General features: G+C 45.9%; 3 protein-coding genes across 4 annotated transcripts; 1 reads left to right on the top strand and 2 right to left on the bottom strand.

Moving 5' to 3' along the window:
- Positions 1-11,547: 11,547 nt before the first annotated feature.
- Positions 11,548-15,777, bottom strand: SDF2L1 (stromal cell derived factor 2 like 1). The gene is made up of 3 exons (XM_084271940.1): positions 15,593-15,777; positions 14,209-14,405; positions 11,548-12,770 (listed from the first exon to the last, which is right to left on the bottom strand). Exons 1-3 carry the CDS (start codon positions 15,759-15,761, stop codon positions 12,492-12,494), a joined length of 645 nt encoding a protein of 214 aa, XP_084128066.1. The 5' UTR covers positions 15,762-15,777; the 3' UTR covers positions 11,548-12,491.
- An 8,996-nt stretch (positions 15,778-24,773) lies between these two features.
- On the top strand, positions 24,774-37,573 carry YDJC (YdjC chitooligosaccharide deacetylase homolog). 2 transcript variants are annotated; one of them, XM_084272001.1, is made up of 6 exons: positions 24,774-24,834; positions 25,453-25,625; positions 32,910-33,069; positions 33,432-33,531; positions 34,470-34,647; positions 36,200-37,573. In XM_084272001.1, exons 2-6 carry the CDS (start codon positions 25,468-25,470, stop codon positions 36,528-36,530), a joined length of 927 nt encoding a protein of 308 aa, XP_084128127.1. In that variant the 5' UTR covers positions 24,774-24,834; positions 25,453-25,467; the 3' UTR covers positions 36,531-37,573. The 2 variants fall into 2 exon arrangements, with proteins under 2 accessions (XP_084128127.1, XP_084128126.1); XM_084272000.1 differs by lacking the exon at positions 24,774-24,834 and adding an exon at positions 25,294-25,312.
- A 2,806-nt stretch (positions 37,574-40,379) lies between these two features.
- On the bottom strand, positions 40,380-56,813 carry UBE2L3 (ubiquitin conjugating enzyme E2 L3). Its single transcript, XM_084272005.1, has 4 exons — positions 56,780-56,813; positions 48,224-48,319; positions 44,147-44,333; positions 40,380-41,211 (listed from the first exon to the last, which is right to left on the bottom strand). The coding sequence occupies exons 1-4, from the start codon at positions 56,804-56,806 to the stop codon at positions 41,057-41,059; spliced, it is 465 nt and encodes a 154-aa protein (XP_084128131.1). The 5' UTR covers positions 56,807-56,813; the 3' UTR covers positions 40,380-41,056.
- Between the last annotated feature and the right edge of the window lie 9,710 nt (positions 56,814-66,523).

Below are 66,523 nucleotides of genomic sequence, written 5' to 3'. Positions count from 1 at the left end.
AGGGAGCAGGGTTTAAGTCTTTTTCACTTTCTGGCTAACATGATCCTATGGATCTTTCCTTTTAAAATAGTAATCAGAACAGCAAACAGAGCGCCTGGCTTTGCTTGACCAATACACAACAGAGGCAAAGAAGGCAAACAGCAGGCTTTTCAGTTAGTTTACACAGGGGGCACTTAAATACTGTATTGGTTACATAATACCATTTGGGGGTTGGGGTTTTACACATTCTTCTACTAAATATATCTGTGAGATTTGTTTTAAAGTGATCAACATAAATCCAGCCACAGCTTTGAGGGGAAAACTCCTATGATTAGACCTAATACCACTATGGAGCTCACAGCATATTTACTGAAGGCACAAAAGGAAATTTTTTCCTAGACCTGCGGTCAGCAGTGCGCTTGCTCTGCCATGGTGGAGGGTATGTGCTGCCTTTAGAAGGGCTGCCCATAGAGAGCCACTTCCCTGCAGGAAGCACAGGCTCCTGGTTTTTAGGGCCATATCCTGCCACTGCTCTACATCCAGTCTTCAGGATTCATCCCAGCACAGACTGAAGACAGGATATGTTCTGGCAATTATGACAAACTATGTATTAAGAGGGCAAGGTGCACATATATATATATATTTATATTTAAATACAGTCCCAGCTGCAATTGATTCGTTAAAAAAAAAGTATTCACTGTTAACTCCTCTGGAGAGCCCCATTCACATGGGATACCTGAAAGCATATGCCCTCCCTCATAAGCCCTTCAGTAAGCATCCTGTTCCCATCCAAAGGGAGTAGCAGGTGGCCAAACTACTCCACTGGAGGCTTGACAATGGCATTATCCACACAGCTTTTCAGCTGAAGCCTGGCTGAATCTGTACACAACTTCCAAGGCTCCAGCTAAACCCTTCCTAGGAACAGCAAGCTTCCCCAGGCAAGGCTTGGATCTACCAGCCCTGCATCCTTGCAAAGGACCCAACCCTCTGCTCAGAAGCAAACAGATGGGAAGAAGAGTCTCAAAGCATCAGAGCTTTAAAACGGTGCTCTGCTCTTTAGTGTATTGTCACCAGAACCTCTGCAGGCAGAGATGTCTGCCATAAGGAGCTAGCAGAACAGTGGGTGGGTGGCAAATTGAGAATGGAAGTTCTTCGGGGCAAACCAATATAGCCTTTGTGGCACTGCGCAGAATTAGGTACGCTGCCTGGGCTCAACATCAAACACCAACTCAGTAAAAAATCCTGCTTACTCACTTGGGAGGTGGGTGAGCCCTTGTCTTGTAAACCTCCTTAAGTCTTGTAAACCTCCTTAGACACACAGAGTAATCAGGTGACAATGATAAGCTTGGTGCACAGTGCAAATTCTAATGTACCATTTTGCATGGGTGTAATAAGTCAAGTATTTTAGAGTCATCCTGCTATTACTACAGCAAATGGCAGACCCCTATTTCCTTCAAACACAGATCTGCTTGAGAAGCAACACCTCTGCCAGGAGCTGCTACAACTCTGCAAACAGTTTACTCAATTAAAAGCAATAGGGGAGTTACAGTGATTACGAAAGGCACAATCACATAGTACTAGAAGACAAACTGGTTTGTTTCTCCACTTTGAATCCCCATCATATTTCAGAACAAGTTTGGGGTGACAGCAATCCAGTTTTACACAGCCCACCAGCAGAAATTCTGTTGCTTGTTTTTCCTTTTATAGCAGTTACACCTTTGACACACCTCCGAATGATTTTGAAAAATTAAAGCAAAAGGGAGGCTTTACTCCAAGAGAAGCAGAAAGTGAAAGACTTCTTGATCTGAAGGACTGAAAAGTATGGAAGCCCACCTTTACATGTAAGCTGCTACAGACACCAAGTGTCAGCAAAGCTGAAGATTTCTCACTGCCCAACCCCAAATACCAAGGGATTAATTTAGGGCATTTATAGCAGTGTTTGGAGCAAGTCAAAGGGTAGGTTTTGTGTGCCCTGGGGAATCTCTGGCCAAATTCTCTGATCAGAATCGATCCCTTCTCCCTTTTCACACACAAACATCCCTACTGTTTACAAGGAGAAGAAAAAAAAAAAAACAAAACCAAATGGAACAACCCAGACAAACTAAGGGAGAATGTAAATAAAGCCGTCGGGGTTCAGGACAATATTTAAATCGGGAAAAGTGAAGCCGAGATGTTTTCATTTGTACCCTGTATAAGGTAACAAGTGGTGTAAGGGCTCGTCTTTAAAACCTCAAGCTTTTGGCTCTACAGCAGGAAAACCCTTCGCAGGTGGGTTAAAACCAACAACTACCTCCCCCCTCCGCTACAAGAAATAAGACAATGCCTGCCCGAGGCAGCCGTGCTCCGCGGGGAGAATGGCTCCCCGGGAGGGAAGCTCTCCTCGGGCTCAGTTCTGCTGCCGGTGCCCCGACGGCACGGCGAGTATCCGAGCGGCCGGCGAGCAGCACCGGGAAGCGCTGAGTCGCGCTGCCGCCGGCACTGAGGGAGAGTTTCAGTGCCCGGGGCTCCTTTTCGGTGCTCAAGGAGGGACGGTGCACCCGACAGCTGCTGCCCAGCGAACACGACCTCCACAAAGGGATTGCATGGGGATTGCGGAGGGTCTCTGGCTCGTGGCTCTTGAAAGGACCCCGCTGACAGCCAGCCCTGCCGCTTTGTTCGCACGGTTCTGTGCAAAGGGAAGGCGTCCAAGCCCCAAGAGCTTACCCCACAGAGTTTATCCCACCAGGCTAGAGAGATGCAGAGGGCGGCCCCCCTTCTGTCGGGAAAGGGGTGCTCCAAACCATCCAAACCACTGCCTTGCCCTCTGAGAGGGGCTGACAAAAAACCCAATATAAAGTCACATCCACTGGACCTAGCAGAGACAGGGAGGGGATACTCAGAACGGTGCAAAGGGACATCCACATAGATGTCTCGAAATAATTGAGGGGCGGGGAGCGGACACACGACATAACACAATAAAATTGATTGGGGATGGGGTGGGGGGGCAACACGCAGCAGGAGAGACTGTTCAGTAAGTATTGTTCAGGCTATTCACTCACACATTTGCTATTATTTCGGCCTAAAATAGCCCTGATAGCTAAGCACATCCTTCCCTGGCTCTTCTCTATTCATCGTAAACCCACTGATGCACATAAATGCCCCGTGAGACCAGCCTGGAGAGAGCCTGCTGCTGCTTGGACGGTGCAGCCGGTCAGTCTTGGAGGTAGAAAGCACTGGAGACGGGCTGTGGGGTGTGAGGAACCCCTGTCACCCCACAGTGCCGAGCAGGGCCAGAGCAGCCCCAGGAAGGGCGCTGGCTCCTGCGGGGCACCCAGCCTCCCTCCAGCCGGACTGCAAACCCGGCTCCCTCCTGTGCCCGGTTACCTCGGAGCCCCTGAGCGGCTGGGCAGGGCCACACAGATGCTGCTTCCTTCGAGGGACAGGGTGACTGTCGCCATTTTAACCTGTTCCGAGCAGGCCCACACGGCAGAGGGAACGGGTGATCTTCTGCCGCTCCGCGGAGCTGCGGGGGAAGGACACTGGGGAGGGCAGGGGCTCATCTGGACAGCCCAGGGCATGTCACCCCACTTTCTTGCTGGCTTTCCAGGCACCGACCTCGGGTCCCAGCCCACTGCTTACAGGCAAAGAATATCCATCCTTTTCTTTTCCAGATGGGACAAAAAGGTATTGATCACTCAGTTCCACAGCTAGGAACCGGGTCCTGCTCATCTGTATCAGTCCAGTACCTTAAAGCTCCACCTATTCCTGCCAAAAGATCCCTTGGCTTTAGCTAACACTTAGTTAGGATGTATCTCTTTTAGGTTAAGTATCAAGCCATCCTTTCAATATGAAACACAATATCTCTGAGCAAACAACAGATTAATAATTTTGCATCAGTTTAAGGCACCAGATAAAAACAAAATTAAAAAAAAAAATCTAGTGTCAAGGTGGTTTTCTAGCAAGAACCATCTAGACTGGTCAGCTTTCCTATATAGAAGAACGCAGAAAACAGCCTGGAAAGAGAGGAGCCATTCCGACTTCTTATTTTTCCTTCAAGGGCACCTTTTAATGTAGCGTCCCACTCAATACCAGCCTTCCATCGCCCGGCAAAGTCCCGCTGCGGGTGTTTCTTCGCGGGGTCCCTTCCCGGGGCTTGATAGGGGCATGAGCTGCCCCGGAGGGCAGGGAAGGGCTGAGGATGCTAAAGCACCCTCCTCCCATTGCACGTCCCCTTTACGCGTGCGCCCTGCCCTACGCAGCCCCCGCCCGCCTGCCCGACCCCCTCCCACCGCCGCTCCTTTCCAGGTCCGCGCCCCTGTTCTTCTGAGGACCGCCGGGCTCGGAACTCCCCCTTCCCCTAGGGAGCATTATAGAAACCCTCGTTCTCCGTCCCTGACACTTTGCTCTGATGTTTCCCACGTTCGGGATCCCCCTCTCTACGCTCCCGTCCCCGCAGAACCTTAGTGCTGCGGGGGAAGGACACTGGCAAGGCTTTCGGGCGGCGCTGGGGAGGAAGCTATAAAAGTTGCATTGTGAAACTTCCAGTCTCGGGAGGCTTTTCTCTGCCACCCGTCACAGCTCTCCCGGAGGAGGGGGGGGGGGTGTGTGTGTGTCCCTTCCACTCCAGCTGCCACTTAAAAAAAAAAAACCAAAATCACAATTACCTCCTCCTTTTCGGGTAGGGAGGAAGGAAGTTGTGCTCTTACAGCTGAGAATTTATACACTAAGGAGCAAACGCATCTATTCTGTCCGGTCTGGTCACAACCCCTTGCCGAGCAGCATCCCTCCTGCCCTCCCGCGCCCGACTTTAGCCCCAGGAAAGGCAGCTTTCCCAAGGAAGGAGACGACACGAAGCAATTTTATCCTCGGAGACGAGACGGAGGGACTCTAAGGCTGCTGTCGAGTTATTACTGGGACTTTTTAGCAAGGTTTCAGTTAATCACTCACAGTAAACAGCCATTTGATAAGGAAAAACAACGGCCACGCGTGGACACAGACAAAGATTTTGACATTGAAAGCTATTTTGCTCCCAGCTCGGCTGAGACCCACCCTCACCCCGTACGTCTGTACTGCTGAGGAAACGCAGCACAACATCAACGCGTTTTGCTGTGCACCTTCACAGAACATTGCCTCCAGCTCGACAGCAATCACCTCCGCACCCAGAAAAGGCAGAGGTAATGCATTCAAAAGTATAATATTTGCGAGAGAGGCAACGGATGGTTCTCCCTTGGGTGCAATTTCAGAAGTCTAGCATTCTGCACTTCGCGATGTCTATTTTAGCCGCATAGGTTTAATGCTACAACAGCCTGGGTTTTTTTTGCGATGGAGTCACGAGCACACACGACACAATCCCGGTATAAGATATTGCTGTCATGAATCGTGACCCTTCCCTTTTTGAACAGATGAGGAGGACACAAGTGGAGTAGACCAGTGATTAAACAAGTTTCCCGTACAATTATTTTATCACAGCACACTCCGTGTGCCCGCCAAAGCCGGTTACCAAGTCTGTAGTAGGGTGGGAACTGCCGGAGGTACACTAAGGCGTGTTCCCTCCCAGTGTCAGCAGCCGGACAGGGCTGGAAACCCTCTTACAAGCCCTACAGCAACAGTTGAGTCTCTCTAAGCACAGAGCCCTCCAGACGTTCTAGACGCGCTCAGGGTCGCCCGGGAGTGCCCGTGTGCCCCTCAGCTCCCCCTCCCGAGCAGGTACTGACCTGCTGTCGTATTTTCTCGGCGCAAAGCAGCACCGCTCTCCTGTAATTCCCCAGTCTAACGTTTCTGGCTTTAGCCTTTAGGACTTTTGAGCTATAGGGCTTCAAACTTGCCACCTGACCAGACAAAATCGGATAGAGGCAGCAGAGAAGCGGGAGGGGACCCCTGCTCTCCTCCAGCCCATCGGGCACAGGGCGGTGGTGCTGCCGAGCGCAGCTCTGTCCCTGGGGCTCAGCCCTGCCCACAGCCCTGCGGCAAAGCATCTCCGCGCCCGACCTTCCGAGGGAGCCGGGCTCTGCCCGTTGCCGGGGGCTCCGGCGGCAGGCTGACAGCCGCGCCGGCACACGTGGCTGCGCACATGAGGGGGGAGCCTTCCTACTCCCCTCCACGCCCCGTTGCAGCAGGAGAGGCTGAATAAAGAGGCGACGACCGTGCCCGGCAGAACAGGCAGGAGTCGGAGGAGAGCAAGGAGAGGGGGGCAGAGACAGTTTCGGCTATGGAAAAATGGGTTTGGGAGGAAGCGTCTTGCTGTCACCCGAGGACCGCCGTTAATAGAGGCTGGCTCCCAAATACCAGCACTCGAGATCATCTTTCCGCTAGACACGAGGAGTATCGGCAGGCAGCTGACGCTAGGAAACCAAAGTTGCAGCGCCGGGCAGATTTGCAGAAAAAAACCCGCTACACCCGCCTGGCAAATGAACGAACGCTCGGCAATAACCCGCCGGCAGACCGGGCATCTCGGCCCCCAGTGAGGACGGCTAGCAGGGCGCGACGTGGGCGACCCACGCAGCCAGCCGGAGTTGCAGCCCCGCAGGCTGGCACGGAGAAGCCGGCGGGTGCGGCTTCCCAGCGGTTCTGAAACCCGTACCGCATCGGGGAAGGGCGGCAGCTCGGCTTTCGTTCTAAAGCTAAAGGGAATCCCCGGCGGATTGGCCCAGGATCCGCCCCAGGGAAAGCGGGTCCAGCAAGAGCCGGGTTCGTTGCGCGAGGGACAAGATGTGCTCACGTAAGTATTGCCATTGACGCGCGACGTATGTCACGCAGGCTAGAAACAAATGGTCTGATTGTAGCTTTTGCTTTCGAGATCTCGCAACGGGCTTGTCGCAGACAACGGGAGAAGAGCTCACTTAGGGATCCTTTTGTGCTTTTCCTCCCCCCCCCCCCCCCCGCGGAAACCGGTATTTAATTTTATGATACAGGTAACTGCTTACAGTAGACATTTAAGGCAAAGACACTTCAGCCTTGGCCGCGCTTTATCGATCCTACAGAAAGATAGTAAATAAAACCGCCTAAAGCATCGCTTTACAGCCTACGCTGATGTTTTCAACTTCCCTTTCAAATAACCGAGTAGTGCATGGCTTGGCAGAGGGCATAACGCGAGACGCGGCCGCGCAGGAGCCGCTTGCCTTCGCGGTGTAACGTAGGTGCAGCGGATCTCTGCCCCCTCGCCCCCCGAAGAGCATACATTTGCAGGCGCCCAACGAGTCCCAGGAGCCGGCGGGCAGCGGCGGGAGGCAGCGCTCGGGCAGCGGGCGCGGAAGGCGGAGGAGCAGCGCTGACTAGCGGCCGCGCCGCCGCCTCCGGGCCTGGCAACGCTTCGGGCTCCAGGGCGGAGATGAGGGGGACGACGCGCCCGGCCCTTGTTCCTCAGAACGGCCCCGCTCGCATCAATGCCTCTCCAGCGTAGTGCTGGTCATCTGAAGAGTTGTTACCTGCGCACAAGGAGCGCTCGCAGGGATTTGGGTGCGAAACAAAGCCTAGTGACAAGGGCTCTCTGGGGGGCACCTGCAAACCCAGGGAGTAGGGGGAAGGTGTCAACAGTCAGCCAGACCCCTCCAGGCTCCAATGGCCGGGCAGGGAGAGATGGGGCCAAGGCGGCAGCAGAAGCAGAAGAGAAATAACAACACTGGGTACCTATCATTCTGTGTTTAGCTGTGGTTTGAGGTACACTAGGTTCACCCCAGGTACTTCTATTTTCAGCGCAGCGCACACCCCTACTGCTAATCAGTAGTCACAGAAAATGAAGCTTAGGTGAATAAATACACAACCATCAAAGATCAACCAAAGAACCTCAGATCTGAGTCCAAGCTCCACAGCCCTCCAGCCATGCAAAGCCATACACCTGCACATTATTTTTATAGTTAAAAAAAGCATATAGAAACTAATTAGGCAGATCCGTAGCTTGCACACATTCTGATTAATTTGTAATGTGTTTCGGGAGGGTTTGGTACCCTTGAGATGTCATACAGTTTCTAACCCTAATGAAGCAGGACACCATTTTCCCAAAGGAATGAAGACAGCTGAATCCCTCACAGAACAACAGCTTGAATCAGTGTCAGAGCTGTCATAAGAGGATTCCACTGTGAACTTTATGCTAATTTAGAATTAGCACGCCACCAAATATAGTAAAATGTTTTTAAATTGCAGTAAACTGATTATAAAAACTGTTGAACTGTGTGACTACTGAAGTGTACCTTCAAGGTGCTCACTATATTCCCTCCCTGTTTCATACACACCCTGTCCTCAGTAGAACGGAATGACCATCTCAGCCACTTTCCACACACCACTGAAATCATTGCCACTTTGAATAAGGAAACAGATTAGAAGCAGCTAGTCTGGTATTCTGCCTTTTGCATAGAGTAAAATTAAATTATTAGGTGAAAATACTCAAGGTCCTGCTAAAGTATTTATAAATGTGGGTCCACTGAGATGCTTAAAGCAGGAAGAGTAGAGAAAGTTTAAAATGTTTATTCCTCTAAGTATTTAAAATAACCTTAGTATCCAAAAGTTTATAACTGTCTGTAACTTGCCTACATAATAAATAGCCTAAGGTGAGTTCGAATTGCCTTGTGCTTCCAATGCAGCTCCAGGTTGATAAGGTCAAACATTTCATTATTTCTTGAGGAGGAAGCAAACCATCCCCTGTACTGCTTATCCCACAGGACAGAATCAAGGAGATAAGGCAGCACTTTGGGGGCTGGACTCAGTCTCTGGAGGTCCCCTTCCAACCCCTACAATTCTGTGACTCTCCTAAGAAGAAAGCTCCAATATTCCTGTTTAAGGGTAACTTTTAAAAAACTGTTTCCTTAAAAAGCTTAATAACACAACCATGGGTGCTATCTTGTGAGCCCTAACACATGGATTACTGAAAGGCAGTTCATGAAGCAGTGGTATTATGAAACAATTAATTATCAAAGAGATTTGAATGGTAGCCCAGAACTGGATTACAGCATGATGTGTTTGAAGAGAGAACTGCAAAATCAAAAGGACACAGATGAGAATTCAAATCCAGGAAAGAAGGGCAGGTAGCATCACAGCACCCTGCATACACAAACCTCTGTTGGGCTCTTAGCCCGTGTCCCAGCTGCCAGCAGGGAACCTAACCAAGAAGCCAGCAAACACGCCAACCAGGCATACAGGATGCTGTTACTGGAGGGTGTTTGTAAGGTTCAGCCTCTGCCTAGCACAGCTGTGAAGCAGGGGTCACCTACACTGACAGCTAGAGCTTCAGCATTACCAAAGAGAGAAGATTCAGCAAAACTACCAGTCTTAAATACTGCTGAGTAAGCATCACTGTTGCAGTGTGTTGGTTTTTTAAAAAATATATGCTAAATTTGACTTAATAGTAGCAGATACACCCAATTAGTATTCCCATATAAAAAAAATAATTAAGACATTGGCTTGTCTTTAGCCTCAACATTCAGAATGGAGAGTCAGTGAGCAGTATGTCCCTCCTAGCAGTGAGTGATAAACCCAGTTCTCACTCATCCTGGTCAGAAGCCAAAATGTGTGGCAAGTGTTCGTAAGCTGAGCAATTAGACAGCTCTACAATGCTTCAAGAAAGAGAGTACAAATGTTTGCAGGCACACCCTTCAAGATTAATATGCCTAAAGAACTCTGCCATTTTACATTCAACTAGATACATACATATGTATAAAATGCAGTGTGTCAGGTTTTTTAAAGTAGAGTTTAAAGTTTCTAGATTATCTTTAGCACCTATTCCTATTGAGGACATCTGTAAATAAGGATCCCTCTAGCTCTCTTCCCAAAAACCTTAGCTTATTCTAGTTTATTAAAGGAGAGCACCAGAAGCCAAAATAAATAGTTTTCACTTCACCTTGAAACGTAGAGACAATTTTGACATGAGGTATTACAAAGTTTAGCCTATGACCTCCAAAGAAACAGCAAGCAGCAAAATAGCATTCCCCACTCTTGTATCTACATCTCAGTATTTTATGTTGTATCTAGGAATCCCAGTATCTTTAGGTAGGTGATAAAAGCCACGTGGAAAACAAACAATATAAAAACTGAGATTCTCCAAGACTCTAGTCCTCGGCTTTGGGGGAAGGACTAAGGAGCTGAATTGTAAGCAGCCAAAGTAAATAAAAACCTGAATTGGATTCAGAAATCTCAGCACTTCAGTTTAAAATATGACATTGAACAGATGCTAGTGAAAGTCTTGTAAACACAGAAGTTAAAGAAAACAAAATGCATTGTCCCTCACACAAGATATAATTTTTCACAGCTATAAGCTTTTGCACTTCTTAAGTTAACTCATGATTTTTGTAGTCTGCATTTAACATGTTATGAGCACCCACATTTATTTTAGTACTGGATTAGGCCTTTCCAAAGTAAGACATACATCAAGTGGCCTTATTTAAGAGTCCTTCAGTACAACTTTTAGAGTGATAAGAATTGAAAATAAAAAACCCAAACAACCAGTTATTGTGACATTTGTAAGCTTGGTTCTTCAGGAACAGAAAGCACAAGTGTTTTCAAAACTGAGATCATAGAAAGTAAGCAACAAGAACTAAAAGCCAACTCTTTCTCAGCCTCTCAAAAGCAATCAAGCTCAAACCCAGAACAAAAAGGTGCAGCAAGATCCCACTCAAGCATAGTAAAGTGGACTGATAAATACCTTTCCTAGTGACAGAAACATCCAGAGATAAACCTTGGGTATGAATAGTACATGCACACAAAGAGATAAGCCACACAGTTCTAACTCTTCTCAGCCAACCCTGTATTCCACAGGTGCAAACACACTCATGTGGTGTAGGCACAAAACATTAAGGTCTTCAGGACAGACAACTCATTGCCAAATTTATTTCTTCCTCCTACTACCACTTCTTGTGTTTATTCATATACCAGCTTTTTAATAAAGGAAAGGCAGTGTCAGCCTGCTTACACAGGAGTTTTTTTAGCTTTAGTCATCCTTTACAGCTACAACTTCCAATACCAGTTAGACAAAAGCATCAGTGAACCTGAAACATTCACCCTGTAAAATCCTAATAAAAAACCAGCAAAAGGTAGTCTACTCACTCTCCAAAATGCTCACAATCCTTCAACATCCACATGCAACTAAGATTCATAGAAAAACAATCTTACCTTTTTCTTGGAAGAACAGAAAATGCCTGTAACAGATGTTCCTTGTTCCACAGGGTACAAAGGATCTTCACCAGTAGCAAACCCTTAACTAAAACCTGAAGCTAGCCTGTGCAGCACAACTGCTGAGGGAGCACACACCCAGCAGGTATATTTATAAAGCATAACTGCAACTGCCTGCTACACTTTCTCAACAACACTCTTTTAATGCTGCAGCACATGACTGGAGCTGTAAAAGCAGTACATCTGTTTCCTGCTTCTTTAATTGATTGACTAATTAAGACCATAATCAGTAAAGTATTTACACATGGAGACAAGAACATCTGAATTTTCTGACTATCCACACTCATTTTGTGAGCTTTTCTGTTTACAGCAAATAGAAAATGTATGGTACGTTGAATTTTAATCACTGTTTCCAGTAACAATGTGTAGCAAACACGTTCAGTAATTAAGCTTTTTCCTCTTTAGAGGGAAAGGAACACAGACATTAATAAATTGCTGGTGAAGATTCCTTGTTAGCACTCCAGAGCACACCATTCTGTCAAAAATCCAGGACAAAACCATTGTCTAAGATTCTTCTTTCTTCTTCAGACACACAGACAAAAAAACCCCCACATGGATATATGCCCCACTATTTATTCATCTGGATTCTCATATTGGTCTTGCAGAATGACATGCAAGTACAACATAAGTCAAACCATTCCTTCACACCACACTGAATTTTATGAATTTCTAATATTAATTAACCGAACAGTAGCTTTTTGTACCAGTTGGCAGAGCAGTCTTACCAGCTGACAATTAGCAGTATCACCATTACCAGAAAATCTGAACTTCTTGGAGAAAGTGAATAAATTAAAACTTTTGTCTTCTTACTCCAGCACACACAATATCTTCAACTCTTCCCATACAGTACACAACAAAACTACTTTTTCTGAAAGGCTGAAATGGTCCAAGCCATTCAAAAGACACCATATTCAAGCACTATTTTTCCCTTTCTAGACTTACTCCACCTCCTCATCAGTAACATTCTCTCACTAAGAAGTAGAAATCAGTTTCCAAATATTTAATTATAATAGGAAAAAATGAGAAAATACAATGTTTTATTGTTCCTGGGGCTACAGAAATGTATTACTTGAGTTTTTCCTTTCCCATCAAATTCAAGAAAAAGTTACAAGCAAAACAAATTAAAACAAAACCAGACAGACGTAAGAACTAGTTCCATTAATTAAATTTGAAAGTTCAGAAGGGATTTTGCCAAATAAACATCAATGGCCAAACCTGGCAGATGCCATTCCCCAACAGAGATGCTGCATTCCTAGAATGAACTAATGCCCTTTAGTAATACAGAAATTCCATCACAAGGCGGGACTTAGAAGAGACCAAGGATTAGCATCTCCGAACACTGGAGTAAGCTGAAGAACTTTGGATCCTCTGTCAACTCAGAGCTCATCATGTTTTGCAGGGTCCATACTGGGTTTGATGAAGACTCCTTCCATTGCTTTCCAATAGTTGTGATGATTAGCAGTAGGCATGCCATGAACTTCCCGTTGGCCTCTAATGGGATGGCCATACTGTTCCCCTGTTATTGAAAGGAACACCTCAGTTCCTACGTGCTTGAAGCGCACTGCATCCTCCCGCTCCCAGTAAGTCCCACTGCATTGCACAATCCATATATCCAGGTCATCTCCTTCACCATCATCACCAAAGGCACTTACTTCCTGTTAGAGACACAAACTTCCTGAAGTGAAAATGTAAGCAAAACACCACCGATACACACAGAAAAACACACCAGCCACAAAGTCAGCACCGTTTAAAGGCAAGGATGGAGAGGAAAGAAGCAGCATTGCTGTCAACAGTTAACACATCCAGAAGCAGGAACTTTGCACCACTACAATCTGAACACAAAGTACCAACAAACTCCAAACTTGTGGTCACATAAGTTAGAGATTAGATTTCACTAGGCACCCAAAAAAATTCCAAGTGTTTGCAGAAACCAGACAGGCTAAGCATCAACTGTTTAGCACTCCAGAGAGCCTTTAGTTCTTAAAAATCTGATAACCAGAAGCGATGAACTACTTGAAAATACAAGTGCAAAAGTTTGTACCTAGCAAGCTAAAATTTCAGGTTCAGGTTAATTCAAGTTCAAAAAGTGTGAATGACAACGTACTAATTGAAAGTCCAACTTCTGCTAAGAATGTGAAATAAAAGTTTGTGTTCCTAACTACATCATATTTCAATAACGTCTTAAAGTTCTGACAATCTCTGGGAAATGATGCAAACTTTCCTTTTGCTATAGATACTGTATGAACACATAGGAAAAATGAAGAACCACAGTGACAGTTGCTGAACACTTTTACATTAATGAAAATGTTACACAAATTGTCTAAACTGACAAATGAAAACCAGGGGAAGGGTTTAAAGTCAATATGTTCTTTAAAGAATTCTGAAATGCTATTTTTACATCCCTTTGTTTCAATAATGAGATCACCTGGATACCCTACACAAAACTGGACCTTAATTCTTTCAGCCCCTTTACTCATAGTAAAACACAAACCTTTTTCAAAGAGTCAGATCTTCCAACTTTGGATGTAATACTCTATCTACACAGCCTGAAGCAGGACTAAAATGACCACTACAGAAAAACTTCCAACAAGTTTGAAAATGTCTCTTAAATAAGGCGATCTCAAAGAAGTGTTTGTTCAAGGACAATAGTGGGACCTAATTACAGCTGTTACAACACAGAGTAAGTTGCCTTGCTCTAGAGCAATCTTCACAATACTGAGCGAAGTGCCCTGTCTCCTACACCTTGAAACTCCTACTAAACATTTCAGAACAATCTTCCTAGTAGAATGGTGAAGAATAAAAAAAAAAGGCAATTTGTGAAAACAAGGCAATTTGTGCTCTTTGTTAAAACAAGGCAGTTTGTGAAACACCTATAGTGGTACGTATTAATTTGACCTTAGTCAAGAATTTAAATACATTACACCAAGATGCAGAAAAGCGTATACCTGAACTGTGGATATGCACAGACATACTGTGGCACACTTACTGGCAGCTGGCACCCAAGCCTGATTCTTCAAATACACTAAAAACTGGAGAGACTACTGCCAATAGCATGCATTACTTACACAAAACTTAAGATTTAAAAGAACTCACTTGGTTATTGGAGAGTGGTGATGGGAAGTGATGAGTGTGTAAATTTTTTCCAGTGTTAACATGTGTAAGTCGTATAGCTTGCCCACATTTCACTGGTGTCCCACGTTGGCAGCTGCCATCAGTCTTCCCACGAATCCGCCAGTAACTGTTGGCATCATCTGAAGCTTCAACTCCTGTCACTGACTGTTGCCCACTTCCTGTTTGAATAGAATTAAATGGCAGGAGCCTTAACCCACTTCCCCAGTTCAAACAGTCCTGAAAGAACTGAAGACATTTGCTTTAATGTTCTCATGCCTTAATGTTTAAGAGATGTTTAATTCTCACAGTCTGTTTACTGACTGCAGTGGGAATGCAGGTATCCAATAACCTTTCATATTGAAGAAGTTAAACACAGCACATGTTAGTAGATGCAAACTGTCAAAGTTCATGGTGAATATGAGAGAAGAAAATCTGATCCATGATGGATACTATTCACACCATTCCACTTTTCTCAAAAATATTACCAAGTTCTTTGTGTCCCCCAAGAAACCATCACCCCTTGTCAGCAGAGCAGGAGCTGAGAAGGTACTGCTGAGAACCTAGATAGTGAATAGGGTTCATCCCAGGGATGATGGCAAAGCATCCTTGTGACATCCCCACTCCAGGACATGCAGAGGGAAGGTGCATTATCTTCCTGCACCCCAGGCCCCAGCATCCTTCTCCCTATGCCAGGCTGACAAGTCACCAGTGCATCCCACAACCCCATTCTTGGGCTGTTCCTCTGCACCAGGGCCACGAACCTCAGCAATCTCTAACCTCCTTCTCCTTCCCTCTCACCCTTCACTGCCTGCCTCGCCCTGCCACCCCACCAATTCCCTGCTTCCTGCATCACCTGTCCCCCCCGCCATTTCCTTGTCCCTCACAGCCGCCCCCCTCACAGCCTGTCCCTCCCGCCAATTCCTTGTCCCTCACAGCCGCCCCCCTCACAGCCTGTCCCTCCCGCCAATTCCTTGTCCCTCACAGCCGCCCCCCTCACAGCCTGTCGCTCCCGCCAATTCCTTGTCCCTCACAGCCACCTCCCTGCCCCCCTCACAGCCTGTCGCTCCCGCCAATTCCTTGTCCCTCACAGCCGCCCCCCTCACAGCCTGTCCCTCCCGCCATTTCCTCGTCCCTCACAGCCGCCCCCCTCACAGCCTGTCGCTCCCGCCAATTCCTTGTCCCCCTCACAGCCACCTCCCTGCCCCCCTCACAGCCTGAGCCCCCGCCATTTTCCCGCCCCTCTCACTGCCTGTCCCCCAACGCTTCCCAGCTCCCGCCATTTCCCAGTCCCTCTCAGGGTTCCCCGACCGCCATTCCCCAGCCCCCGCGCCCTCAGTACGGCGACCCCCGGCCCGGTCCTGCTTACCGGAGCCGTACTTGACCTCATGCGAGTGCAGCCGCACGCTGTGGCGGGTGTTCAGCAGCTTCAGCACCGACCCGCAGGTAACAGCGCCCGGCGCCGACTCCCTGCCGTGACACAGCCCACGCAGTAGCGCCAGGACCAGGATCGGGAAGAGGCGGCAGCCGCCCCGCATCGCGCCGGAGCCCACCCGGCACCGCGGCCTCAGCGGAGCGCTTCCGCACCCCTCCCTTCCCCTCCCCGCCTCGGGCGCAGCCAATCGCCCCACGCCAGCACCGTGGCCGACCAATCCCCGCCCGCTCCCCGCTCGACCTCACTTCCACATTGGTCTACGGCTGAATGACCCGACCGCCGGAGCCCTACAACTGAAGGATTTGATTGGGCCGAGGGCGAGAGGTGACCAATCAGAGCGAGCGGCGTGGCGCCTCCCAGGGAAGGACGCGAAAGAACAGCGCGGAGCTTTTACCTCAGCGGTGCCGCAGCTGGATCCCCGGCCTGTGGCGGGCCTGTGGCCCCCGAGACAGGCCCCGGCGCTCGGCCTAGCGTCCATCGGGGCCCGCAGCGTCCCCACCCGGTGGCTTTGCACCGGAGCCGGGGATGATAGCCCAGAGTGCCGCGGGGCAGCGCTGACAGGAACCCTCTCGCTGGGAGCTTGCTGGTGCTGAGAACTGGTTTGTGTCGGAGGAGAGCAGGCCAGGTTTGTTACAGCAGCCCTCTTGTCTGATGTGCAGTCTGGGCCGGACAAAATACGGTAGCTGGGTGACCGGCTGACTGACAGGCCTTGGGAGAAAACGTGCTGCAAGTAGGCCTGGTCAGTCAGTTATCATCAGAGCCAGGGGAGAACAAATGTCTTCACAGGGTGAGAGCTCTGTCAGATATAAACCAGCTCAAAGGTAACCAGCCCAGGTACGGGTGACGGTCTAGATACAGCCTTGGGCAGCTGGAGTTGGCACAAATACATCAGTCGGCCTGTGCTGTTGCATTCATAGAATCATAGGGGTTGGAAGAGACCTGGAGAGATCATCGAGGCCATCGTCCAGGCCATTTCCAGCTCAAGAGAGGGCAGGTGGCATGTTTAGGCCTGCTCCTCCCTGCACTTCTGGATCTTACCACTCTGTAAATCTGTAATTTTTTCTATTTACAGACAAATGTAACATAATACTGAGAAACAAAGGAGATTCATCATAGTGAACTGTCTTACATGACAACACAAGTCAATGACAGTAGTCCAGTAGTTTCTGGATTATAACTGAGGTTCTGATAATAGGGTGTAAATACTATACAAGGAAGAACTAACAATGGTTGCTATATCATTAAGCTGTCACCATCACATCTTTGCTTTTGGATCTGGAAATTCACCTTCTGTGACCTTCTGTGATACTCTTTTGTGAATTTCTTCTAACAAAACCAGATTATTAAGCTCTATTCTGTATAAAAGACTAATGCAAAAATTAACATACGTACTGTCCTTCACTGTATAGTTTTGCAGACTGAAAAAATCCTTCCCCAAAAAGTCTCCTTTATTAATTGTAAGAAACCATGTCAAAAGACACAGGAACTCCTACACAGTCCATTAGTTTTTCCCTCTGAAACTGCTCATTGGATTGACCCATATATCACATCACAATCTGCTTTGAGTTTCATGTAATGCTTCCAGTAATTTATCAGAACAAAAGCTTTTGACCCTCTTACCAGCAAGGAAACAGGTAGAAGGGTACCTGCCTTGGGACTTAAGTCTTTGTAACAATATTTTGTGTGTGTAACAGCAAAGAACTGCAACACTGCACTTTCTATTAGAGGATGATTTAGAAAGCACGAGTGGTGCTGGCTAGTGGAAGCATCATAAGATGCTCAGCTGACTTTCATAGAACCTTTTAATGTTGGAAAAGACCACTAAGATCATCAAATCCAATGGTCTGTCCAATAGCACTGTGTCAGCTAAAACACTTCCTATCTCTTCCACCAGACCCGGATCTGCAAGGCTTTTTCTTATTCATGTAATAACATTCAATTGAATGGTTATAGTTTTCTTTATGTTGGCTTTGGCCCATTTTATATAGCTGTACCTGCATCTAAGAGAAAAGTACTGCACTCAATTACATGTATGCACACACAGACTCAGTGTGTTTTTTCTGAGGAATAAAAACTCATTTCCTAGTGCTGAAGTTAGATGCATTTGCACACAGAAAACCAAAAGATGACCCACTGATTGCCAAGTGCTTTTTTATGTCATTCTAAGAAGCCTTGCTGTTCTTAGAAAGACAACATCTCATGTTTGTGGTGGTGCTATAAATGGGGCAAAACCAGATGTCTGTAGTTGCCATTTTAGCCGTGGAAAATCAATCATATGGGGCTTTAGCTGGCACCTGTCTATCTTTCTGGGAGGTCACTCAGTCTCAGTACATTTAGTACCATTTACATGGTGCTCCCTACAATGCTTTTCAGTCTTACTTTAGAAACATAATTGGGTTAGAACGGTTGCCAACAAAGAGCCACATCAATGCCAAACACCCGTGGCAATTAACAGCCACCTCATTGCTGCAGGGCCCACTATTGTTTCTACTAGACTGCAGTCAGCTACAGGTGAAAGTGACTCAGAAACTATGTGGGGGTGCACACAGGTAATGGGAACAACAGGTTTCTTGATAGGAATCTCAGGATGGTTCTTGTTCATGTGCCCAAGCAAAATAATTCAACAGTGTTGTAAAAGGGGAGAATGCAGAATTTAGCTGGAATGCCTTCTGCCTTCAGTTGCTTACTCCTGCAGTCCTTGTGCAGACTTGGTTTTCAGGGATTTTAAACCACCTACCATTTCCTCTCAGTAGCACCTGTAGGGTTACCTGGCCCTCCCTGAGAAGAGGTTTAAGTGGATTTGGCAGTGCCAAGAGGGATTAGAAACCTGTGGCACAAGAAAATTGCAGAGGGCGTATGTTGGCCCAAAGCAATATATTAATGAAAAGGATTTTATTTGCCCATTGTTAGACATGCTTTAAGCTTTCTGTTTGCTTTGCATGACAAAAGCAGTGACTGACAACTAAGGTAGCATAGCAGGTGACTCCTGGGCTTGATCTACACCCCAAAAAGCACTGGTGCATCTTTGGGTATAGAGCCTTGCTTTATGGAGAACACTGCAGTAACACCACCTGGATTCTATCTCAGACTGCCACTAACCTTAGGCAAAATAGATAAGGCACAATTCTGGAGATACTTGTACCTGATACAAAACCAAATCTGCATGAGTGCTTCCACTGACATTCCATCTGGTGGTTTCTCTGATATCCATAAGGATGAACTGGACTGAAATCAAGGGCATAACAGTAGAGAATCACCCCACACTGATGAACCAATTTTATAAACCTAATTTCAGATCAAACATTTGTATCCATTGGCATGCCTTACAACAGAGTAACTGTGACCCCTTAGCATAATACAAATAGTAAATAGTCGTAGTAACACTAAAATGCTGTCACACAGGGAGAAATCAAAATGGCAAAAAAAAAAGCTTGCCAAAAATGTATAAAATTATAGCTTCTTATCATACAGCCCAAGTTGTTTAAGGGCAAGAGAAAGAAAATGAGCTATTAGACTTTTGCATTCAGTAGATATTATGTAAGGATAATCAGAGTAGTAAAAAAGCAGAAGGTATTTGAGGAAAAAAACCTCACAACTCACACATTTGAACTGAAGAATATTTCACTTGGAGGGGGGGTAAGTTGATTTTTTTTTTCCATTTTCTGTTTCTAGTCTTCGAGGAAGAGAGAACTTCCTTGAAAGTTCTGCAGAGTCCTGGTGATCTGTGCCCAGTAATACTGTCAGCATCTCTGAACTGCTCTCCTAACTGATGGTCATCTTTCAAGAAGATGGGATCTCCCCTCAGAACTCCAGAACAATTACCCATTTCCATTCAATCAGCTGAGATGCTCCAGGTGCTTTCAGTCATGTTGGGAGATGACAACAATCACCGTAAGTAATCTTCCAGATCAATTTACTTGTGGAGTAATGTTCTTGAGGAGTCCTTGATGTTCTCATTGGTAACACTGTTTTGTAGGAGCTCTTTTGAGATGACAAGGAACACTTGTGGTTCTATAGCTGATATGTCTGATAAAATTCTCCCTATCATTCACAGAATCATTAGAGGTTGTTGTTAATCTTAAAATTTGAGCAGTAGCCTGATTTACTGTCTTCTACCTCTTGTGGTAGACTTTCAGATAATTTTGGAGGCAGTAGTTTTGTCATCGCAGGTACAGGAGTGATATTTTGGTATCCATAATTTTAATGGCTCCTGATCAACATTAGTCAAAATCAGATCCAGGCTTAATTCTGCCTTTATTTAGACCATGTAGATTGAAACTGAAGTAATTAATTTGTAGGCATGGATGGGAATTGTAGTTTTTGTGGCTTGTTTCAGTGTAAGAATGTAAAAATGCTATGTGTGTTACATCATTTCAGGCAGCTTTTAAAATCGTTTTGTGCTTAATGGGATTTGAAAAACTCCTAGAGATTTACCTGATTCAATGGCAGGTAAATATCCATGTGATTCTGAAAATCCCACTTTCAGTCACCTTGCTGACACCACACACCTTGTCAGGTACTGAAATGACTGTATGCTGGTGTAAAATCAGATGGATTCACACGAAGGAGAGGGAAGGTGATGTGCCTGGTCTCACGTGGTGCACGGGGAAGCCTTTCCACTCTTACCAGATGCACGCTGGAATTTGGGGGTTTCAACCCTTTTTGATGCAAGATGAAGCTGTTCTGTGCAGCAGATTGCAAGTCACTAGGGTACCAACCATCGGATTTCAGTGTGTTTATCCTGCATTATACAGCAGTTGCAAATAAACCCCGAGCAAGTTCTTTGCTGCTTTCATCTCAGGTAACAGCGCTTGTGCCAAAGGCTCAGAAGAGCTGCTTTTGGGCAGAACCCACCTGCTAGATGCTTCCCTTCCCTTCCTTTCCCTTCCCTTCCCTTCCCTTCCTGGGGATTCGGGCAACCAACCCATCGTGTGCACGCACAGGGTTGCCCAGGGACCGCGCTCCCCTGTCGCCTCACGAGCTGGGTGCGGTAGGACAGGCCGCGGGCAGAAGCGTCCCTGCTCTGCCCGACAGCTCCCTGCTCGTCCTACGCCGGGCTCAGGCACAGCGGCGCAGGGGAGACCTGCCAAACACACACACGTTGGCAGGGAAGCCCGCAGAGTCAGAGGACTGCTCGGCAGCTGGGTAGGAGGAAACCGGCCGCACGCTGCAGCTCTCGGCGTTGCTCTCTCCGCCGCCGCGGCCGTACCCCGGGAAGAAGCCGCGGCTGCGCCCGACCCCGAGAGCTCCGCGCCGCTGCCTGGGCGGGGACGGGCACTGCGCAAGCGCACGGGCCGCCTCCGCCGCGCGGCACGCTGGGAGTTGTAGTGCGGGCGCGCTGCACCGGGACTGCGCGGGCGGTGCCGGAGGGGGCTGGGGTCTGTACCCCCACCCTGGTCCGGTGCCCTCAGAGCACTGCTCCACACCCTCACCTCTGCCCTGGTCTGAAAGAGCGAGAACCTCCCATTTTTCTACCCTCTCTGACTGACCGTCCAGTTCCGTACCTGGGCTATAGATCGTTCTGGAGGCTGCAGCCTCAGAGCCACATGCTGCGGTGGCAGAACTTCCATCTCTGCTGCAAGGGAGGCTGGAACTGGCCAAGGCATTCCACTGATACCAGGAGGAGACTGAGGCAGGCGCTGACAGTGTGAACACAAATGTTGTTTCCTCTGAAAACCGACCTCATTACAGGCATGAGAAGGCTTTAATTTAAGCATCTCTACAGAAAGCACTGGAATTCCAACATTTTGTAAATCTTTGAGGCTAGGGAAGAAAATGTTAACACTCTTTTGTTTAAAGAACGGATTTCACTTTGTTTCATTCAAACGCCTTTTACAATTCACACTTTCAACAGAATTTCATGCAAGGAAAAGACAAACCAAGTCCTACTGTGCTACCATTGTAATCGCAAATGAACTGGCGCATTGTGGCCACGGGAACAAGAAAATACATTTTTTATGTCAGCATGTCAGCTGGCAGCTTGTTAGAAGCATTAATTGTTAGGAAATGCTTTTGTGAAACACAGGAAACCTCTAAATCTGCTACTGAATAACTCCAAGTTCAGGGAAAGAAATTCAAGCTCAGAAACAGTGAGGCACTTTAGGATGGCGAGAGCTCCTGCTGACTTCTGTGACTAAGGTAGGGCTGTGTTTTGTTTCAGTTATGCTGGAAGATGCAGCCTGTGCTTAGTACATGTCCTGGCTTCTGCTGCTGTACCAGAAACATTGGCCAATATTCTCATTCATGTCTTCATTGAAGAGGAAAGACTAGCCAGAGGAAGCCTGCTTTGCCTTTCAACTCCAACTTGAATATGAAAGAGACATTCCTCTGGACAATGTGGGGATTGGTGGCAAGGGCTATGTTGGCAGCCAGCTGGGGTACACAGGCTGCAGAGGAAACTTTGTGCTGGGATCCGAGGGGGATACGGCACAGTGGCAAGGTTTGCTCGCTGGGGACTTTATCTGCCAGTCAGGGGAAGGAGAGCTGGATAAACAGGACTGAAATCAGAAGAGAAAAGCCTCCAGGAACTGCATTCAATATTTAAGAAGGATGTTACTGTTAATAGTATTAAATGCATACCAAGGTTAACAAGGCTGGGAAGTCAAGCTCTGTCTAAGATTCTTATGTAGTGCCTCTCACCTGTGCAGAGGCAAGCTGTGCTGACAGTACTAGAAAGAGGCAGAAAACCCCAGAGTTTGCATTGGCAAAGGCAGGAGGTACTTGGTTTTGATTAATGACATTACTTCAGAGTTGCACTGACCTCATCTGTTACAGTAATAGCCCTCATCATTAAGTGAAGCCTTGGGGGAATGCGGGCAGGCTGTGAGGTTCATCTCCCAGAAGGGGAAGCAAGTACCAGTTGTACAAATATCCACTCTGAAATGTCAAGGGCACTGGAAACCCTTATAGAGCATCAAAAACTTTTCTGTAACAGAGACATACAACTATTAAATGAGGGAAATGCTCACAGGAATTGCTAAAATGAAAATTTAGCACACTATCTATAGCATTTTACTGTGATTTGTATGGAATTTCATTCCATACCTTTTTTTTTTTAATGAAAAGTCACTAAGGGGGTAGAAGGTTCTCCATCTCTCACCATGATTTCCTGTAGTCAGTGTTCATTTAAATGACAGGGAAGAGTAAGCTCTAGAAAGCGATGGACAGCTGATGTCCACTAGATCCAGCAGAAGTCTCCATGCTGCCCATTTCAGGGCCTAGAGGGACAGCACAGTCTAGGAACCAAATTCTTCCATGAATAACATTTCTACCACACATTCTGCTTTTATTTTCCTCCTTCAAAAAGTATCGAAATAGTCTTATAAACAATCATCCAAGTCTTAGATGCTCCTCAAAGTGCCCACAGACTAAGGGAAACATTTTTCTGCAGCAGAGCTATTTGAGGTGGGAGGCAGAGACACTCTGCATTTTGCTGCATGGACTGCAGTGGACTGCAAAGATCAACAGGGCTGCAGCCTGCCTTGATTCACCTGTCCAAATTCCTTGTGAAGATGCAGACAGTGGAGAACCACTGGCTACATGCCAGTGTTCATGCCTCCACATACAGATGTTTCCCTGCCTCAGCTCTGGGTATGAAAGAGGTGGAATTCCCTCTGCTGAACTGTGCTGCTTTGCCTCCACAGACTGAGGGTGTTTCCTTTGCTGAGAAGGATGAGCGATCTCTAGTTGTGCCTCCAGGTCATCCCCTTGACTATGGGGCCTGAGTATGCTGGCTGCCTTTTAGGAATTGAATTCTTCATGCAAGGACTGCCCAGCACTGAGACCAGGGTTGTGGTTGCAATCAAAGAGAGCTAAGTTAGCCCAAATGACTTTGCCTTAACTGTGAATTAAGCAACAGGATGGTCAGTCTATTCCCACAGAAATCACCTCTGAAGCCTTTTCCAACCTGTTCTACCCCATTTGCTCTTCCAAGAAGCCTGTACTTGGCCTGACAGCTGTTTCTTCTCTTCCCCAGCCCTCTTACCTCCACATCTGCACAGGTTCAGACAATAGAATTCACCATCATCCATGCAAGAGTCCCAGTGTGTTCCCTGCTTCCTGAGAGAGGTTAACAGCAACCACTGAGACAGGTACCCTGAATCCATGGACACATCACCCTAGAACTTTCTGAACTATCACTCTCTCCCTGCCTCAAACATCTGTTTGTTCTTTCTCCTGCAATAGCAAGAGAGGGTGGGTATTTTGGGATAATACTACAGACCAAGAAGAGGTGTGTTTTACTTTGATAGAAATTAATCTTCTCCTTCCAATGGTGCAATATGCAGGCTGGTTACCTCCTCAGTGCTTTCACTTTCATGCTGGTAGATCAAGAGTAGCTTTTCTGCTGTAAGAAAAAGCAGCAGCTCAGTGCCAGGACAAACGGGATTTTACAGGCAGCCTGATGGAGAACTGGCTTACATCCAGCACTGAACACAGCATGTTAGAAGCTGCCCTTTCTGGACTTCTGTTCCCCCTGCCCTTCCCCAGCACAGCATCAAGAGCTGTGGGGACTTCCAGGCCAGGGTTTACTGAACTGCAGCTCTGAACTCACACTGAGTTCGTGCTGCCGGCAAACCAAGGCAGGGGAAAACCAAGCAAGTGGCCACTAAGGAGCTCATGGGTCAAGCGATTATACATTCACGGCATTGTTGGGATGATTCATTTTGCACTGAAGCGATCAGAGAGTGTGAACTGAATTGCTTACCCCACCTGCAGCGACAGCCGCAGATCTCATCGGTCTGGAGCAGAAAGCTGCGAGCACCGAGAACCGGCGGCGCGGCAAAGCCAACTCTAGGCCCTGGCCCGGCGCTCCGACCTGCGCCAGAGCACCCTGGCCGCGAACAGCCCGACCGGGTCTCGCGGGCAGCCTGCCTTCGGCCGGCCGGCGCTGCTGGCCGCGGCCGCCAGGGGCCGCCGGCGGGGCCCGGTGCTCGCAGCACTGCGGAGGAGCCGGGCTCTGCGGCGCGGCCGCCGCTGGCCGCGGGTGAGCTCCCGGCTGGGGCTTCCCGGCAGCGCCGGGGGAGAGGGGATGCGCAGCGGGGCGGCGGCGCGGACAGAGCTCCGCCGCCGGGGCCGGCATCTCCCCCGGGGCGGCGGCCGGGACCGCCGCGCCAGCGGCTGCTGCAGCCGCCCACACCTGGCGGCGGCCCTGGGCACGGGAGCGGGCAGGAGCGGAGGTACGCGCCGCCCCGGGGGGTGGCTGGCGGGGCCCCCGCTGCCGCGGGAGGGCAGGGCCCGAGCCCCGAGCCGCGCCGCCAGAGGCCGCTTCTGTCCGGTTGTCCCTGGGGACACGGGGCTGCCGCGCCGCGGCCCGCGCCTTCCCCCGGCCGCGATCGGTGGCAGCGGGGCGTCAGGGCTGCGGGGCTGCTTCGCTCCGGCCCCGTTTAGCCGGGCACCGCGGGCGGGGGGTGAGCAACGGGGAAAAAGGCGTTTGAACTCCTGACGCACCTCACTCGATGAAACCAGCCTACCAAGTCCCTGACCTTCGTCGCACTCCTCACCCACAGCAGCGCAGAGCGCAGGCAGGGCCTTTGCTCCCGCAGGGAAACGCCTGCTCCGGTGCTCTCGCTGCAGGAGCAGGCAGGTTTGGGGTGAGCCAGGTGGCCACACGCAAATCCGGCTGCTGTGCAAACTGAGAGCCAGCGGCAGGCTGAGGTGAAGCAGGAGGAGTTAGTCAGGGGCTGAGTCACGACTGGATTCGCCCCCAGTGAGACTGTCCTTTCCTGTTTGCTTGTGATCTGCAGACTGCTGACAGCTCCAATTTTCCCTCCTTTCCATTTCTTTTGTTTTGCTAGGGATGACCTCTAAGGATGCTTCAGGTGAAGCTAATAGTAACTGGAGATGACTTTGGCTATTGTCCTCGGAGAAACCAAGGCATTGTGGACTGTTTCCTGGCCGGCGCTGTATCTAACGTGTCCCTTCTAGTCAACGGAAGTGCTGCAGCAGATGCAGCCAAGCTGGCAAGGAGGTAAGCTACTTTCTTTAGCTCTTTTGTGGACAGCCTCCACAGGCAATCCATGGAAAGCCAAGCCTGTGAAGTTCAGTGTTTTGTAGCCTCACTATAAACACTGTATCATAGCCCAGTCGGGTATAAGGAAACTGGATTACTAAGACTCTTCATAGAAAACCAGTGATCTGCCAATCATACCCATAATAGTTCGTTCTGTGGTATTAACCACTACACCCTTCCCCCCACCCTCCATCCCTTGGGCTAGAAAGCCACTTACACAGTTTAACTAGTAGTTTGGGTTTGCTGGAGTTTCTTTTTCCACACTTCTAGAAGAGTTACCGTCAGAATGAAAGTCCACACTGTATACCCAGACCAAGCTGCTACCCTGAAAACTATTCAGGCATAAAAGGAAAAATCTTAAATTTAATTTGATGCATTTCAACCAGGATGAACACAGGGTCAGAATCAGGGGAAGGTGTAATCCTGTGAGGACTAAGTTATAAATCAGGACTGTGGAAACCTTGAGTTTTCCACCCCAGAAAACTGTTAGAAAAGCACATCAATATTACTATTAACTCTAGACTGGATAAATCAGTTTGTAAAAATCACATACATAAAGAGAGGGACAATACCTTGTACCTACCTCCTTTACTCCCTTGTGAACTTTTCAGAGGTTGCTGGCACAGTTGTCTCTGGAGCAGATCAAATGCTCTGTGTCTTTCTCATGGACTAGCCCAGCAAATCCTTTAATCGGAAGTATTACTTGTATTTAGAAGGTAAAACCCAGCTAATGCTTCAGCTCTAGTGTAGGCAGGAGCTGGAAGCAGGAGTGTCCCCTGAAAGAGAGAGCAAAGGGGTTGAGATGCAATTTAAGAAAGCAGAAAAGGAAATGAGCTGTACTGGTTCTGTAAGATCTAAGACATTATGTGTCAAATACAGCTATAGCAAGGGACAATCTCATCAGAGCCATGCTGGCCTTGAGCATCTCTTCCCCACCTGGGCTGTGATTTTAGGGGTGCTTGGAAATTGCTTGTAGCTTCTTTGGTGTAGGGTGGTTCAGGGTGTGGTTTTAGTGGCAAACTGGCTTTTCTGTTAGAGATTACACACAAACACTGAGAGAGAAACTGCCTCTGGCTTGATAAGGGGAGAGGCAGAAGGACATTGAGCTGCCTAAAATCCTGTGAGTAAATGAAACAAATGAAATGTAAAACACTGAGATAAAGATAGCACTTCTCCCAGACACAGAGGCACCACAAAACCTTTTAAGCCCCAATGCTCTGGTAATGTTGTCAGCTATTTTAGCCATGGTCTTTACCAGGCTTTTAAATATAGAATCCACCTGGCCTCATTTCCATAGCCAGAAAGTAGGCCATGTAATCAGAGGTTTAAAAAGCATCTTTGAATCCAGGTCATGACACTTGTGCTGAGAGCAGATAGGGGTGTGAAAAGCCAGGTTGGAGGGTGGATGACAGCAGAAGCTGCAAATGCTGCTACAGTTTCTTTCAGGGGGTATTTTTGAATTGTAAATGTGAATCAAATGGATTAAATCTATTTCTGAGAATATAAGCTGGGTGACTTTGGGAACATCTGTCAGCACTGAAGATCAACAGCTCAGGTCTGTCTGACTCTCTGCAGCTCCATCCAGCCCTACCCTGCAGGTTTAGGAGAAGGGTTGGTCGGTCTAGTGCAAGCCCCACTTCAGGTGCAGCTAGTACACATGTACTTAACTGGCAGCTGTGTGTGTAAACACACCCTTGGGTAACCCCTGAATATTTGTTCTATTGCAAAGGTTCACACAAATTCTTTTTAGACACAAATAGATACTGAATAGGTGAGACTTACTGGAAGTGTCATTGAATTATTATCTTGTGGCACAAAAATTAGAAAGTATCACTTGTTGACTGCCTTGCCACTGTGATTTCCTCCCCCCCTTTGGCAGGGGGGAATATGCTTAACTCTGTAGTGGAGCAGGGAGACTGGATCTATCTGCTCTGTGAGCAGGGAGACTGGATCTGTCGCCAACTGAGAGAAGAGGCTTGAAGCAATTACTTTGATCTTTCCTATGGTGCATTCCAGTGTTGTGGGATTTGGTCTTCTGCAGGAATGGTGGCAGGACTGTTCAGAGTGCTGGACTCTTCCTACAGCTTGTGGAGATTATCTGCATGGTTCTTGCTTAACTGTCTATGTCATGGTTGCTTGTCACTGCAGGTCTTGATCTCTCCCCCCTCACCTGGTCTGGTCTTCAGGTAATTGGACACAGGCAATGCTAACTAGCAAGAAGGACTGTCCTGAAAAAAAATTGTCCTATTAAGCACCTCACATTGCCCTGCCATATTAGGATTCAACATCCTTCAGAAAGGAACACAGTTCCTGTGGAGTTCCAATCTTCCCTTCACACTAATTCTGTGTAGGCCTCTGGGTATGCCATCTGTTGCCCTGTGTTTTGATTAGAAGCTTTGGCAGAAATATGATGGTAGTCAGCAGATCTTTGTACCAGCTCTAGCACAAACTAATTGCAAAACAGCAGAATCAATCAGTGAATAATCCACCTTCTCTAATATCCAGGTTCTGGACCTTGAGCTTTCCTCATTCACTGTCATAAACGGGCTAAAAGAAGGGACCTGTTCACTTCAGGCAAGAGAGGAGTTTCAGCAGAGACCTGATTCATTACTGAATGAGAAACCCACTGATAGCAACTGTTCCCATGCAGAACCCAACCTGAACAGCATGTGGGAGAACTGATTTCCATTGTGTTTGGGTTTTTTTTTTCCCCAATAACTCAAAACTTTTCTCTTTATGGGGCTGACTCTGACTTCCTGGTTATCCATATACTATAACCTCAATTTTCTACTTGCCAAGCCCCACCTTGAAGTTAGCCAGTCTTACTGGTGCTTATTCCAGGGCCTTTCCTGGGAATGGAAGGGGGGGTTGTTTGTTTTTTACCTGAAATGAATAGGTCATTTAATTGTTCCTTAGAAATATGAAGATAGCAGAAATAGAGTGACCTAAGAGTGTTTGCTGCCATATTTTCCCCCTCTTTTCTACACCAGCTCAGCTGTGACTGGCAGGACTCTTCCATGTGATTCTATCCACATACTTGATGAAGAGTGACATATTTTAGAACACAACCTCAGTCTTGCTGGGGTCTTTTTTTCAGTTTAAATGCTGAACATCAGCTACACAAAAGCTGAATCCCCCACAACATCTGGGTACATTTAACAGAAGAATCTAACAAAACCACATTTAATTGCTGTCTGTGTTTTCACTTCCTTTCCCATCAACACTAATTGCAAAATGTGTGTGTAAATTGTGACTTAATTCTGACCCTCCCAGTCAACATCTGACTAATCTAGAAGTCTCTCATGCTTTCTCATCACTCTTTTATCTGACTGTTAATCACAAGGCAGGCAGTTCCACTGTTGAACTGAGTTTGGATGGGGTGTGGGGCCCAAACTAGAACCCCAGATCATATTAACTTTACTAGCAGCAGCACTTTTTGCTGATGGAAGGTCATGGACACAGGAGCTTCAGCTGATGCAAAGATGTAATTAAAAAGAAAGTCGTGTCTCTAAGCTGTATTACAGAACCAGTCCCTAACACTGCAGAGGCTTTGGAGTGTTTCTCCCAGCTGAAAGAAGTCCTTAGCTGTAGTGGAACAAGAGGAGATGCTATCTGATGAGACACAGCTGGATCTTACAGTTTGCTGAAGGGTGAAAGTGGAGGGGGGAAGAAAAGTATGCAAATGCCAACATGGAGAAAGTAAGATGTGTACTTTTTCCACACAAACCACAGCCTTGCTTTGTCTGGCTTCAGACACTTGTGTGGGTACCCAAGCAGGATGTCTAAATAGAGATATTTCTGCTGTTAATTGCATCACACCTGGGCTGTAACCTGATGAACCAGTAATTTCCCAGATAAGGATACAAATGTTGTTGAAGGTGGGATTTATTTACCCATCAAGGAGAGGGTAAGTGCCATGGTTATGCCAAAACATACATCCTTCAGCAAGACAACTGGGCCTAGGCTGGGGGAATCACATCATGCCCACAGCCACTGCAACTGCTCCAGGAATGCAGGGACTGCACAGAGCCCGTGACGTGGCCAGGCAGGACTCAGGGCACTGTCTCTTATCCACCAGGCTCAGAAATGTGCAAAGCTTGTGGGCACTTTAAAAAGTGACTCAGTATAGTAACAGTCTCCAGGGACCCTTTACTGCTGAGGATATAAATGAACAGGGATTGCAACTGCACAAAAGCCCATTGCTTCAGCAGAGACATTTGTTCAGAGCACTTGTGTGGCAAAACAAGCAACTACTTGAAAAGGAAGCAGTGTAGCTGATTGTATTTCCTCTATTTGATAACTGGGCTGGGCTTGTTGACTTAGAAATCTTTCCAAATCTTTGCCCCTTGTAGCATTTGTTGTAAGGGTATCTCTTTTCCCCCTCTCACCTCTACAGCGGATGCTGAGAAGAGAACTCCAGAGCCAGGCTTTATAGCCAACTTTCCTGGCAGTGGGAACAGTTCCCTAATGGACTGACCTTAGTGGGGCTGCAGAAGCTACTGGCCTGAACCTCTTCTCAACAAGCTCAGAGACAGCCTGGTCTAACACTCCTTATACTATCAGAGTACACACTTGTAGACATTGCCATGAGCCTTTATCAGGAGTGAACTAAACCCTTCTGCTAAACCCTGCTTCATCTCTGCATTCCCCAGGCCAGTGGGACAGACTTTCAAACACCAAGTCACAAGCCTCTCAAACCAGCTTGTGGAAGGGTCACTGCTGATTAAAACAACCACCAAAACAAGTTTAGAGACTAAGCAGATTCCTCAGCATCATTTTGTGCTGGCATCAGTAGCTGTCAGTGCAGTGCTTTTATTGCAGAGTTAAACTGTTGCTTGCAGCTCAGTGCCAGTCCTTTTACCCTGAATCCTGGGTGGAGCCATTAGCACAGACTTGCCTGGCTCACCCTGTCCCATCTGTAAAGGGCTCAGGGTAGGTATGAGACCAAACTCACAACACCTGAGCTGTGTTCCCAGTGTGGCATCACAGGCTATACAAGCTGCTTGAGCTGCTAGTCTCTGCTTCAATATTTCAGTCTCTGAAAAGATGTGGACAGCTATAAAGTATGTTTGTGTGAGACAATCATCTGCCCTACAATAAAGGAGCCCTTCCAGGGTACTCCTATAACTTGACTTTTTTACAGCACAGCATGGCTTGGCACTGCTGTTTGGTTGCAGAAGCTCCACCTCAGTAGTCAGAGGAGCCCAGGAACAAGAGCTAGTCCAGTGTTCAGTAGGCAGTGGGGAAAAAAAGCCTCTTGATTCAGTCTTAAAGGCCAAGCTTCTAGTTGGGACAAAGCACGGTGATAGCCCTGTCTCCCAGGGTACAGCCCAGTTAACTGCTATGATGTTTTAAGTTTTGGTGATGGTTTCATTTCATTGCACTTTGGAATTCAGCTATTCATGCAGTGTCAGGACTGTTCAGAGTGAACACCAGGCAGCAGCACATTTGGTGCTGAATAGGAGCATCATCTGGCTCACTGCATCCAGAGGAAACACCCACATCTAGGTACAGGAAAACACCAGCTAGCAGCAGAACCCTGCTGTGCCTGGTGTGTTGTTCTCTTCCCCACAGCATGCCTGCTTCTGTGCATCTCCCACAGATTAATATTTCTAAACAAGCTGCTCACATGCTGTGTTTCAAGTTCTGGTTTCAGTCCCTGTGCCCCAAAGCCATTAAACCCCAGCAGTTCCTCTTCAGATGCCCCAGCACAGACAGTCTGTCAAACCAGCCAGCACCAACTCCAAGAGAAAACTATTAAGATATTCAGCTGGTGTTAGCCAAAGCTCTGAAACACGCTCTAATGTTACAGTGGGGGTCTCCCCTTACAGCAGGAACAAGGACAGCTCTTTCTGCACTTCCACATTCTGCACATTCCCCAGCTCTGGGGCTGGTTCCAGACTGGGTGGAGGGGCTGCTCTAAGGTTACAAGGGGTACTGCTTGGCTCCTTGGTGTCCCACACCTGTCAGAGGGGCTTGCCTTTTCCTGGAAACAGCTTCCCTCAGAGCATTTGAGGCATTGCACAATTGGAGGTGGTTCATTCGATGCTCCTGGGAGACCACACTGGGAGGCTCAGCTGTTCATTTCTCAGCATCCCATGACACATGAAGAGAGGGCTTGATAAAGAAAAGGCTTCCATCTGCTGACTCATGGTAACACATGAATCTTTTCTTGCAGCCAGCAGTGGCTGTGGCACAAACAATGCTGTCAGCTGATGCAGTCAGAGCTTCCCAGAGACATGATAAAGAATCTGGTGTGAATTTCTAAAAAACCCCAAAACCCTACAACTGAACACCCCCCTCAAACCAAAACCAGAGTCTCCCCCTCTGCCTTTGAGCTCATGCAGGGTACACAGCAGGTCACAGGATGGCAGCCCTCCTCCCACAGCACCCCTTCTGTACTGTAGCTGCCTCCTGCTTTGCCATCAGCTGCTTGCTTAAGGGCCCCCACTCCCAATGACAGCATCTTCCAGTTCCTGTTTTAACAAGGAGTTAGTGTGCATGTGCCATGTGCTCAGCCCCACATGTGAATACAGGTGAAGATTTACATCCATTACACAATCAGGCCCTGCTCCAGAGAAACCCCAAATCAGAAAAAGCCAGAGAACTTTTCTCTCCACAAGATGTTTTGCTCCATTAAGCAAATATTTAAGGTCCCCTAATCACACAGTGCACTGGCAAGACATGGGCTCATTTTGTTTCACAGAGCTGTCCATACAGCTTGACTCCTAACACTTACATCTGTGAGAAGGAGCAGTATCTAGCAACAGGCTACACCATCCACCTGGACATGGTGATCCACGGGACATGGAGGAGCCAGGAAAGATGACTTTCAGTCCTGTGTAAAGCAGGAAAAGGGTTGCAAGGTCCAGGTTTCTGTTGGTCAGGAGTGACTGCAGGGCAGTTACTAGTAGCATGCAGTTACAGCACTTTACTGCAGTGAAAGCCTTTAGTCTGAGATACCTTATGACTGCTTGTGCTACAGGAGTCAGGCTGAGAGCAGAGCTGGGGGAATCTCACAGGCCAGCCCTTTGCAGGCTGCACAGGATTAGTAGCTGGAGGCATTTTGCTCTGGTTAGTGTTCTGCTTTACTTTCTAGAAGAGCAGGGGTACAAAGATACACTCCAGTGAGTTCATGGCCACTTACAAGGTCAGTCTGGATCTTTCACCAAAATCCCCTCTTTGGCCACAGTAAGGGGGGTCAGGGTGCAAAGTTTAACAGCTATTTCATGCCTGTTGCAGATACAACATCCCAATAGGCCTGCATGCCAACCTCTCCGAGGGCTCTCCTGTATGTGAGGTGCTCAAGACAAACTCCTCTTTGCTCAACCAAGATGGATTCTTCCATGGGAAAATGGGATTCAGGAAAGCTCTATCAAAAGGTCTCCTGAATATGTCAGAGGTAGGAGAAAGCCACACACACCCCTGCAACTTGCTTTCCTCAACAGCTCAGCCTGCACTTACCCAGCACATAACAGCTGAAGATCTTTTCCCAGGTCCCTGCTGTAAGTTTAAAGATGAACCTTGCCTGGGCAGCTGGAGCTGGCTTTCTGGGTCCTGGGCCTAGTTCTGCCATCCAAATAACAAGTATCATAACCAGACTCGTGTCTAGGGGAGGTTCTGGGTAACCCAGCCACACTGCATGTCCCTCTACATCACAGCACTTTGTGCTTCCCAGGGCCAGCCAGCTCTCCAGCAGCCTGCTTGCCCTCTCTGATCTCAGCTGGTTGGTAAGTCTTGCTCTGACCCTTCTCCACTGTGCAGGTGAAGCAAGAGCTAAAGGCCCAGGTGGAGCTGTTCCATGAGTTGACAGGTCACCTACCTCCTCACATGGATGGGCACCAGCATGTTCACGTCCTCCCAGGTAAGAGGGCAGTCCTCTTCTTCCCAACACTGAGCAGGTGAGAGAGTCAGCTCAAAGGGGACTCCCCTTGCCACAGCTCCCTGTTTGGGTGATAAACCTCATTGTAAGATACTTGCTCTACAATTTCAGTTGGAATGTTCCCACCTGGGCCATGGGGAGACTGTCCCACCCATCCCACATTGGCTGCTCAGTGACCTGGGTCTTCTGGCAGTGCAGGGGTTGAACAGCACAAACAGTCCAGGCTACACCTTTTCCTCCAAGGACTTAGAACTCCCCTCAGCATCCCCATTACAGGCTCCTGCCCACATCAGAAGAGACAGGCCAGGGCTGGCAGCAAACTGTCCAGTTTAAACTGGGGTGATTGAGTTTAGGAAAGCTGGTGGTTCGTTCAGGTGTTAGAAGTCCATCCTGCCAGTTGTGTTTCCACAGCAATCTCTGTCTGCAGGTCTCAGCATGCTTTACAGAAGTGGGCAAGTCCCCTTGTCCCTGTGTTTTGCCAGTAAGGTCACTGGTACAACATGGGGAACCAGCTTCCCCCGTGCAGCACTCGGCTGCCTCCCCTCCGGGTGACATGGCTCTTGGCACTTCACCCTCACAACAAATCTGGCTGCACAGGGACTTGATGAAGGGCTTGTTCCTGAGGGCACAGTCACCTCTCCTGTGCTCTGGGACCAGAGTCACTGACTTGGAAGGGATTAGTGGAAAAAACGCTCAGCAGTGAAGGGGAGACAAGGCACCTATTACTGTTGAGGGACTAACATTGCCAGCATAGAATGTGACTCCCATCCCTATGGAGAAAACTATCTCAGCAGAAGAGAAGCCAAATGGAATTTCTGTAAAGCTGGAAAGGACAGACCTCTCTGCACTAACAGCTTGCAGGAGACACCATGATCTGGTTATCTAATTCCCTGCTAAAGCATCTCTGTTTTCACTTGCAGAGGTCAGACACGTATTTGCAGAGGTGTTAGAGGAATATGGGATTAAGTACACACGTGTCCCTATAGAGCCAGGGCTTCACAACTGTGACTGGATCCCACCTTCCCTGATGGACTTCTATCTGGGAGTAGAAGAAGATTCTTTTAACACAGTGGATGTGTTTACAAGGCACGGAATAAGGTAAGACAGGCATTACTCACCCTTTTTGTAGTAAAGCTTTAAGATCTTGCCAGTTCCTGATAGCATCTTTTCAGAGGGAACACCACATTTCTCTTTCTGCTCTGGGGCTTACAAGAAGGTTCAGGAGGAATACAAAATGCTGGGGGCAGTAGGGCTGAGTAAGAAGGTTTGTTTGAAAGGAGATGACTCACTTCTCACCTGAAAGGGATTGTTCTTTTCAGCCCGTGTTTCTCAGCCTTTCTAGGGAAGCAGCATCTGGATCAGCAAGAGGCTGAAGCACTGCAACAACCCTGACAGTTTTAAAGTGAGACCGAGGGAAGGTTTTCAAGAAATAACTTCTTATCTCCCTGGAGCAGTGGAGAGAGGGCTCTAAGTAGCAGGAGAGACTAATTAGAAACAAGTGTTTGCTCTTGAAGGGAGGAGGAAGCTCAGCCAGCTTGCAGCACTGCAGCAGGTGATCGCTTGTAAGCATCTCAAGGCCACACCCCAAAAGCTCAGCCCTTCCCCAAGAACATACTTTCCTAAAAAGCTTCAACCAGAAAGTTTTTATGGATTAAAGACACTTCAGACCCTTGCACTCACCCAGCCTTTGGGGCAGAGTTCTTCACTTTCTCAGCCTCTACTCAAAAAGTCATTTTTTTAAGAATTTTTTTTAAAATCAGTTGGTGGGAGAACTGACAGAATCAACTGGCTGGAAAAGACCTTTATGGTCATCAAGTCCAGCTGTTCCCATCCCATATGCCTGAGCACCTCATCTACCTTTTTCTAAACACATCCAGGGATGGTGACTCAGCCCCCTCCCTGGGCAGCCTGTTCCAGGCCCTGACAACTCTTTCAGTGAAGAACTTTTCCCTCACATCTGATCAGACCCTGCCCTGGCACAGCTTGAGGCCGTTTCCCTTTGCCCTGTCTCCTGGCTGAAGAGATCATCGCCCACCCCCTGCACCCTCCCTTCAGGTAGTTGTAGGCAGCTGTAGGCACTGGCTGCAGGCTGGTGTCTCCCCACCTTTCCACACCCAGAGCACACAGGGGGGTGAGTGAAATCCCCACCCAGCCCGGGGCTCCCCGCAGCACCCAAGGGGCGGCACCACCTCCGAGAAGCCGCTGCCCCAGCAGGACCCCTCCCCTCTCCGGGGCCTTTATACCCGCGGCACCGCCCCGGTTTTGATTGGTGTAGCAGTAGTAAGTTAGATCGTGTAGCATTGCTCAGTTTAGCTCTGCTCTTCCCTTTTGTGCCAATACAAGGCACCTGTAAGTTCTCAGATGACACAATACACGTAAATACAGTAATAACAGCAGTGCTGGGGCTTTGCTGGGACGATCCATCAGGCTGAAGAACTGCTCCTTTAAATCATATCCTGGTTCCAATAAGGACATACAATGCAGCACTACCTTGTAGTTCTGGTTTTACTGTTGTTCGTAGCAAAATGTTTTAACACTCCCCTTTTTAAAGTTTCAGGTAGATTTTGATTCCTAATCCACTGGATGTAACGTGCTTTTCTCCTAATTACTTTGTTAGCATTAATATCAGTGTTCCTTCCGCTGGCTACAGGTGGCCAGACATTTACATAGGTTTGAGTACCATGGGCAAGAACATGTCTGTCAGTAACATCTGGAGCGCCATCGACACGGCCATCGCGGAGTTCACGTCCAGGGCGCCCTCGCCCCCAGACCCCGCAGCACAGAACAGGACAGTAACGATCGAGCTGATGGTGCACCCAGGGTACCCGAGTGTCCCACCCGTGGGCGGCTGTGGGGAGGGACCAGATGACTTCTCACAGTCCTGGGAGCGCCTCCATGAACTCCAGACTTTAATTAAGCCAGAGCTGCAGAGCCATTACAAAACCAGGAACATTCAGCTCTGTTCATTCAAAGACCTTTAAGCAAGGAAGCACATGTCCATACATTTATTCATAATCCCAAAGCAGGCAAGGGCTCATGTCCAGTTACTCGTGTAATACCTCCTGGTACAGCTGACTGGCGCTGGAACAGCATTAGGATGTTCATGGAAGAGCAGCGCCCTGGGAGCACTCCAGGCAGTGCCTCAGAGCCCTGACTAGCGGGCTTCAGGCCACAGCATCTGCTTTGAATGCGACAAACCTCTTCTGCGTCACCCATACACACCCCATCCTGGCCCAGCGTGGCAGCCAAGGCCCAGCCCTCCTCCCAGGGCTCTGTTCCCACCAACGTGGTAGTGAGCAGCATGAAGACAGGTTTTACCATGAGACCAAGCAGCACTCTAGCACCCCACCGGTTCCAATCATGAGAAATGCTGGGGAGCAAGGGTGCTTCAGAGCAGCTGCTGAGTGCGGGTTGCCCACGGGAAGCTTAGAAACCTTCATCACTTGGTTTTCTTAAGGTACCCAGTCATAGTCCCTTCTCAGCCTCAGCAGCAGTAATTATGGCTCTTCCTATTGATGCTGGCACCTGGCATTGAGTCGCCATAGGAAAATAACATCAGCCCCAGCCCTTTGAGAGAGGCTTTTCTTATTTTCTGGGTTGAGGTTTTTGGATGACTTTGCAAGAGCAGCAACTGTCGCCCCATCTGCTCTTTCAGTGACTGCTGCACCCAGCACCTGTTCCTGCACTGCCCACCGCCTCGCAGGAAGGATGCGGGGGACGGCTCCGCGCCAACTCTGAGCAAGTGGAGAAGGTCCCTGACTTTGTCCATCTTTATTCATGTCATCAAAGCATTTGAACTTCCACAAGCTCTTGTAACACTGGGACACGTAACCATGTTCTCTGTAGCCCTGTCACTCACTCACGTGTCATTTTCACATGGGAAAAAGTATTTTAGATTGCCTACGCTCCTTCCCTGCACAGGAACAATCCAATGTAATCATTTTTAGTTAACTTTTTTAATATTAAAAATTTCTGTATGATCATAATTCTTTTAAGTGAAAAATAAACTCAGGCCTTTTCCTACTGTGGTTGTGGAGATGTTGGGGTTTATCTCTTACCCCAGCTGCCCGCAGAGAGCCAGAGGGTGCCTTTGCCATAAGCAGGAACAGTTGAACTCCCTGTGAAACCTTTGAGGAAGCATTTGTTCTGTACAAACGTGAACTTCATCATCAAGGATGCTTTAAAAAACACCTTCAAGTTCTTTCCTGAAGTGTCACGGATTTCACATGCCAGGTTTGTTGGGTGCTGCAACCAGCGGGCCAGCCGGAGGCAGCAGCAGCTTCCTTCTGGAAGGACTCGTCCCACCGGTGTTGGGCAGCAAAGCTCCGGCTGGGGCGCAGGGCAGGCCAGAGCCGAGCTGGGTCCCCGCACCGTGAGACCCCGAGTGCCACCTAGTGACTGATGGCACCTCACTCCCGCGCGGAGACCAGCCTGACGGCAACACCGGTTACTTAACACCGGAGCCGCTTTTCAGGCGATGCGACCGCGTTTGGGTACTCAACCTCATCGCAGCCGGAGAAGTTTCTTTATCGCGGCTGGTGACTGATTAATGCATTTTGTGCTCAACATCACAAACACGATGTGCTCTCAGCTCTGTACTGGGAAGAGGTCGTAGAGCCCAACAAGCAGCATTAGACCACAAATCTTTTAAATTCAAAGGAATTTTAAATGGGGAAATTAATAAAGCAGATGTAGATAAGGAAGGGTGTTTCTCAGCACTCCTATGAAAGCTGTAAAGACAACACTGAGCTCAAATTAAACACAGTCAGACCACTGCCTACAGCTGTCCTTATACCAGACCAGGATGCTTTAAAAAAAAAAAAAGACAGGAAAAGTCTAAACCCCAATTCTCTCTGAAAATAAAACCATGCCACAAAGCCTTTGAGAGCAATTTTTATTAGGGTAGCAGAATGGAATTGCAGAAAGCCTATACCAGTGCTCCTGGGTGTAGTTTCACCAGTATGTCGTTTTTATTTTGGATATTAAACTGCACGTTTAGAACTCAGCATGGCTTAGGGAACCAGAGAACCAGAGCTCGATTTCCTGAGTTAACATAGGACTTCATACTTTGATTTTGTTTTCCTTTCTCAGACTTCAACCAATACAGCACAGCATGTGATCTCTCATCCTTTTTTCCAGCGGGCTGCCTACAAACAAAAGCCATCACTTAAGGTTACACATCTCGTAGTTTAGAAGTTGAGCTATGGAGAACACGCCAAGAGAACTGATAGCAACATCTGTCTGTATGTGACCTTTGCGGATGGAATCGGAATAGCTGGTGTAGCGCTGCCAGAGGCCTGTGTGAATCGACTGGATTTCCTTGAATTGCACAGCCCTTCCAGTTCCCTTCCAACAGCATCCAAGTCACACCGATTCAGATTCATGCAGTCTTTGACCTGAGAGGCTTACAACCAGAAAGGACACTATTCAGCAACAAGGGCAGCAAACTAGTGCTACAGCTTTGTTTTAAATAAAAGGAAAATTTAGAGAAGTTTCCGTGCCAACAGACATGATCAGAAGGTACAGCGAGTGGTGTGATGCGCAAGTTACACACACTTCAGTTTGACAGATAATTTGGCATTATTTTATTCTGAGTGAGCGTGAACGAAACAAAATCAGTACCAACTTTCTGCAAATGAAGACACAAAGATGTGAAAATTTGGTAAAGACAGTGCTCTCACAAGCCTGAAAACACTTAGGAAATGCAAGTTTCCGTAAATAAGGTGAATGTGGTTTTACTTTATTTACCTGCCAAAGAATCTGTCTAAGAACACTTAAACATAAAATTTCTTAGCTCCCTAACTTATAAAAAAATTTACTTTCAACAGAGGTGAGGTACTGGGCTGTCATCAGTTACACTAAATTGGAAACGAAAGCTGGATGAGAGGGATGAACGAAGGTAGAGCAAATATACAAGACATTAAAACCAAGAGAGAGACCTACCGCTTGACACACTAGTTCTGAAAGGTTGCAAAGGCAGAGGCTGTGTTAAAACTGCAGTGAGGAGTACAGACAACCATCTGGGTGCAAGGGGTGTTCTAATTCAGCTTCCTGCACAAAGTGATATGTACTCCCAGACACCTAAGAATTGCTGGAGATAAATCTGTTTGCTCAGTAACATACCCAAGTTCGACAGGCGGGGAAGCGGCGGCAGTTTGACTGTGTGGCAGTTTGACCGTGTGGCTACGATCACACTTCAGATTGGGGAAAAAAGGGCAGGTGGACAGCAGAGACAGCAAGGAGGGTCACTTCTGCACAGAGGGGGCTTCCTTCAGCATGCACAGGCGTGTCCTGGAGCAAGGGGAAAACAGCTCGGCCAGACTGAGTTAGAATGATACCTGTAGTACTCATTAAACCATCTAACCTGCGTGTTTTTACAGCACAGGAGTGAAGCATCCCATCCCCCACTGCGGGTTATTGCTCAATCCTCTTCCCACACCATTGTCAGTGAGAACCACAGCAGTGGGGCTGGGAAGCGGCACGAGCACCATCCCACCAGCCAGAGACGCTCCGTGCGCATGCTGAGGGAAAAGGGCAGCTGGCAGAGCTGCCAGAGTTGGGACTGGAGTTCAAAATTAACATTTCCAAAATACTGATTTTTAACTCAAATAAAACAGTTGATCACTTCAGTACCTCTTGGTCCCCAGCTTCTGAAACTCTGAAACTGGTAGCAATGTTGTTCTGTGCCCGTGTTCCCAGCTGCTCTGCACAGGTACTGGGAACAGAAGTGAGAGAAGTTTGTAATCACATTCCACTACTCACTACAGAATTTTCCTGCCAGAAGCAGGAGGACATCAGCCACGTTTCAATTCAATCACGCACACAGAAACTTGGGTTTCCCCGTTTAATAAACATTTTGTGGTAACATCAGCCAGATTTACATAAGACCTGGACATTACTTCTGATTGTTTTTGTGGGGTTTGTTTGCTTTTTGTTTATTATGTTACAAACTGAAGTTAAGGGGAACTTGTGACAAGTCCCACAAAGCACAGTGCAACATTTAAAAAGAAAAGTAAACAAAACTGCCAAACACTCAATCATTTCCTGCCAGAACTGGGAGACTTTTTTTTTTCCCTAAGACATCAATTTGGGGAGGGGAGGAGGATAAAATTCAATGAAGAATTAAATGAACTCAAGAGAGTGGGAACTGTGAGGAAAAAATAAGAAATGACAGCCACAACCTTTTCAATTTAAGGGCAGAATATAAGTCTAAGATATTTTTGATAAATTCTGACAAGAAAAAGAAAACAGCATACTTTAAAGTATATTGAAGCAGTGATTTTTAAACAAAGAAAGCAGAACTAGAACATCTTAAATTTTAATCCTTTCTTTACAGGTTACCTAGCCCACTTTTGATTAAGAAAACTGTAGAAAGTTAGTAACAGCCACAAGTTAACACCGAAAGGTGGCACTTGTCATTTTTCCATAGAGTCCTGCTTTACGGGGTGTCTCAAATGCACTGCTCCGATCTTCTAGCATACGTTGCTGACATCAACTGTGTCAGGTTTTAGTCCACTGGTCGCTTCTCACCATATTTCTTTGTAAACTCTTCAGCGTTCTTACAGAATTTTTTACGGTCCTTAGAGTATTCTTCAGCTAGGTCAGCCCGGAGGGGATGCTCGGGCTGTGGATCATTCACCAGTGCTATGAGGGACTGGATTACTGTCAAGAGAAGTATAAATACTGTCAGAGACCAAGATGCTTAATTTTAAAAAAGCCCAAATTTAAGTAAAATTCCCCAGTAAGAAAGAGATTTAATGGCATTGAAATACATCCCCATAAACGTAGGGTCTTTTCAAAAGCAAAGCATGAATAAGCTACAGCAATATGCCAAGATTTAGTTCAATGACCGTGAATGAACACCAGAAAATCTTATTTCTAAACCAAATCAACTTGAATAGAGACCAAAATGCACTACAAATTATCTCCTATGTCACTGGCATCCTATCTGAAATGCTCTCCTGTGGCTAAGGAAGTTTCACAGACAAGCCCACCTAAAAGGGATTGGGCAAAGATGGAATTCCACCATGGAACACTTTCTCTCAACACCTGTCACACAGTGCAGCTGTAACCAGGCCTGCTTTCCAAAGACATTTCTTTCAGCTTTGGATTTCCTACATGAAAAGCACAGCACTCTTCCCTTTGTCCTGTGCTGTTTTTGTTTCAGGTAAGCTTGGGCTACCTGGACTAATAAGAGTTTTTACAGCAAACATAACAAAACTTCATTGGCTTCACGTGTGGCACACTGCGGCCAGCTGCCTCCCCCTGAACAAAACACCAACCCCATCCAGCAGCAGGAGTCCCACAGCTCTGCTAAGTACTGCACAAAAAGAGCCTGTTTGCTTTGAAACAGCCACCTCCCAGTTTAACTGGATTCTTATAATCCACTCCAGCAGATGCTAAAATACCAGAGCAGCTTCCTTCAGGACAATCAATCTTTTCATGCTCATACCCTCTGCCATCCTTACCTGAGAGTAATGGGGAACATCCCTCAAATCAGACACTCAGAACCCAGAGAAGTTGAGCTCTATTCCTAAGCAGGAACATTTCTTACCACAACACTTACAATGCAACAGGTAAGGAATGCAGAATTCATGCTAGCTTACTGCACAGTAACACACCAGCAGTCCTGGACTGACAACAACTGCCATCATATTGCTGACTGCTTAGGAAACAAACATCACTGCTGCACGTGACAACCCCTTTTCTCTCAGTAAGGCACATTAACACGCTACAGAGAAAGTGTTACTGTGTTATTGAGGTTATTTCACACACAAGCCAGAAAAAAATCATGAGTGTGGTAACAGGAGCTGCCTCAATATCCACAGCTTTTAAAAAATATACTGACACAACAGTTTGATTTAGTATTAAGCATAAATTAATAAAAAGTACAGCAGTAAGTAAGGGGAGTTAATGATTTATGATGAACCTCATCTCTTTGCTTTGCTGACACCTGACTGATCCAAACCCAACACTCCGATGCTGCACTAACACCAGTGTTACAGCCTTGGGAAAGGCCCAGGCAGCAAACAGACTGAAGTTTATTTTTCAGTCCAGAGGAGTTCTGCAGAAAAAGAAAGACACTTAAGCAGGGCTGCAACATTATCATCACAGGTTCATGCAACAACATAGTAACAACAGACTGACACTAGAACTTCTTGAAGAGTCACAAGACAAATGAGAGGCCACACAAGAGCAGAAATTGAGAGCTTGCAGTTTTGGTACCTACTGTTCGTTCCAAATTCTCATGTCAGCATAGCTTTTATCCCCCCCAAACAAAAAAGGAATCAATCCTCCTGTGGGAGACACTCTTTCCTGCATGCAAACAATTGCTGCAACCCTTCCAACTAATGCCTACTTGCTTTGCAAGCTAGGCAGAGACACACCGTTCCTTTTTTTAACTAGAGAGGGCACTTAAGATCAAAAGGGCCGCTGAGGTGTTACCAGATGCCTTCTACACACTGTTTCCATTTCATCTCTCTCAAGGGTCTTCTGACCTATTTCGGTTTAACAGGTTCTTTCTGCTGCTCCCTCCACTGTCCCCAACATTCAACTGCTCACCCTTTTCCCAAACAACTACAGGCATTTCCCTATTTTGTCTCTGGGGCAGGGTCACACAAACTGTAAGTGGTTTTATCAGCATACACAAAGAGAAGACATCTTTAGTAAAGCAGTGTTTGCTATTGGGAATACAGTTCAAGTGAAAAGAAAGAGGGGAGTCTGGAAGGAGGAAATACTTTCCCCTGCAAAGCAAGAGACTTGAGAGTCACGAAGCTACTGAACTGGACCAAACCACTGCTCATCTGAATTAGTATCATTAAGAGTTACACAGCTTTTGTGAGGATATTTGCTCTTTCTATATATACAATAAGCACTTAATAACAAGCTAATCATTCCCTGCCAGAAAACATTAAATTCTCACCCCAACAACTACTGGAAGCAACAACCACAGAAAACAGCCTACTTGGATCATGGTCTCAGGCTGCCACTGAACCTGAAGAAACTTTTTCCCTTAAAATACTTAAATTCTTACCCAAAGCCACTCTACACAGCAACCCTCAGAGCAGCGATCTCATGAGAATGAGGAGTTTCTGTTATGATTTCAGGTTTTATGACTCCCCAGATATTTCAAACTGTATGGTCACACCACTGAACCACACAGCAGGGATTATAAAAATGCAGAGCCTTGAGGTTTCAGGCCCTTCTTTCCAACATCCAGGAACAGACTGAAGACCTCTGATTACAAAGTCACTGTTTAAAAAGAAACACAAACCACCTCCCACACAAACCACCACCAGTATTTTTAAGTACACTGAGGACACTGCCTTAATAAACTGTTCGGTCATGAGGAGTCAGGTGGTTTCCCGGAGGTGGAAATGCCACACATCAGTGTCATCACTTTACATCTCAACAACAAAAAGATTCCAGGAGAGCTGCACACTATGCTCACAACACACAATTCATGACACAAGCCTTACAACAATGAATATATGCAACAGCAGTGACCCGCTGACAAGCTGAAATACCACGAGCTTTAAGTTGAAGCACAATGCAAAGTCTCTCAACACCCAGTTCCTCCTCCACCCTGGGGTCCTACCTTGGTCAGTTTTGGTTGCTGGCTTCCAGTTTTCAGCACTAATTACTGGCAGACAAACCTGCCCCTTTTCATCGATGTTAGGGTGATAGATCTTTGTTTTAAATGTAATCTTAGGAGGTTTGAATGGATATTCTGCCGGGAAGTTGATTTCGATTCTGAAGGCTCCTTTATCATATGGAGGATTGTCCTGCAACAAGAAGGCAGAATGTCAAGACTCTGGAGTATTCCAACATACAACTAAGAAAAAGCAGGGTCCAGTCTTCGGTCTATCAAATGACCTCTTCCAAAGGCACTTCCTTCCAACACATTCTGCCACATCTCTGTGCCAGGAAACATCAAAACCGAGGCAATAGCACCTCCACAGCATCTGTATTCACCCTGGAAAGGGGTGATTGCCATTGTTCCAAAGCTGGCTGACATGAGTCCTGTAAGAAAGCACCCAGTCCAGTTTACTCCATACTCAAGGTCCTATCTAATAACTAGCTTTATTCCCAACTCTGTATTGCAAATAACATTGTACACTCTTTTCTAGATGCAAACAGGAAGCCTGACAAGGAAAATTGGCTTCTCTAAACCTTGTTACTTTACGTGTCTCAACAGTGGCATGAACAAAGCAATCTGATTTGTCAGATTTCCCTGTATGTTCTGAGAATGGGTTTGTGCTGACTACACAAGTCTGCTGAGCGTTCACTGTTACTAAAGATAGGTATTCACCCTGCCTGCTGATGAGAACATTGAGTTTGTGTGCAGTTTTAGCACCCACTCTTATCAGATCATTTTTGAAGAAGCAAGATGAAAGAATCCTGAAGTAAGCAAAGTAGTCCTTCATGCTGAAGCAGAAAAACAATGCCCACCATCTCATTTAGAAAACCTGTTAAGACTATTGATACTGCTTCAAATAGTAACTGCAAAAGAAAACCAAACCACTGCTACATTTAAAGCCTATGAAAACACCATTCTGCACTGAAATCAGTAACTGTGGCATGAAGCCTTTCCAGACACCCTGGGCACCAAAAGATGAGATTTTCCAGTTGATGTAACATGTATCACACATTCTTCATTAGCGATCAGACCATTCCTTGCAATCAAACACACTCCAGAATTTTAAAAAGCTTTACCTATATTTGGGGGTGGGGAGCATGCTTTTAAAGTATTATTTAAGGGAAAACATTTAATTTTGGTTTCACTAACATGGGGAAGTTTGGTTGTCCCTTTCTAGGAAACAGGGCACAAGTTTCGCTGCATATTGCTGTCCAGGGAAGAGGTAACTAGACTGGCTCTAAAATTACTTTTCATCCAAGCAATCTTAAAAGGTTTGGAAGTTTAACAAGTAACTTTTTGTTGGTGCTGACAGCTTAAGCAGCTAGTGTCCTCTCCCTGCATGGCTCACTTGTTCTTACCTCCTCCTCTGCATGCTGTAGTAGTTTGTGAGGATGTCAGTAAATAGATACAGGAACTGACCTGTCTTAAAAAAATGTCCATTTTCTGTTTGTCAGTCAGGACAGCTCTTCACTATAACTCACCAGCTAAAAATGTATGTAAAGCGGTGCTCATGTTTTTAAGTAGGCAAATCACAGAATATTCAATTAACTTGCAATAATTTTTAGTATTTATTTTGACACTGACAAGGGAGAAGGTCAGAATTATAAACACTAAACACAAACAGCTCTCATTTGCCTGGAGTATTTTTGCTCTAGTCTGTCCATAGCAAGCAGTTTTGGTTAACTGAAATCACATTCATGGTACCCCAGCAGTACTCTTAGGAGAGCAAGGAGCCTGGGGTAGACAGTGTCATTTCGATGCTGACATCAAACCAGCAGCACACTTTTCAATATGCAGTACATAAACTAGCTTGTTCTACAGGTTGTAAAAGGAAAAGAAGTTGACAAGCTGTCTTCAAACTGCTTCTCCACTGAGTGAACACCCTTAAAAACTAACAGGTGCTCTGAACAACAAAGTATGTTACATGGAGGAACAGCTTCTGAAGTGGTATCTTTCACAGTGATTCTGTCCTAGCACTGTTAGGAATATTAACCTTTGTATCTTTCATTAAGAAGCTGACCACAGTAATGCCTGTTTAGAGCTTAATAGTCAGTAAGTGCTTAGTCCCATGAAGTACAAGTAGTATGCCTTTAAACCCTGAGCAAGAACACTTTCTAAAATGGGAACAGCATGTAAAACTTCAAAAGCAAAACCTCAACAAAAATTCAACTTGCAAACCAGCTTGTACATTACATTAAGCCAAGCTTCAGCATTGCAACAGCTAAAAAAAGTCAGCTAAGACTAAAGCATCTTCTATAGCCTATCCTCAAAAGAACCACGCTACTCTTTAAACACATGCAACTCCCTAATAACCAGTAAGTGTCATTTCATGACAGAACTCCCTCTTAGCTACACCAGTAGTCACTGTAAGGCCATTTCCCTCGCAGCAGGGCACATTATAAACCAAAAGGTAACTATGAAGCACAGTTCACTGGAACAATTTTTTAATCATTTGGGATGTTGTGAACCTTTACAAAAAACCCACTAGGCTCATACTCTGGTGAGCAGAAACTGTTAAAAATAGATGCTGTATACCACATACTGCTCATTTTAGCTGGAATGCACAAGAGCTTTGGTGTTTTTCTTTATTAGTCATATTTAACAACTGTAACCTGCTTCAAAAGTATTACCAAAACAGTGAACTGTTACACACAAACCATAAATACCAGAGCAGCTTATTAAAGCCTATTGTTTCTCAGCTCTGTCAAATTATGATGTCAAATTCTGCTTGCTTTACTTGCAAGAGTAGCCTCAACCACTCAGAGGAATGAATTACAGGAACACAAGTAAACAGTAAGTGACACGTATTCTACAGCATTTAAAGTGCAAAGGCCTAGCCATTATCTCAGCCCATGAGATTGGAATTTGGGAATGGCCACCAGCTAACAAAGAGGAGAAACCCCTAAAAGATGTTTCAGAGCCATACAAAAAGCAGATTCACTATGGTCAGGGGACCTTTTTGGTAGCACCCAAGTAAAAGCAGAAGTGATGCCCTAGCAGCAGTCTCTGTTGTTGCAGACCGCAAAGCAGCTCATGTAATGAAAGGAGCATGAGCCATGACAGTGGAAAACAAGGAAGGTGAAAATCCAGGCAACTTCACCACACTAGATTTCTGCCCTTCCCTCGGTAAACCCCCCCCTCAATTTGACCAATACAGTGGTTATCACTGGTTATGTTTAATAGAAGTGAACAGTCTATTAAAAGACAGTAGTGTTTTATAAAATTAAAGTGTGTGTGTGGTGGCATTAATTGATGCCTAAATTAAGAGACTTTCTTTTTGAAAGAAATATCAATTCTGAAAATTCAAATATTTTTTCCTTGCAAACTTTTTCCAAAACTCAACTTTATCATGGAAATAAATCTAGTTGATTAAAAATATAAATCTATTAAAGGGTAAACGAAATATTTCAGGTCTCAGTGTTTTTTCCCTGTGATGATGCAGCTTTTGTACTCTTAGCTTAACATAACGAACGACACCTCACACATTCATTTGCTTCCCCCTTCCAACACCTCTCCCAAGGAACCCAGTGCCATCACTGAGTCTGCAGCCCTTGCCAGCTGCGGCCATGTCTTGGCCCAGGCCTACAACAGAGCAGCATCCAGGCAGGTATTGATCAGAGAACTCTAGAACACCTTTCAATTACACATGGATTTTTCCTTGCACTAGTTACAGAAGAGACTGACTTAACATTATTGAGCTTGGATAAAACACGGAAGACACTTGAATAAAATGAGACAGGAAGATGACATCTGAAGACAGACAAGAATAAAATGCAGGAGCATACTTCGCTGCCCAAAGTATGTTTAAGATGCTGCAACCTAATATATAAACTTAGGCTCTGTTTATAAACAACTAGCTTCTGCACAAACCTACACCTGAAAGCCAGATTTGTAATAGTAATATTGAGATTCTTGTCAGGGTGCAAAAATTAACTAATGGTCACCAGCAGCACTACTGAACTGTGGATTTATGAGATTCAAATGATCCTCATTTTATTTTAAAGATCGTTAGAGTAAGGAGCAATCTATACTCACAGGAACAATAAGCCCTTGCCAGGTCAATAAATTAGCTTCGTCAACCTGGATATTACGGAAGTTTTTCATTCCACATTTGCGGATTTCTTCAAGCTCCTGAAAAGCAAGCAAAGTGTAAGTTAGTAACTGTGTTAAGCAAGATGCTCTTATTTATTTTTCAAAACACTTAGAGGTTAACGTGGGTTTCTTTAATGTTAAAGAAATTTGAGGTTTTTACAGTAGCAACCCACACAAATAAATAAAATTTTGCAACAGTGAGAAGTAAAATTCTCCAAGATAAGGTATTAAAAACCTCTTATTTTTTGGTATGTCAGGAAAATAAAAGAAATATTCTTATTATCACAGCAAAGCAGAAGTATAAAATATTTTTAAATTAACCTGATAAAGTCACTGAACAAGTCAATTATTTCAACTGAAAACTAACAAATTCCTGAATGACTAATTTAAATTGATACAAACCCAAAAAAACCCCACATCAATCTAAGCCAAATTAGTCAGTAACTTGGGAAGACGCAGTCTTAGCTCTGTTTTGCACCTCAAAGCTAACCTCTCTCTATAGCTGTATCACTCTTGAACAAGGTATCTTTCTGCACAAGAAAGTTACCAGTCAAACCACCAAAACAATGATTTAAGCATTTTTATATTTAAAATTATGTATAAGCCCTAATGTAACAACTGTTTCCTGGAGTATTGCATAAGACCTTGAAAGAAACACATCAAGGTTTTTAACACACCCCCCAACTCCCCGCGCTTCTCTCCCCGACATCCTTTGCTGGTGAATTCAGCAGTTTTATCTTTAAAGAGAACGTAACTGAATTCAAACTCAGAAGTTACCCACAGTGAAATACAAAACTGGCCTGGTGCTTTCAAACAGCAGCACGTGCCTGTGTGTCTACATGGGTTCAGAAAAATGTTGCTTACACAGCAACACTGTCGCACTCTGCCAGCACACAGTTCTTCACTGGGTGCTAGTGCATTTGCAAAGCTACACTGACAAAAACACTTAACTACAAGCTATATATTATTGAAACCTAAAAAATGATCAGTCTTCCTGCTATGTGTGTCTTGCTGTCCATGGCCAGTGTCCCATCCCATGTCATGGCGTCCCTTTCCCCACCCCTCCCCATAGCTCTATGTTCATCTTAGACCAAACCTTTCTGCTTCTGACTGGCAGAGATTCAATACTTTTAGCATCCTCTTGCATAAACTCAGCATCACGGTAAAGTGCAAACCCAAAGGGAAAATGAGATTGCCAAACCCACAGGAAACAAAAAAAATCATTCCATGCCAGGCACACATCAGTATATGAACACTGACATTCCCACCCACTGCACCTGCAGCAGCAAGAGCTTACTTGGAATACGGAAGTTTAACCTTGGAGTCTCGGATACTGAATTAATGCCCAATACAATCTTCACAGTATCAAAACTATTTAGTCAACCTGTGGATTAATCCCCAAATTCCACAGCTGACAGATTGATGCAGAATCAGAGAGTTTGGCTGGTTCGTTTTTTTTTTTTTTTTTAAAGGGTAAGAGGATTATCTTATTCCTTAAAGCAGGAAAACATAAAACCTCACAAAAATAATCTCACAAAGCACATTTATAGGGATACAGAACAACCCAAAATATTCAAAAGAAAATAACCTTTATCACCACAGCTGTAAGAGATCCTTTAGAGGATCACTGACACGGCAAATCCAGACAGTGCATTCCCAGGGGTGTCAAGGGCTCAGCACACCAGGCAGCGGCTCAGGGAGAGTCTGACACCAGACTGACTCTTCCCTGGCAGGGTCAGGACAGCAACTCGCTCACAAGAGCGGTTTGAGCAGCTCACTCCAGATGTCCAGAACTGCCAAGTTCTGGCAAACAGCTATTCCACAGTGGGTAAGAGGGATAAATCCCATTCCACAGTAGATGTAACACATCAAACGTTAGGAACAAAATAAGCTCACCAGTAGATATTTAAGCATGAATAAACATACATCACAAGTGCCTTCACTCTAATACAAGGAAAGGAAAATGAGTTTAGACAATTTTCTAGTTCCTGTATTAAAGACATCACATGATACAGAAATTTCCCCCATAACACCCCAAGGGGTGTGCAGCCTCCCTGCGTCAGCCTTTACCACAGGTTCAGATGACAGCATTACACTGCTTCTGGCTGAGAGAACAGCTGCCCAGACACAGAAAAAAGAGAGGACTATGACTCTGTGATTAAGGTATGTTATTAAGCTGATAAAACAAAGTTACAAAAGCATGACTTCACATTACTAGAAAATTAAACACATTTTGTAATTAGATTCACATTAAAAACTGGATGCTGAATTAAGAAATAAAAGAATCCAGCACAGATATTACAAAACTGTAAAACTTTCTGTGAAAGCAAAGTTTAAAGCAAATATGCAATTTACTCCCCATTTTCTCTCAAGTTCACCAAATGGAAAGGGAATTAAACAGCCTAGAAGACACTAAAGAACTAGCAGAAAACGGTTCAGGACATCCTTCTCTTTAGACTGACACATGAAGTCCTGGCAGGAATTCACATTCAAAAACCACAAAAAGGTAATGAATTACTGCAGTGTATCAGGGCAATACCCTGAGCTTCTCCTCCCGCCTTGGGGCCTGCTGACAACTGAAAAAGGTTATGAATGGAAATAAACTGTGCAATCGTTTTCCTCACACAGATGCATGACTGGAACAGCCATGGAGAATCAAGTAAGGCTACCTTAGCAGACCTCTTGTCTGAGCTATGCACTCCAGACAGGTTCCAATTTATAAAAGAGAAATCACCTTGTTTATAATAGAAGTGTTTAAGACTTCACAAAACACCCCAAATTAATCAATGCCATGCCATACTTACTGATAAATAGCTTTTTTTTGTACTATTATCCCCCCCACCCCTCCCCATGTAACACTAGACTCCTAAGTTAGGCTTCTAGGGTCCTTGTGTCTAGCACTTCAGGACTGGTAAGAGATTCAGCATTCACAGTTTAAGGGGGTGTGGGCGGGTTGGTTTGTGCGTGTGGTTGTGTTTGGGTTTTCCCCTGGAAATGGCCAAACCCCATGAATAAAGATCTAACTGCTTCAGAGCTATGGAGGCAGGCACAGCTACAATATAAATGTACTGTTAACAGAGTGAACAAGCTATTAAATATTTTCAAACAGCACAGATTAAAAGTTAGTACCACATTTAACATGGGCTTGACTAACTCCAAAGGGACAAAAATTACTCTGAGGTAGAAGGATACAGTCCAGATATTTATTTCAAAATAACACTTAATAGCCTAGGCAGACAGCAAATAGATTAATTCCTTTTCTTGTCCTCCACCCCTTAATTTCGTCAAGTAACATAATTAAAGGAGCACATGAGGAGTGTAACTAAAGGTTAGAAGACTGCAGTATAAATTTCAAGCAGCCTTCTATTGCCTGCTCTGTTATCAACCTTGCATGTGACCTTGCTGCATTGGTCTTCCCATTGGTAAGAGAGAAATGTCGCCTCAGCTCACCGGGCTCTCCTGAGACGTGACGTTTGTAGTTTGGGTGCATTCAGAGAAAGTGTTATACACAGCACGTGACATGGAGAAAACGCTGTTTCAGAGATCACACCTGATCTTCAAGTATAATGCTGCAGGTAGTCATAAAAGCACACCTGATCTCTCATGTATACTCAATAAGGAGCTTAAATTTTGGTTTTCAGTATTATGTAATCATTTCTGCTGTTCAAAGCAAAAAACGCGTCTTTGACAAGAAAAGTGTTATCAGCTTAAAACATAGTAAGTCTTTTAAAAGTCCTGGAACTGTTTTACCTGCACATTTTCCAAGGTTTGGGACTTCTTTAAAAAAAAACCAAAACAAAACAAAACCAAAACCAAAACAAAACCACCAAGCCAGATGGACAAGTCTTTTGCCTTCACTGTAATTTTCCTAAGTGCAATCCCAGAACACGGGAATAAGTCTAAGAGCTCACACTGAATGCAGAAAGTTCTGCATCAAGTCCGAAACACTACTAAATACACAAAGAAAACCCAAAGTCTACTGAAATAACTCTAAGCCATCTTTCTCTACTGTTTATAGTGAGGGAAACATAAATATTTCCTAAGAGGAGTGTGACAAAGTTAAACAGACTACAAAACACTGATAAGGAACTGGACAGTTTTACTTTCTGAATCTCATACACTACAGAGAAGTATTAGCACTTCGAATTAAATATAATTTAAAAAACCCAACAAAACACAGCACAAAACCAACCTAAACCCAAATAAGACATTAGCTCTCATATGAACTATGACAAAGTTTCCACTGCAAGATTAGAACCCTGTATACTCACATGCATTTTATTTAGCAAGTAGTGCCACTTATTGGCAAACTATTTTAATTTGATTAAAAGACCTTTTGTCAATTCTCCGTTTCAAGATGGGAAAATGAATCTGTGTTCTCAGTTCTGTATAAGGACATTCACACATTGCTTAAACCCACATTTCCTCTGTTATTGGTAACCAGTGGTTAGATCAATTTAGAATTGTTTTTGAAATATCCAAGTTGTTTAAACCCCCTTTATTTGGCGCTTTTGAGGCCAGTCTACTGGAGATCGCAGGGCATCTACAGCAGGTACTGGGGTGTGGCCTGTGATTGTATTTGATCATGGAGTTCAACAGTTGCATAAATGTTTGACTACGCAATTATGGAAGCTGAGCAAAACCAGAAAGATTAAAAGCATTGTCTACGTACCTCATTTCATGTGACATGTTGTTTACTCCTTAAATGTATTTTCAATTTTTAATACTAAAGATAATTCTGAGTATCTAAAAGTCAGGGAACGAAAGCACAGATCTTACAGACCCCCTAGCTTGATCATATCACAGAACACGGAGTAGCTTCACACACAGAACAGGAGAATCTTCTTAAATACTATCTACAAACGCATCTCAGTATGTTACTACACCACCAAGTACGTACTATAACTATCCAGCATCGCAACAGACTTCCCTTTGCACTGCCCACTACCTCTCCACACAGCACTTAGCTATGGGTCTCACATGGAGAGCGGCTTGTTTTACATTAGTGGGTGGCAACTGTGAAAAGCATTTCCTTGAAATCCCTGGCATGTCTCTTGGAGATCCACGCTCCAAATCATCCACATTCGGAGACATTTTGCTTTTTATGAGAAAGGGTTGTGAATTGAAGCACCCCCATTAAATGAGAAGCTTTAGATTCTTTTCTAAATACAACAACTCCCTATTTGCCTGGGTTTACCCTGAGAGATCATCCACAACTATGTATCCTTGACAAAGGCTGCTTTACCCTCTCGCATTTCATCAGGGTCAAGATCTGACAACTGTGGCTCTTTGAAGGGGTGTAAGGGTGGCTCTTAGAGCCAAACACGACCTCTGATGTCCCTGGAACACAATTCATTTGCTATGTTTATTTCACATTTTTGCATTCCTTGATGTGGTCCTGGAAAGGGCACACACACCTCTAACTGAAGCTTTCTCTACTCATTTACAAAACGTCAGCAGAGTACTTGATAGTATAAAAAAGTAAGACTATAAACTAGGTCTCTGGACGAGGAGTAATTTGCTCCCACAGAGCCTGAGATAGGAGACAATCTTAATCTAGTTGTAACTTAACATCATACTTAGAATTGAACTGTACAAGTACAATGCCAAAACTTCTAATACAAGGAAGTTTGCACTCAAGATACAAATGGCTTCCACATTCTGAGAAGGACACCCATTTCTACCTGGAAGGTGAAAACTCTGCTCATGCTCCCAATCTTCTACAGGCCGACAGCGTGTTATTATGAACTTAGCACATCCAGTCTCTTTAAGCCTCTATGATTAATATGAGTAACTATGATGCATGACAAGGCCAGGAAAAATGCAGTACTTCAAAATGTTGGCAATACCTTAAGGAAACGGGAATTGCTTTATTTTGTGTGACCTATAAAACATTCAGAGTTTATTCTCACCAAATACAAACTTGGTATTTAGCTCAGAGAAAAGACAGTCAATGCCTATCCCAAGTTATTTTAAACATAACTGAGTGCCATACTAAAAACTCTATTTCCTTTAGTGATAATCCATCATTCTACGAGTTCTAGAAAGACACACCACAGCCTCTTCTGTGTTGCAAAACTCCAACAATGAAAGTCTTTTAAAAATTGAAAGTACATCTGTGAAATTGGATCTTAAACACTGATAGAAGATTGATACACATGAGTATGGACCTTCAAAACATCATGCTGCAGCAACCCAGATTATATCATCTGTTCAAGAGCTCTACTTTGTTCCTACTGAGATGAATGGCAAAACTCAAAGCCATTCGGGCTGACTCGACTCTCCAAAAGGAAGGCAGGCAGCTGCTTATTTACCAGTCTTTACAAGTCCTGTAACACAGCATCTCCCAGCCCTTGAACTAGCGCGAAGCACAGGCACAACATGTGCAACCCACAGACATCAGGCAATAAAAACGAAAGTAAAAATATAAGAGGGAAGTTATCAATGTCTCTTTCCTTCCTACCACTCCCTCTGTGAAGCAACTGCCACCCTATTTTCTAGAAGAGGAGGAGGTCATGTTGTCAAACCCCATTTTCTACAGTATTTCAGTGAAAGATTAAAGCACTAGCTAATGTTTTAGAAGTACAGTGGAACTGAGGGAAGGGTAAGCTGAAAAGGAAGAGGCATTGCAGATATTAAGAGCCGTTTTTACTGCCCTTCAGATTTTTACATTCTGAGTTTAAAAATAAGAAATAATTAGAAATATTTTTTTTCCTATCAGTATAGTACTGATGTGCTTCTGAACAATTAATATTATTTTTTCAAAACAGGCAGAAAAACTGCCTCAAAAAAAGATAAAATTAAGCGGTGGTTTAGTTTACTATCTGACTCTAACAAGAACCTTATTTGAGTATAAAGAAGAGACATTGATTATGATACTAAAGCTGTGACAAAACATATCAAAAATGCAATAAAAAAAATTAGTGCCATCTCATCAGGATCCTTAAGGGCAATTAAAAGTCTGTGCCTACTGATTTAATATATATGAATGACTATGCAAACAACATATCTACTATTTAATTTTTAATAGCTCCACAGCACATTTAAACCAACAAAACTGGCTTTATGAAAGCACTGCTGAGCTACTGGTTCCCCCCCAAAATAACCAAGTCATAATGGTTAATTATGCACCTGCACATTTAAGAAAATGCAGCTTCAAAGCCTGCCACCTACATGTCCTAGTGAAATCCCAGCACTGTCAGGGGTCCACATCCCTGATGCCAGCAGCAAATCTGATATTAAAAGACTAAGTTTAATGGAATTGCCCGGGTATCTGTCAAATTCTAGTGCACGGTTACACTGCGCCCCACAGGGACACAATTTAATAAGGCTAAACCGTGGCCTGACAGTTACAGGGCCTTTCCCCTGTGTTTCACAGGGCTCGCCTGTAAAGTTCATTGATTTACATTGCAGGCACTTTGCATGCAAATACCGTAGGGTATTGCCGTAGCATTTTACAGATGGCTAAGTTTTACACCACTATGTATGCATGTCCTAGGCAAACCGTTCTCCATGCAGTTTGTGATGTTAATTGGCAATTATATACAGCACATAAAATAAACTTGCGTGCTTTGGGGGCAATGATTATCACTAAGAAAAGCCTTACTCCTCAAGCAAAGCGATGAGAAACGATCCCAAGCAGTATTTTACAATAAGCTATACGTGCTCTTGGTTAAAGCCCAACCGAGGCGGAGTTTTTGTTTACAAGTATCAACCACGCTTCAGAACAAATAGAGTGAAGACAAAAACATTACCACGTCTGCAGTGAATGAGGAAACTTCTGAACCCAGGTCCATATTTCAGCGTGATAAACCTCTTACTCATACAAGGAAGAGGTTCCTCTCCAAAACAACGAAAACGAAATTATTTACTCCCTGGGCGTTTGGAGAAGGTTCCTCACCCAGAAACGAACGGGGGAACGCTGAACCCCCACTCGCCGAGAGGCAGGGAGGAGAGGGGAGGCCGCTTCCCTTCTGCCCGGGCGAGCCCTCCCCGCGGGCAGGGCCGGGGACCGCGCCGCGGCTGCGGCACCGCCGGCGGCGGGGCGACCCTTCAACGCCACCCCGGGATTGCCCCGGCCCCGAGCGGGGGCCGAGGCGTCCCGGCAGCGGCGTTTCCTCCCCACCCCACCCCCCCCAGCCCTTCCTCTTTGCTTAGTCACCGCAGGAGCCCCCCGAGGGAGGGGGACGGGGAGGCCCGCGGCGGCCGCCAAGCGTCCCCGCCAAGCCCCGGGCGACGACCGGAGGCCGCAGGGCGCCGCGGGAGCGCCGGACGGCGGTTGGGGAGACAACGAGGCCCCTCACAGCCGCGGCCTAGGTGCCGGCTGCTCCCGTTCCGGTCGCCCCAACGCGGGGTGCCACCGAGGGGAGGCGAGAAGGCCGCTCCGCCAGACCGCAACCGGGAAGGCGACCCCTCGCACCCAGAGGGCCGCTGGGGCGGAGAGGGGGTGCCCGTCGCCGCCCGCCCGTCGGCCCTTCCCGGCGCGGCGCTGCCTGTTACCTTCATCAGCCTCCTGCTGGCCGCCATCTTGGCTCTGCTGCTGCCGCCCCACAATGCATGGCGGCGGCGGGCAGGGCGCTAAAGCCCTGCGCTTCCTGGGGCGGCGGGTGGGGGCGGGACGGGCTGGGCTCTGCTCGGGCCGCACCGGGCCCGCCCCGCCGGGGCGCTGCTGGGGGCCGGTGAGCCCTCCCGGCGCTGCCCCTTCACAGCCGAGCCGGCTGCCCGGGCGCAGCTCCTGCTCGGCGCGCCGGTGGCTCTATCTCGGCCCGTTCCGCGGGCGGAAGGGAAGAAACGCGCCGTGCCGGCCCGCAGCCTCCTGCGGCCCGGGAGCGCACACGCTGCCCCGGCGCCCGCGGCTCCCTCGCTCCCGAGGCTGGCTGCCAGCCCTCCTCCAGTACTCGGTGTTTGTAATCGTCGATCAATGCTTTAAAGTGCTGGTGTGGCTGATTCCGCTTACTGTGCGCCACCCCAAGCTGGGTATCATCTTACAGGGAGAGGGGCAGCAACACGTCCTTGGAGGTTTTATCAAATCAGCCCGTGTTATGTTCAGAGCCCTTCATAACCTCCATTTCCTTAAAATAACCTAAGATGAGAGGGGAGGGAGTTTCCAGAAGTGGTACCTGACCCACGGAAACCATCCTCAGATGTTTTTTCCATGATGAAGGTCACCTCACCTTGTGCATCACTGGCCTTACCTTACCATGGCAGTTCAATCCAGCCTCACCCCGAGCTTCCAGCCTGCTGTGCCCTGCTGCAATCTCCTAGAGAAGAACAAGCTGTGGAAGAGGAGATAATGTCACTGTCAGTATCAATCAAGACTGTAATTTGCCATGTGCTTTTTAGCTCTTTAATGGAGCTCTAATTGTAACTGCTTTCCAGCTCTGATCCTTCCCAGCTGGCCTCTAGCAACCACCCCATGAGCAGTTCTGACTAACCACGGGCAGCTGGTGCCATTTCAGGTGCCCAAGGCACAAGGCTAGCAAGTACCAAACAGGATGTAACTAACTATCCAACATCTAAAATGTCACCAGACATTTGTGTCCAGGCACCTCACTTGCTCCATAAAACATTCTGTTGACCCAGTGGACTCAGGAATTACTCCATGATCTGCTCTACCAATGCATGGCCTTATGTCCCCTTCACCCTCCCTCATGTCAGGTAGTGTTCCCTACTTGATCTAATACTTGTTCTATGGAACAAGGTGTCTGAAAAAGTTGTAAGCTCCAAAATAAGCTTTATAGACTTAGACAATCTGAAAAAAGAAATGTTGTGGTTATTATAAGAGGCTTTCAAAAACCTCAAAAATTTAAAAGTTGTTAATTATGAAGCACAGGATTCCAATACACTATCTTAAAATGATTCCCTGAACAACTGTTTGATAATCAATATTTTGCATTAATATAGGGCTTATTGCTCCAAAACTCAATTAACTTTTGTTAATGAAGTAAGCTATACAGCACTTAGGGGAACCAACTTAATACTAACTATCTTGAATGGGTATTATTAAGTAGTTTGTAAATAATTATATTAGAATATTAAAAGTATGATGAACATGGTAACTATTCCATTAGATATGTAAGGATTATTGCATCCATTTTACTCAAGGAGTCGGAGGAAACTGAAAATGAAAGAGGCAGACATCCTGGTGAAGTAGCAGAGAGATGTACAGCAAGCACATGTGCTGACTGGCTGGGGAAGTTACACGTGCCAGGCCAGTACACGTTACTGGAAAACAGAAGCTGCAGAGACTCTCTGAGGATTCTTGACGCCCTGCTGAACTGGCTGGTGGTAAAGATTTAAAAATGCTGACAGCTGATAAAAGGGCTAGTTCTGATTCTATGATTCTGAAACGTAGAAATACCTAAATCTGGTACCATGGTAACTTGGAAGAACAGTTCTTACAATTTATTTTCCAGATGTCTACAAATATGAAAAACAAGCTGCTTCAGATACTATATTGATTTTTTTATTTGACACAATTATATTCATAACTTCATCTCATCCTTATTTGACTGCATCATTTTCCAAGACCACCATATGTCTCCAAATATTCTCTTAGCTTTCCTGCACCAAATACAGTTATTCAGGCTTTCACTTATACCTGCCCAGAGACATACAGCTATCACATGCAAGAGACAGTACTAGAAGCACCACAGGGAATTCTGAATTTACTATCTGTAATTTTAATCCATGAATTTATAGCTTGCAAGAGAGTGCCAGAAGTATCTAGGATAATTATAAGATAATCCGCATTTCCTTTGACAAGAAAAAAAATACCACCCACACTATAACTAACAATAGCCCAGCCAGTTCTTAAGAAATCATTGCTGAGTGGAGCTATCCTCACAATCTGTGACTTAATGTTGAAATCCTTTATTACAGCAGGGTGTTTGAGGAGTTTACACAGAACTAGGCACATTTCACATTCCTGCTGCCAGCATCCTGGATCCTTTTAGCATCCAGTTTCAGACTGGCTCCAGAGCAGATCCTGTGGAGCACCCATTGACACATACCTTGTTCACAGACAAGGGCCAACGTACTTATATTGCTGGATCTCACCTGGATGCCAGTTACTAGCAGTTATGACATGGTGTCATACAGTTTTGAAGCAGCAGCAGGAATTTCCTTCAGACAGAACTTCATCAATTATACCTCTTAACTTTTCTGTGAGCAACAAGACCCAGGCCATCAGTTATAATGAATTTTACAAATGGTTCTGCACTTTTTAACCTGTTTTTTGTTGCAGTTTACAAGTTGTATCCGTTATTTTACTTGACAACTAAGAGTCTCCAGAATACTGATTTTAGTGCTTATGCTGCAATACCTTCAAGGGATGGGATGGGATGCTGCATTTATGCTTGCCCACCCCTAAAGATAGCTTTGTATCACATTTCCTCCACTGTAAGGAACATAACTGTTCAACTTAAAGAAATTGTGTGAACAGACTTCCGGAACAGGTGAGCCACAGCACAGCCCAACCCTTGGAAAATTTGGAAAAAACAATATCTCTTTGCTTCTTTACCATTATGAACCGGCCATGTGTGAAAGAAAACAGAGACTAATGAAAATTAAAGGTGAAGAGGAAAGAAGAATGATTTTGCTGCTCTATGAAACCTTGGTACCCCCACATCTTGTTTCCAAGAGGGACAGGTCTGTACACCTCCAGAAAAACACTACAGAATGAGGGAAGGTAAAGAGAAGGGCAGACACACTGATCAAGAGGGTGGAATGGTACTGTATTAAGAGAGACTAAAATGGCTGGGGCTTTTCCACCTGCAGAGGAGAAGGCTAAGAAAAGATATGATCAAGGCTTACAAAATCATAAAGGCAGTGGCTAAGGTGAATACAAAGTTGTTATTTATCAGATCTTGCAGTACTAGAACGGCAGTGCACAGGGTGAGACTAATTGGGCATTACTAACAGCCAAAAGACAGTACCTTTTTTTCACAGCGGGTAATTAATGTCTGGAACTCCCCACCACAGGCTGTAGTAAAGGCAAGAGTCAGCAGGTTCAAAAAGCAGCTAGTCAAACTGGGTAACAGGTCTATAAACAGATTAAAAAAAACAAGAGAAAAAAGAACAGGCATGGAATCATCATCTAACAGCTCTAATTGATGCCTGGTCATACTTATGGATGCTTGGAGTACGGGATAGACAGACCGTGGGCTTGCATGCCAGTCCCTGAATAAAGCATCCTCTACTGCCATGGACAAGGGAGAGAGTAGAGAGCTAGATGGACCTCTGTTCTGATCCAACAGGACACTCCCAGAATTCAGGATCCTTAGATATGCCAGTTTACAGAATATGGACAGAATTCAGATTTCAAACGGATTTGAATTCATCCAAAACACATTAAAGGTATCTACCTGTAATCCACAGGGACAAAGCTCATCTCCAAATGTAATCAGGATAAAATTATTGAAATAATTAATGGCTTAAATCTTTATATGCCTCTCCATTGGGACTGTTAAAGCTAAAATGGATTTTTAAACCATACTTTCCTTTATTGTTGACAATCCTCCATCCCACATTCCTGTAAAATTAAAGTTTTTATATAGGTTTTCATGTTTCTTCAGCTTCTTAAATTGCTAATGACAAACATTTTAAAGCAATTAATTACACATGGTGACTGTTCTCTGAGATTTAGTCTATCAGATAGGTTTCCACTATAGAACCATAAACTCATTTTCTTCCTCCTGTATGTCAAGTATTTTAACAAAGCAACTCTGCCTTATATAGACCCCTTTCCTCTTGAATACAAGGTTCCTTAATATCTTTAGTTTTTCATGAACAGTTAAGTCCTCTTTTGCCTCCCATGGGGAAGGCAGGAGGGAGTTCTGTTGATTGCCTTTTTACTAACATGTAACGGACCCCACTCAAGCCAACACTGCACAAGAAGCCCTCATAGATTCTCAAGGGTTTTTAGTTCTATGGATATAAGGATATAAGATGGATATAAGGATATAAGCTGGTTTCTTTCACTCTTAACTTTGTGCATTGCTTTCCCCTCCCATCCATGATCATGTAACCCCACAGACTACGCAGCCATTTGCTTATGTAGAAAAGTCACTATGTTTTTAGCTGCTTTGTAATGAGTTACAGCAGCATGACAGAAAGGGTGAGCACACACCCCAGCCCTGGTCAGCACCGTCCAAACAGGCACAGAGCAGAGAAAATACAGCTCAGCCCTCACCTGGGCACAGCATCTCCACAGATCCTCAGCACTACGAAACAATCTGCAAAACGTTCTCTCATAACTGTGCTAACATTTGGGTAGAAAAACATTAAAAATAGCTTTAATAACATCATTGCCAAATCACACTGTGTTTCAACAGCAACTACTTAAGTATGCTGCTGGAAACTCACGTACAGATGGCAAGGGGAACGTACAAAGTCTTACAGCAGCTATACTATGAACGTTACACTGCAAGTATGTGAGGTTTTTTATTCATGCTGCATTAGCTTCTATCAGCCTGAACCAGAGATAAGATCCTACTGTGCTAGCAGCCCTGAATATCACACTGAAAAAGACCACCTCTCACTGAAGAAAACTAGAGAAGGTACCCCCAGAGTGGCCTAAAGGGGCTGGGGAGACTGTGAAATGTCCTTCAAAGAAAGAACTGCCTTCTGAGGAAGGGAAGCCTCTGGCAGCACAGCAGGAGGCAAAGCAGCTCAAGCAGAAGGTGGCTAAACTGCTTCCACTACCCAGCAACTGGAAGAAAGATCCAGGCAACTACAAGAGACCAAGACAACCAGGCCTTGGCTTCTTTCAGATGAGGACACTACATGAAACACCGGAATCAGTAATGGACAAATGTTCCTTAATCCTAGGGTCTCCAGACAACAACCTGCAAAAATTATTCTTAGTGTGATGTAACTATAACTGGCTTGATGGTCCTAATAAGCACCCTGAAACAGAGTTGATTCTAACTACTGGAGAACATGGCTTATATCTTTGGAGACATGGACAAGGATGGTTTCTTTGAGGGAGAGCTGACTGAGGGCAGACAAGTATGGATCCCTGTTAATAGTTTTGAAGGATGACATGATGACAACTGAGCCTCCAGAGACAAGTGAGCCCTTGCAGAACCCAGATCACGAGGCGAGACCCTCCAGCAGAAGTGTTAGCAATGGAGGAAAAAGGAATGGGCTTGACAAAAGAATGTGTGTCATTGTGTTGGCTGACAGCCTAGGAGACACCGAGATTCCTCTTAATCATGCAGCCATACCTTATCCAAGAAATCTCACTCTAATCAAACAATTTGCAAGTAGTATTATTATTGGCCAGGAGCCTGTGCTATCTGTGTATATAGCCAGAATGTGAGTTTCAGCTCCAACACTCAAGCAGTGATTGAAGACTTGGTTTTAAAAAAAATAAAAGTCAGACCTACTGAATGCTGGTTTGAAACGTGACAGAAAAAGGAGATTCAGATAAGAGGGAGCATACTATGCTAGTAGGGAAGGACTTCTAAATAGCTTCAAAATGTTTGAAACTTAGGAGCATCACTCCTATTTCAGAGGTCACTTAAATGCCAAGTAGCAATTATTTGCATGATGTGTACCTTAATGAAAGGGACTGTGACATAGCAAAGGCAGAGGTCTACTGGTCTACTTTCCAGAGTTTGCACTGAGCAAGAAACAAAAGTGAAAGCCTGGCCTAAAAATATGAAATGGGACATGTGGTGGTTTAGCCCTGGCTGGAAGCCAGATGCCCACCAAAGTCAGTCTATTACTCCCCTTCTTAATTGGGCAGGGGAGAAAATATATATTAAGAGGCTCAGAAGACAAAATAAGGACAGGGAGAGATCACTCTGTCAGCAATGACACGGGCAAAACAGACTCAACACAGAGTGAAGAAGAGAGAAACTACCTAATTTATTACACTACACTAAAAAGAACAGTAAAACCAGAGTCAGGAGCATGAGCAGATCTTAAAACAAATGTAACCAGATCTTAAAACACTTTCCCTCCACCCCTCCCTTCTTAGCAGACTGTAGTTGGAATTTTGCTCCCTTCTTCCCCCCTGCTCGCAGCACAGGGGGGCAGGGACTGGGGAAAATGGGGTTCTCGGTAGCACCTTCCCCCTACCCCTACATTCTAAGCAGACTTCCCTTTAGCCATGATCTTGCTCCCTTCTTCCCCCTGCTCGCAGCACAGGGGGGCAGGAACTGGGAAAAAATGAGGTTCTTGGTTACTTCTTCATGAGCTGTTTTCCTCTTCCAGATCTTAAGACACCTCTAACCTCCCCCCCTGCTCCCTTCTTAGCAGACTTGACTCTAGTCATGATTTCACTCCCTTCTTCCCTGATTGCAGCACAGGTGGGTAGGGACTGGGAGATGGGGGCTTCGGTCAGTCCCTTGCAAGTTGGTTTCCTTCTCAGCTGGGGGACGGGGGCAGCATTCATGCCATACCCTCCCCCTGCCGCACCGTGGGTTCTCACCCACAGGAGACAGTCCTCCACAAACTTCTCCAACGTGAGACCTTTCCCACAGGGCTTTATCTCTCTATCACAGTGTCTCTCAGTCCCAGACCTCCACAGGATTCCAAGCCTCCCCCCAGCAAACCTGTTCTGACGCAAATATTTCTCTCTCATCTCTGTGTCTCTGACTCTCCTCATGGCTGCAAGTGCTGGCAGGGGCTTATCCCAACATAGGGTCACAGCATCTTCTCCCTTTCCTGTTCCAATTGAATGAAGAGTTTTTTCAGTGATTTCTAAAGTGAAATATGTACCAAATCTTTTCTATTTCTTGATCTAAATACAGACATTTGTATGATAAATACGTCTTAATTGATACTTAATTGATACAGCACAAAGGAGTGACTACCAAAACCATTCTTTTGCTAAGACATGAATTAAATACTTTTGTATGCTATAAGGATTAGATATAGACAAGAAAAAGCTTTCTTTAGCACAGATTTTCAAGAAAGGATTCTGCTCAGCTAGCATAAAGGATCCAATTTGCAGCAATTCCATCCGTATATGGAAGTCTCCCTACACCAAGTTACATGCTGAGTCAGTCACCTTTTGTGCACTTTGTAATAACAATGGTTTTGTCTTCTGTAATTAATTAATTAATTAATTTTCACTGTATAGATTTGTTTGCTTGAAATGTTACACTGCTTTACTTGTTAACTTTGAAAGTACTTTTAAAATATATAAATACTTACTTTATTCCTGGTGTAACCAGCTCTGACTGTAAATGCTATAAAGGGGGAGCTTAAGAAAAAGTTACACATGGAGTATCTTTAACTAAGTGAATGTTCAAATATTTAAGTAATTTTCCTGACGATGATTATTTATTATTTAGACCAGCTCAAGCTGTACTGGCTTTCAAAGCATTGCTGGTTTCCATAGCCATTTCATTGTTTGCCAGAAGATACCCATTTGTTTAGTTTTTTGGTTTTGGAAACATGTTGGCAATTGCTTTATTATAATAAAGGTTTAAAACAAACAATTCATTGTATTTTTTCAGCATTTGCTTTTTTAAAAATCACCATTTAGGGAAGGATAAACTTGTAAAACCCTATTAAAGTTATCTAGGTTGGGTATCAGGAAGAAATTCTTCACTCTGAGGGTGGTGAGGCCCTGGCACAGGCTGCCCAGAGATGTGATGGATGCCCAGAGAAGTGTTCGAGGACAGATTGGATGGGGCCTTGAACAGCCTGGGATAGTGGGGGGTGTCCCTGCCCATGGCCGGGGGTTGGAAGTTGATGACCTTTAAAGGTCCCTGTGAGCCCTAACCATTCTGTGACTCTGACAGCTGTCTTGCCCTTGCACAGCACTTGGTTCACAGATCATAGCATAGCCTGAGTTGGAAGGGACCATAAGGATCATAAAGTCCAAGTCCCGCAGCCTCTGAGGAGCAGGGGATTTTGCAGACACGAGGTCTAGCGTGGGCCGTACCGATTTCTCTGGAGAAACCCATCTGTACGTCCCGGGAAGCGGTCAGACTCCCGTCCCGCCGTGCAGGTGCCTGAAGCAGCCGCCAGTAGCTCAGACCGCGCTCCGAGCCACGGCTGCTTCTGCAGGGACACGCGCTGCCGCGGCGGCACCAGCAGAGGGCAGCAGAGCCCCGCGCACGGGGCGCGCTCCGGGCTGCCGCGGGCCCGGGCCGAGCGGCAGCCCCCGGGCGTGCCGGCAGCCAGGCGTTCCGCTCCGCTCCGCTCCGCCGCTGCGGGAGCCCCAGGAGGAGCCGGATCTCCTGCCCCTTCCCCTCAGGCTGTGCGCAGCGCGGTGGCCGCCTCCGGCCCGGGAGAGCGCGTTTAAAAGCCAAGCTTGAGGTTAAGCCGAGCTCGATGGGGTCGCGTTCAGTCTGGTCAGGAACACTTCCTCACAGAAGCGTCCCTCCAGCTGAAAGCCTCAGGTCTGTGTCTGGGTCAGCTGGCGGTGGGTGCTTCCTTCAGAGAAACACACGCATCTGAACGGAACAGAACGACAGGGCTCCGAGCATCGCAAGCAAAAGCTGTGATCCTTCCCTCACGGCTGCAAAAGACATTTCACTGCGCCTGGAAAACGTGTAAGTCTCACAGCCCAAATTGAGAATAAGGGCAGAGACATCATCTTTTACCACAATAAGCTTTAACCAAACAAAGCGTGAGCTGAAGGGATAGAAAGAGTTGGGGGAGCTACCTAAAGGCTGTTTCTCTAGCTGTATAGCTACGAGTTTGGGCAACAACGGATACAGGGTGAACCTAATGGTCTAGCAAGGGTCCTGAAGGTGGGCTTGGTGAAGTGAGGAGTGAAGAAAATAGGGGGGAGTATCAGTGACACCTGGAAGGGCAGCTTCTCTGTCATTTGTGGGGAAGCCACAGGGATGGGAGGTGCTGACATGTTTAGCAGCACCCAGCCGGGAGGAGGGAGGTGTTGGACAGTTGCCGAAAGCCTGGATCAGCCACAGCCACAAATCAGGTTAGACACCAGATTGCAGCAGCTAGTAGGAAAGCAATCCAGGGTCTCTTCTGTCCAGTATTAGCTCTGAACTGGGCTGCCAGCCATTGTGGAGAGCACATCCTGGCTCATTACCTGGAGATCACACGGAATGGTGCTGAGCCAGGCTGAAACGGAAAGTAATATAGTAACAGATGTAACATTGGACTTTCCTGTGGCATCATAAATATCACTAAGTACAGTTGTCTTAAATATCTTCATCCACACGCGACCTGCAAATTCACCAAAAGATTAGGCAGATGAAGGAAAAAGATTATATCATTTGGCAATGGACTTCAAAGGTGTGGAAAGGAAAA

This window comes from Gallinula chloropus, assembly GCF_964237585.1.
Source record: "Gallinula chloropus genome assembly, chromosome: 17".
In the NCBI taxonomy this organism is placed as follows: Eukaryota; Metazoa; Chordata; class Aves; order Gruiformes; family Rallidae; genus Gallinula; species Gallinula chloropus.
This window is presented reverse-complemented; position numbering and strand designations above follow the sequence as displayed.

Coding starts and splice junctions, on each gene's coding strand:
- SDF2L1 (XM_084271940.1), bottom strand. CDS start 15,761: ATGCGGGGCGGCTGCCGCCTCTTCCCGATCCTGGTCCTGGCGCTACTG. Junction 14,406..15,592: donor TGAGGTCAAGTACGGCTCCG/GTAAGCAGGACC, acceptor CTATTCAAACAG/GAAGTGGGCAACAGTCAGTG. Junction 12,771..14,208: donor CACCACTCTCCAATAACCAA/GTGAGTTCTTTT, acceptor TGTCTCTAACAG/GAAGTAAGTGCCTTTGGTGA.
- YDJC (XM_084272001.1), top strand. CDS start 25,468: ATGCTTCAGGTGAAGCTAATAGTAACTGGAGATGACTTTGGCTATTGT. Junction 25,626..32,909: donor GCAGCCAAGCTGGCAAGGAG/GTAAGCTACTTT, acceptor TGCCTGTTGCAG/ATACAACATCCCAATAGGCC. Junction 33,070..33,431: donor GTCTCCTGAATATGTCAGAG/GTAGGAGAAAGC, acceptor TCCACTGTGCAG/GTGAAGCAAGAGCTAAAGGC.
- UBE2L3 (XM_084272005.1), bottom strand. CDS start 56,806: ATGGCGGCCAGCAGGAGGCTGATGAAG. Junction 48,320..56,779: donor CCAGCAGGAGGCTGATGAAG/GTAACAGGCAGC, acceptor CTTGCTTTTCAG/GAGCTTGAAGAAATCCGCAA. Junction 44,334..48,223: donor GGCAAGGGCTTATTGTTCCT/GTGAGTATAGAT, acceptor TTCTTGTTGCAG/GACAATCCTCCATATGATAA.